The following is a 72089-nucleotide window of genomic DNA, read 5'->3' on the forward strand; positions in this document are numbered from 1 at the left end:
CAAAACTAGCACAAAGCTCTTTCAAATTGATTGAACTGTATTCTCCTCCTCTATCAGACCTATTCGTTTATCAAGTTGGTTTTCAACTTTAGTTTTATACTTGACAAACATGCTCATAGTCTCATCTTTGCTAGTTAGTAAATAAACATAGCAAAATCTAGTACAATCATCCACAAATGTGATGAAGTACTTCTTTCCACCTCTACTTTCTACAAACTTTAAATCACATAGATCACTATGGATTAATTGTAGAGGTTCACTTGTTCTTTCAATGGATTTGAAATGTTTCTTGGCAAACTTGGCCTCAACACAAGTCTCACACTTGTAACGGGCATCCAACTCAAATCTTGGAATTAACCCCAACTTTGTTATTCTTTTCATTGTACCATAGTTTACATGTCCTAATCTACCATGCCATAGAAAAGGAGACACAATAGTGTAAACTAAAGACTTTTCTTTATTAATAGTTTTTGGGTACACATACTTTGAGTTTACATCAATGATAGCCACATTGGCCTTAAACATGTCATTACACAAGTACCCTTTCCCCACATACATCCCTCCTTTTGAAAATACAAACTTGTCAAATTCAAATGCAACTTTAAAACCCTTCTTGACAAGTATAGGGCCAGAAATTAGATTTTTTCCGAATCTTTAGTACATGCAGCACATTCATCAGGGCGACCTCCTTGCCAGATGTAAACTTCATGATCACCTTTCCTCTTCCGGCAATCTTTGCTGATGCAGAGTTAGCCATATAAAGCTTCTCATCTTCTTTCGTTTGTGCTTCAAATAATTTTTGAAGTCTGACCAGCCCGGAGGTAGTTTCTCAATCATAGCCGCCACTTGGAATGATTCACTAAGTATCATTCCCTCAGTCGAGATGTCACTTAGAATTAATTGCAATTCTTGAACCTGAGTCATGACAGATTTAGAATCCACCATCTTGTAGTCCAAGAATTTGGCAACCACAAATTTCTTGGTGCCAGCATCCTCAGTTTTGTATCGTTTCTCTAAGGACTCCCATAACTGTTTAACATATTCAATATTACAATAAATATTATAAAGAGAATTCACTAAACAGTTAAGGATATAATTTCAGCATAAGAAGTCCCCATGCTTCCAAGCCTCCAACGCACCGAGCGTCGTGACATCTTGCTCATTTGGACTAATTATCGGGTACACCTCCGATAAATATTTCGTCAGATTGAGCATGGTCAGATAGAAGAACATCTTCTGCTACCACTGTTTAAAGCCCACTCCGGTGAATTTCTCCAGTTTCTCATCAGCTGTAATTGGAGGCGTTGCCATCACAGTAGGCAAAGTTCGTTGAACCATCCCTCCAGAAATGGAGCCAAAAGCCATTTGGCTTGTAATGTTCTGAAAAATAGTCCCGGACATACCAGTCGTATGACTTGTACCCGCACCACCAAAATTGGTGTTAGCCCAAGGGCCCGTAGCATTGGCTGCTACAAATTCAAACCCTGAGGGTTGAACATATTCCATAGCAATGGTCAAATTAACCATAGGAACACCTCCTGAAACATTATGGACATTGAATGGCACTTGATTGTTTTCAACCATCTCAATAATCTGACAAGAACAACAAACAGTGAGTGACTTAATCGCCTTAAGATTGTTGGAAATTAATCCAGAGAATACACACTGTTTGTTGTAATCATAACATCAATATAAAGAAAACGATAATAGCTATATAATATTCTTCTTTTTATGTAAACTTACAACTCTTGGAGAAGAATAAAATAAGATATCATTGAAAAATAACATAAAATTGGAGGTGAGGTATGGATAACCGAATCTCCTTAAGGCGATTAGTTCCTGCCAAAGGTGCTCCACAGATTCACGAACTATGTCTCCCAAGATACAACACCTCGAACCTGTTTGGATTAGCACTATGCAAACAGGACTCTGTCGAACCGTTCAATTAAACCATCACACTCAGGAAAAACAGAAGAGTAGAAAAGGGCATCAAAGCTCTTTTTGGAATTGAGTTAGAAAAACCAAAAACCAAAAACCAAAAAACCACTTTTTGAAGCTCTATGCTCATATCTATTTATAGAGCTTTTTAGTTCATGTACTAAAGAGATACATGAATTAAATAGACGCGTGTATCCACGAGATTCATGAATAAAGAGATACGTGAATCTCTTAGATTCACGTATCCAAAGATACGTGAATTCAAGAGATTCATGAACTCAATAAATACATGAACTAAACGATACATGAATCTAGGAAATTCATGAATTCAATAGATACGTGAACATAAAAGTATAGGAAATTCATGACTGGCTTCTGATATCCATAAAACATGGATCTTAACGCCTGTTTCCTACTTGAAAGGGACCAAAGTCGAACGGTACCATCCTTGCTTCCACTTGCCAATGCTCTGCCCTTGCCTTCACCTATTAATTTATCTGACAGGGTCAAAACTGCGCAGCTGTGACCTTTAAAATACCGTTGGTATCTACACTGAGAAAAGGAAGCATACGAATGACAGACTGTACAAAGTTTTTAGGGATAATGGACTTAGTACTCCCTGAACTTCTCTGCTTGGTTAATTGGGCCATTTAACTATATGTTTTTTTTGTTCAAGTTAATACTTCAGTCAAATAAACGGATGGCAAGCTGATGTGGAAGAACGCGTCAGATCCACGTCGACCATGTACATCTATGTCAACTCCTCCTAACTATTTGCTGACAAGGACCCCAAAAAAAAAATAGAGAGAGAGAGAGAGAGAGAGCTCCCCGGTGGAAGAGACGAAGATGGAGGCGCTAGCTGAGTGGTGGCGATTGTGCAGCCCAGCCACCGGTCAAGGTCCAGCGACCTTTGCGGTTGTCTAGGACTGCCGCTGTGGGGAGTGACACATCCAACTGCTATCGGCCAGCGAGAGTGTGCGCGTGAAAGCTTCTGCTCCTCCTCTATATCGGCTATTCCAGTATCTCTTTCCTCTTCAGATTTTTTTGTCTAATATTGAAAAATGTTTGTCTCTCGTTTTGCATTTTTTTTTTAAATTATTAATTTGACTATAAGATGCCGCATGGGATGCCAGCATGACACTTAACAGCAACTAAACGGCCACGTAAGCGGATCCATATATTTTTTTAAGGAAGTACTAATTAGAACGAAAAAGTGTACAGTTCAAGGACCCAATTCGCCAAAACAAGAGTTGAGAGACCAGAGGAACAAATTGAAAAAGTTTGGGACTAGTGGTGCCTTCATTTCTAATTTTTTAGTTCCTGTAGGTCATAACCTAAATGGCGAATCAAAATGGATAAAGGTCAACAAATTATCTTCTTTTTAATTTAGAGCCAAATAAGAGAGCAAATTGCTTAAGCTTCTCATTACCTTAAAGCCCTCAACAGAAACAGAATTTACAGATGTCATTCTACACTGGCTTATCTCTCATTCAAACAGATTTTAGGAAGTGCTAGTTAATCTCGTACATTCCACCATAGCTGAATGGAATGATCACAGCTTGATGTCACCTGAGCACTTTCCTTACCCTCTGTCTCACCTTGGGATGAAGAAATTACACCAAGGGGGAAAAGTCTGCACATCAAAAGATTCATATTTTAAAGAACAAGATATAAATTTTCTCACAGAAGATTAGACATCAGAATGCTTGTTGACATGTAGAAACCAAAGATGTGCTTGAACTACACAAATAAATAAAAAGGAAACTAAAACGGTAATGTCGCTTTTAGATGGAGAAACAGGGTAAAACAAATAGGGAAGGCATGGAAAGACACTCTGAGAGAAGACTTTCATCATGGAGGACTTGATATTAAATATGTTAATGACACAACACGATCCGTGCAACCAGACCCCTTGAGGAGGAGACGCCTTGTTTATTGGCAATTTCGTTGCATAAAAGCAATATTTCGCATTGAGGCAAGAACTGCAACTTTTTGAGTATTTAGCCTTAAAATCATTTTCAAAGCACGAAGAAAAACATAATACGAGTCAACCAATTCTTCGAGAGAGAAGGTCCGATCAAAGGAGACATTGTCAAGGTGTACTCAGTGCGATGAGAACTTAAGAGGTTATGGTACAAAACTATGACTGCACATAGAGAGTCAATATCACTATATTATACTCTTTTTCAACCCTGTTTGTCTCTAACGTAATTTTGTTCAAATATTTAATATCTGAAATTGACAGTATGGTATTATAGTAAAAAATATGCAGCGGCATGTAGCATGCATCATTAAGTAAACCGATGTCCAGTTTCATAATCTACTCTAGACAACAGCTGAAAGTAAATCCATCCTGCATGTGTCACCTCATACAAGTAACTTCTGCTTTGTGTTCGTTCACCAAAATTCTATCGAACTTAAGAATTTGTAAGTTTGAACCCTGAATGCAACATCATGAGTAGCAAGTGTTACAAGCTTATTTTGCCCAAGACTGAACCCGGATACATAAAATTAGCTTCTGTGACAACTAATTTCATAAACTTGTAAGACTTTCTTCATAATGAGTAGGATGGCAATACTGGACGACGCTTTGACTAATGTCGCGGAAGTTAAAAGGTACAATCATAAAATAAGGTGCTACTCAATTGGAAGCAAGCTTCGAGATCAACATATAAGCACAAAGAACAGGACCATCACACCTGAGCAAGAACCACGTAGTTCTTATCCCATAAGATGTCAATGCGTGGAGCCCGTGTATATTTGTAAAGCGCCAAGGGATCAACAAATTTAAACCGCTTCGATGCCGAAAGTCTGTTCACATATGCACTTCTAACTGGGAAAAGTGTCAAAAAAAGTCTTAAATCTTTTATAATTATGCCAATTTAATCATAAACCTTCTATTAATGCCAATTTAGTCCGAAACATTTTTATTTTGTGTCAATTCAATAATTCTAGCTAATTTTGGCTGAATTTTACCAACTAGGCACAGGTTGGCTGATGTCACATAGCCGGTACTGACATAGATAACTTTTAATAATATTTTAATTTTATTGAATATTTTCTTTTCTTTTTATTTATCTTTATCTTTTTTCCTTCTCTTTCTCCTTCCTCCAGCCGATTGCTGAACCTCGGCAACCGGCCAAAAACGACAGCCGGCTAGGTCGACATCACCGGCGAGGTCGAGGTCAACCCTGTCAGCCTCTGCCGAGCATCACTCAGTAAATCAATTTTCATTGGACAGCAGCCGGCAAACCCGACTTAGTCAACTAGGAATACTAAGAAAAGAAGTCTCCTTTCGAGATCTTCAGTCATTAAATTCAAGCTCCGACGACATCACAACATACGATTCTTCCATACCGATTCAATTCATATCGCATCATCGACATTGATTCTATCTTTCCATTTTCTTAGGCTGCAAAGCTAAGTGGTAACTGATGAGACAGTGGCAATCCTCGAACTTCTGTTCTGTCATTTCCGCAGACACGATTCTCCTATGCGAAGCTTTCCCGCCACTACTACGTCGCAGCACAAACATCTTCAACTGTGCACTGCATTTTCTCCCCTTATCATTGTGTTTTCTAGGAATTTACGCGATTTCAATACGGGCACAGTCGATTCGTCAAGTACACAAACGGACTCGCATCTTTAGTCTCGCGAAGGACGCCGTCACCACTGACCTATACAGGCGGTGCCAGACGGAATCGGAGTAAGCGACGCGCCTGAGGAACCTGCAGGACATCGCCATGTTCGACACAGGACATCGCCATGTTCGACACCTCCCGCAGCGTCAAGTGATCCGCACAGCGGGCCAGTGCGTCGACGTCCACGTCGGCAATCGCCATCGCCATCGCCGCTGCCGCCAGCGGTCCCGGAGAACGGCTGTGGCTCATCGACGGAGGCGGGTCCATCTTTAGCTCCGCCTGAAAACCCTAGCGCGCGCTGTTGTTGCCTTGTTGGTGGTGATTTCGACCGATGGTCCAACGGCGGGTGAAAACGATTCTCAAAGCTCCGGAGCTCACGGCGGTGCTTTTTTTTTTTTTAAAAAGAATTCAAAAAATATTCTAATTCACTTAAATAAAAATTTGAGATAATTAGGATGGTATGGTAACTATAAAAAAATTTATTCCGGGAATAGAAACACATTTGTTACAATCCCTAATATTTTTGTAACTTATAATTTCTTTTAGTATATTAATAATTTTATTACTTTTTTGTTTTCTTTTATTCTTTTTCTTCCCCTAGCTCTTAGTCGATTGCTGGCCTTGGCCATGTCTGGCCGGCGACCGGCCAGACGTGGGCCGGCGAAGTTGCTAGCCTCGGTGGAGCCTCGTCGTGGCTAGGCAAGGTGACGTCGCCCAAATCTGGGCCCGACGAGGCCGAGCCTCGCCTGGTCACCACAAGGCCAAGCGAGGCTCTAGCAACTAGTTAGGAAGAAGAGAGGAAAAGAAAAGAAAGAAAGAAAAGGAAAAAAAAATTTTGTTTCTTGAATTGTTCCCGGAGCAAGAAGTAACTTTTTTTTTTTTTTTTTCTGTTCTAGACCTATTCCCAAGAACAAAAAATTTATCAAACGCGTTTCTGTTCTATTTTTACTCCTAAGAACAAAAAAAAAAAAAAAACACTTGTTCTTGGGAGCGTTACCAAACGTAACCTTATTATTTCAAACAAGAGTTCGAAATACCCTTATTTTTTAAATAATGATTTAAAATGAATCTTATTTAAAATAAAGACCTAAAATGCATATATCAATTTCAAAGAAAACTGAACTCACGAATTGTGAAGGGCAATTCCATCTTTTTAATTTCTAATTTTTAATTTTTAATTAAAAAAAAAAACATGTAGAAGGATGTTGTGGCTGCCACCCCATTGTCATAGAGGCAGCAATGAAGGTTGATAGGATCGTCACTGCTTGGGGGAGGGCTAGCGACTTGATCAATTGGAGGTGAGAGAGGGTGACGACCCTCTCTCAAATCTAGATGAGGGTGGCCCGGCGGAACAAATCCAGCGCCACCGACCTCCGGGGACATTGGGCGGAGGCTTTCTCTGGTTGAACGAAGTGACATATGATATAACGAACAGCTTCGAAGATGGGCTTGCTGAAATGGGCTTTGGAATTGAATTCATAAGTGGGCTTAAAAATCTTCCCCAGTTGGGCTTTGTAGTTTTGAGTGTTGATTTTCTGGACCCCGGCCACTGCTTGTCACGTGGTTCGTGAGAAGTCACGGTCTTCAAATGTAGGGGTGAGCGTGGTTCGGTAGAACCGGGAACCGGAACCGAACCGGAGGAGGTTCTGGTTCGGTTCCCGGTTCTAAGGGACCGGTTCCGGTTCCCGGTTCTCTTTTTCCGGGAACCGGAACCGGCAAAGTTAAAAATAAAAACCCTAATTCCTTCCACGCGATTTCCCCCTTCTGTTCAACTTTCCCTTTCCCTTTCTTTTTCTCTCTCTCTTTTCTCTACTTTTTCCTCCTCACGTCACTTCCTGCCCCCACTTTTTCTTTTCCTCTCTCTCTCTCTCTCTCTCTTCTCTTTCCCCCTCTCTCGGCCGAACCCCCCCACCTCTTCTTCTTCTTCTTCCTTCCTCTCGCCGGTTGCTGCTTCACCCACCACCACACCGCCGCCCCACGCCCTACTCACCACCACCTCTTGGCCACCGAACCCCCACCACCCACTGCTCGTCCAACAAGCCATCTCACCGTTGAGCCCGACGAGCTGTCTTGCCGTCCGCGCCACTGTGAGGCACCGCCGCCGTCCCCAAGCCACCATCACCACCTCTTGCTGCCGCTTGCTCAGCCGTCCGGGCCATCGTTGCTCCGAACCGTCACCACCTCCGCCCGAACTGAGCTCTTCCCCCCTTGGCCGTGGGTTGAGCTGCGGCTGCTGCCGTCTTCGGTGCGCCGTTCATGCCGCCGTTGGTGCTGTGAGACTCGTGCCTTCGTCGCCGTCGCGCCACCGTCGCCGCGTGCTCGCCGTCGCCGATCAAGAAGAAGCTGGTGAAGAAGATGAGGCGAACAGGCCCATCCCTCACCGGATTCGCATGCGGACCGACAACACCATCAGTTCATATCCAATTCCTTCACGTTTTGTCCAAAAAAGCCGTCTTCTTATTTTATTTTATTTTTTTGTGGCCTAATTTTTGTCGCCGAAATCGTTCAGGTACAACGCGAAGCGCAGGCACTAGCGCCGCACCAAGCTAGGGTTCTGAGGTGTTTTCATGGGAGGAGGTGTTTTTGCTTTGGGTTAGAGCTTTTTAGGTGTTGCGAAAGAGACCTCTCGATGCTTTTCTGATTATTACTTTTAAGCGAATTGAAGACTTTTAAGGAAGCAAATAGCTGCTTAGATATAGTGCTGCTTTGTTACTCTTGAGCACAAGCATTTTTTATATCCGATGATCTGCGAATTGTGGTAGTTTATGTTGCTTCATGTGGTTTTGATAGTATCAGGGATGGGATTTTAGTGAATTTTAATGTTGCTTCAAATTTATGTATTGTTAAGCTTGTCGCTGTTACAACACATTGTGTTCAACGTTCAGTGCCTTTGATCGGTTCTGCTAATGATTGGCCTGATCTTCTTATTTAGATGAGACTTATAGGCTTGTGTTGGACCTGCTTTTCCTATTCAGTGCTTGTTGAGGTCAGTTTTAGTTACTTCCTTTACTATTATATCAAGAGACAGATATTTCGAAAACAAAAGCTAGAGGCTGAAGTTTGCGAGCAGAATTCCCTCTGCTGCGAAAAAAAAGAGAATCTTAGTGTTTGGAATGAATGAAGTGCTTTATTATTTATTTTATCTTTTTGGCAGAGAGTTATGTGCCTGTTTCTGCTAAATGGATGACGGAAAGGTGTGCCGTATGTAGATGGGTTGAAGATTGGGACTATAACAAAATGATAATCTGCAACAGGTCTTATATCTTTTCAGATAGCATTTGTCCACCTTTTTTTTGGTATTTGAATCAAAGGTCACTAGATAGTTTGTCTTCTTCTGTAAATGAACTGGATTCACTCTTGATTGCAGGTGTCAGATAGCTGTGCATCAAGAATGTTATGGGGTAAACAACGTCCAAGACTTCACTTCATGGGTTTGCAGGGCATGTGAAACGCTTGATGTGAGGAGGCAGTGTTGTCTTTGTCTGGTAGAAGGTTAGATTCAATGTCTTAATCTCCTATTGTCCTCATATGTTGTTTCTTATACTTTTAAATTATTTGACGTTCATGGTGACAATATTAGATATATCACTTTTGATTTTTTAGAAATATTAGTATTGGGATTTTGAGGAAGCCGTATCATATGAAATTCATTATCACAGGTTGTCCGACTTTTTGCTCTAAATCTATGTCTTGGTGTTGTGTGAGTTAGTATTTTCTTGCTTGAAATTATTTTGACTGGCTTAAATGCTGGTCTCTAGGGGGTGCTTTGAAGCCAACGGATATCGAGCCGCTCTGGGTTCATGTCACATGCGGGTGGTTTTGCCCCGAAGTTGGCTTTCGAATCATGAGAAAATGGAACCAGCCACCGGAATACTTAGAATTCCTCCAACTTCTTTTTTTGAAGGTAATCCATACTTATTTAGATTTACAGTTTTGAAGATTGCTGTTTCTTTGATGTGGTGGATTGTACTTATTGTGGAAATGATAAAAGCGTTTAGCAATAGAGGAGAACCTGATTTCATAATAGCTTTATAGCAGCTTACTATTCAGTTGAGTATTTGAGTTTGATGTGTTGATTTTGTTTGTTGTCTACTGCTTAGTTTATTTGCCATTAACTTCTAGATGCTCGGTGCTTCTTTTCAAATGCTTTTCTTTGCTTGTGGTGCGAGTTGTGTAATATGTAAGCGAGACTCATGGTTCCCGCACTCAATGCAGCAGATGTCCTACTTATTTTCAAGTTATGTGTGCTGCAAGAGCAGGACACAGCATGGAAGTAAGTCCTTATATAGATATATATTATTTTCATGACTTTTATCAGAACTAACATTGGTAGAATTTCTTGAGCTGGATTTTTTAATCTATTCTGATGCTCGCTCTTGCTTTCTTTCTATTTTCTTTGGCGTTGGATTTCAAGGAAGGATATGTTAGATAGATACTCATGTAAGTTTACACTGATTCTATATCTTTGTTTTCAGTTACACTGCCTGGAGAAGAGTGGGAGTCAAATAACAAAGAAGTTGATATATTGCGCCGATCATAGGTTAGATTGGTTCCCCTTGTCTACATGTTTTAATTCTCTGCTTCAATCTCATGTCCAGAGCCGTTTTGTTAAGTCTATTGCCTAGAAGATTTAACAACTATGATCCATTGACTAAAAACTATATGGTGCATGCTGCCTTGTCCTGGAAAAATATGATTTTACTTGGATGATTATGCAGAAGGTTTGACAGCCAAGAGGTTGATTATAACTATGTCATGGTCATTAACAAGTATGTTTGCTCCTCCAATTTTTATCATCGCATTTTGCTTGATGTGTCTTTCATAATGGCTAATATTAAATTACTGTTTCAGAGGACAGAAAAGCATCGAATATGTTTCGGTAAATCTGGTATACATGGATGGGGACCCTTTGCTTGAAGAAATATTCAGGAAGGAGAAATGGTACCTTCTTCTGAAAACTACCTCATTATTTGCATGTTATGCTTTAGTTGGACGGAAATGCTGTATTTGTCATTATACTTTTCATTTATTCTTGGAAATGGAGGACATGATAAAAAGAGACAAGTACAGCGATTTATATTCTCAAATGTTTTTCATTTTTTCATTACCATAAAGAGTGGAGTTTAGGAAGTGTGTTTCTTCATGATTTTCCCTCCCAAAGCTTTGTCTCTTTGGTTCATCAGGTTCATTGATTAGCATTGAAATCATGATCTGCATTATCTGTCAGTTTGTCTTCTAAACATGCTGAGACATTGTGCAGCTCTTCAAGATCAGTGAAGAACTTGTAATCGATGCCACAAATAAAGGGAATATAGCTTGGCTAATTTATCATTCGGTAAGTTCCAATAGAAGCATTTTTTAAAACTAAAAATGAAAAAAAAAAAAAAAAAAAAAAACGTTGGAACCTGTTGGAACCCGGAACCGACCGGAACCCGTGACAGGGTAGGTTCCGGTTCTGGTTCTCACAGTAGGTTCCAGTTCCAAAAAATGAGGAACCTGTACCCGAGGGTAGGTTCCAGGTTCCAAGTGGAACCTGTAAGGAACCGGGAACCACTCACCCCTATTCAAATGGATGCTCGAATCCAAAGCAAGAAGAGTGGAAAGTGTGAGAAAAATTTTCGCTCCAAAAACAATGATCAAAATCTTGCAAGTTACAAATCCCAGTGGCGATCATTAAAGGACACTAATAGGGAGTGTACCTTGTTTTAAATTTCTGCAGACGTAAATTAATTGCAGGAATTGATGTACAATATGACTAACATTTCTTTTACAATCGAAGTGTAGACCACACCCTTAAACAGAGAAGCCGAATTTCTGCAACATCATTCTTGCAAAGTGGCCGGCAGCCCCTTCGTCATAAATTTCACGGTAAGCAAAATGGTGATTCAATTAGAACTTGAACCGGCTTTTTTAATGGAAGTTGGACACGTTTAAGAACTCAAGAAGGTCTTGGTCGAAAACCCAATTCCAAAGTCTAGGTCTTTAGAAGTTTCGTTTTCATGTACATGGGTCGTCTACACGCTCAAGAGAATTCTTGGCCTTCGGCCATTTCCATGATGCCTGATCTTTAGCCAAGGTGAAGGAAACATAAATTGCCCCATTTTTACTCTTTGACTGACCAGCAAACCTTCAACTAAACAGAAACGATCCTTCAAATATGTAATAAATGTGCTTATTCATGCCGACAACAACGCATTATTATTCAACGCGCATTCCAAATTTCATAAAAGGAAAAGAGATAAACTGACAGTCTTGCAGTTGTTTCTCACTCCTAACCAATTGGTCCTTGGGTAGCCTACCTAGTATAAGAAAAGTTCGACATGACTTAAATTGCACAAGCCGTATACTTCATATCCGCAACCACGTTCACTGATTTGCAGCATCATGGCCGTTGCTCTTCTTGTAGGCTTGACGATGTTTCTGTTGATCCACCTTCCCACCATGCTTCTCGATTTTTTTCTTGGAGCTGCCCATAGTATTCAGAAAAATAAACGAATGTCCTGTGTAAACTGCCTCTCAATTCTATAGCATAGTATGGAAAAAGAGTTTAACGCGACTTAATAAGTTGCAGAAGCCATACATTTGTATATCCTGAGTCGCTTTCACCAAATTGCAGCTTCATTTAATCAGTCTAACTCCTTACTGGACAAGCACTCAATGACCCTAACTCATCGCTTAGTTCCGACGAAGCTTCTGCGGGTCCACCTTCCAACCATGATCTATTATTATCACGGAGCTGAGCTAATGAGATCTCATGGAACGGCTTCGCCAATGGTAACTTCTGAGCTAGAAAAGCTTCCGAGACTTGCTTCATAGTTGGTCGAGACTTTGGATTAGTACTCAAGCAAGCAAGCGCCAGAGAAACAGAACAATACTTCTTGCAATGGAGTTATTTCTTGGAAAAGGCAACTGCGGGTCTAAGATTTTATGTAGCACGATATGTTCTCCACAGGATGTCAATAACATCAATAAAATATCTCCAGGATGCTCGCCCATTATTATTTCCATTGCTACCACTCCAAAACTATATACGCCGCACTTCTCATTGACGCCCAAAGTATATGCAAGCTCTTGAAAAAAAAAAAAAAAAACAAAAGGCATCATAAGTTATGATGGTCAAGGCTTGCAAAAAATATAAATAAAATAAATACGGGTGACTGAGCCACAGTGAGCGGGATGGGTCCCCACGGGAACCTATTGTGTAATAATACACAAGTCATTGACACCCATGGATGATGAAACTTCAGCCAATCGTAAACGGTTGCTTACCTAGTGCAATGTATCCATAGGTGCCAGCGATATTTGTAGTGAGGTTAGACGAGGAATCAAGATTGAGAAGTCTTGCGGTGCCGAAATCTGATACAAAAGCCTGCATTTTGCTATTGAGTAAGATATTGTTGGTAGATATGTCTTGATGAACCATTGGCCTAGCGCAGTCATGGTGCACGTAAGACAAAGCATGTGCCATATCTTGGACAAGATCGACTCTTTTGGACCAATCTAATTCCACCGCTTCAACATTATCTCTCAAAGCACGGAATAGGCTCCCATTTTCCATGTACTCATAAATCAAGAACATGCATTGCCTATGTAGGCAGAAACAGTGAAGCTTGATTATGCTTCTATGTCTTACTTCTATTAAGTGTTTTATTTCGTTCCGAAAGCTCTTGTTGGAGGACAAGTCCTTTGCTTCAAAGCTATGAAGTTTCTTCAGTGCCACCACTTTTCCATTGGGCACTTGTGCTCTATAGACACTACCATAACCGCCGGTCCCAATGCAATATTTGATGTCAAAGTCCTCCGTCGCATTCATTATGTCTTCATATGCAATCCTCCCGTCATAGTTTCATATTGACAAGAAATCTCCATTTTTCTGTGTAGTCTCTGATTGCTTGCTCTTTGTGCCACCTCGAAATAGGAAACACAATCCAAGAACTGTAAATGAAATGACTATTGTAGCCAACGGAACGAACATCGTCATGTAATGAACAACGCTAGACCTTCTTCTGTTGGCTTCGTTGCCCATAAAAGAGGTGTTAGGAAAAGTAGCTTTGAGATTATCTGGAATTGGGCCCTTGAGATGATTGTATGATAAGTTAAGGTGAACTAAGAGAGTATTGTTTTTAAATGTGGGAATTGAGCCAGAAAGAGAATTGTTGTGAAGATTGAGATGGCTTAACCTACCCAAATTCTCAAGTTGAATAGGGATTTTCCCAATCAAGTCGTTCGAGCTCAAATCTAGAATCTCGAGACTTCTTAAATCTCCTATTTTCGATGGGATGAAACCGCCAAATCTATTTTCCCGTAAATTCAGCATGCTCAACTGCTCCAAATTGCCTATTTCTGACGGAATAGGTCCATTGAGTTCGTTTTGTTGCAAAATGAGACAATTCAAGCCCATCAAATTCCCTCTTTCCGGAGGAATAGATCCACCAAACTTGTTTTCTTGCAAATAGAGATGAGTCAAGCCTATCAAGTTCCCTATTTCCTGAGGAATAGATCCACCAAACTTGTTTTCTTGCAAATAGAGATGAGTCAAGTTTATCAAGTTCCCTATTTCCCAAGAAATATATCCATCAAACTTGTTTTCTTGCAAATAGAGATCAGTCAAGTTCATCAATTTCCCGATAGCCAATGGAATGGGACTCGTTAAGTTGTTGCAACTCAAATCAAGATAATTCATTTCTCCAAGGTTCGAAAGTTCAATAGGGATTTTCCCAACCAAGTTGTTTGAGCTCAAATCTAGCCATTTGAGATTTTTTAAATATCCTATTTCCCATGGAATGGTGCTAACAAATCTATTTTCCCGTATATTCAACATGATCAAGCTTTCTAAATTGCCTATTTCCAACGGAATAGATCCATTGAGTTTGTTTTTTTGCAAATAGAGATGGGTCAAACTTGTCAAATTTCCTATAGATGACGGAATTGGACCAATGAAGTTGTTGCAACTTAAATCAACATCTTATGTTTTTGTGAGGTTCCCAAGTTCTAGAGGGATAGAACCACCTAATTTGTTTGAGTTAAATTTGAGGGATCGTAAATCGTGCAAGCGACCAACAATTGGAGGGACTTCACCTCTAATTTGATTATGACTCATATCAAGAACTTGAAGTCCCGTGAGGTTTACGAGACAGGGAGGCAACTCGCCAGTGAGAGAATTGTAGGATAAGTCAAGGCGAGTTAGTCTCGACAGAGTACATATTTGAAGGGGGAATTTGCCGGCCAATCCATTATAAAAGATTTGAAGAGAAGTGAGGCTCGGAAGTAGATTGTTGTTGAAATTACCTCCTATTTGGTACTCAGTTTTCAAGCGAATCTTGGTGATGCTCCCGGAGGCCTCACAAGATACCCCGGGCCACTCGCAATGAGGTAAGGAAGTGTTGCCAGTGATGGAGGGAGGCCACCACTTGCTGTGGAGAAGTGCACTTGCCTCTGACTTCATAGCAGGTGCTGGTTCTGCAACAATTGGATTGGAGCAGGAGAAAGCTATAATGAACAGTATAAACAAGGACATATTGCAGATTATTATGCTCATCATGGGGTGGCCTCTTTCTTCTGCTGTAGTAAGAGAAACTAGGTCTTGTTTAGTCACATGTTATACTGCACTTATAAAGGAAAGCAAGAAGACACTATACTGATGCGAAAAAGCAAACGCGACTTGTACGATTGATGCGTTTTAACTTTTTAATGATTTGTCCAACTTATGCGTCCAAAGAAAAGTGATTTGTACGGTTCCTTCAATTTTCTTTTGAGATGGTCGAGTTGCCATCAACTCGTAAGGCTGCAAAATGTAAACTAAAAACAATAAATTGAATTAATTTATGAATCAATTCAAAATTTGTTTGATTCATGAACAATAAATGATTTAAAAAATATTGTCTTAAAGAATGATAGCATGTATCACTTATAAAAATAAAAATAAAATATAACCATTGTTCATGAAAATATTTAGACTATTATTTCTTGATAATTTGCTAATAAAATTCAATCCTTTGATAAATTACTAATTTTTATTTGTAGTTTACAAATTATCATATTTTCTTATCTTTCACTGATTTTTATTTGTCTTTCTTATAGCTCCCTAAATGACTTACCAACTTTTTCTCGATTGAATTGTCAGGATTAATAACTCGCATTTGAGTTATTGTAATGTTTGTTTTTTATTTTATTTTATTGACTTTTATTATAATTTGTTGGCTTTTCTTTGCTTGTTTCGCAAATTCTTTAAATTTATCAACACTTATATGAATTACCAACATTTTTTTCTGTGCACTAGTTATTTCTCCTAATGGTTGTCAACTAGTTTTGGTTTATCAAGTATAATTTGAGTTGCTTGCCAACATTTATTGAGTTTCCTTCTTTAGACTAACTGATTTTTCTATTGAATTACTAACTTTTATTTGCGTTGCTTACCAACTTGTTAACTTTACCAATTCTTTTAAATTTTAGCGATAAATTACCTGTAAAAAGTCATTTACCAGCAGAATTTTTTTTTTTTTTTATAGCTACAGCACTTACTGAAATTTACCTACTCAACAAAGAAAATCAGCGATGACTACCAATATAGATTAAATCTCGAGTTCATCTTGTGACATCGTTTGAATCTTGTGCCATAACTTTTTAAGTGATCATTTAAGTCTCATAATTTTCAAAAGTAGATCATTTAAGTTACGTTACTGATTTTTTTGCTGGAAATTCCTAAATGACATCACCTTCCGGCCAGCCACCTTTGTTGGTTTGTAAAGCTACAATGTTTCAAACAAATAAAAATCGATGTTGTAACTTAAGCGATGTCTTTTTAAAAATCATGACACTAATTTCCTCGCAATCAAAATATTTTGCTCGTTAATTTCCTGGCTAGCAGAATATTTGAGCAGAATATTTTGCTTGTAAGAATCTTTAATTTCGCTGTTTTATGATTCAAATAGAATGTAAATCAGCATGCATGTATGAATGGAACTTGTGTATCCATCAAGAAGTCAAGGTCCTTGACAAGTATGCAATTCAAGTGTGAAGAATTCGAGGTCTTTTGGGTTTCACGTGCTTTGATTTTTGGATCAGTATGCATTGCAATAGTTCATGGAAAGTGATGGTCTTCGTCGATTTTTTATTTGTGATGGTCGGCCCTAAAAATTTCTAACTCATCAATAATACCAACGCGTGGTTTGTCTATATCAAGCCGATTATATTGACCATATTTACTCCAGTCTCACAGGAAAGACAAAAAAGGAAACGACAATTTCCTGCATAAACTGACTCCTATGAGATGGTATGAACAATGTTTAACACAAGATTCAAAACGTAGATGCCATACGATCTTTTATCCTCAACCACCCTCACCAAGTTGCAGCATCGTCTTACCAAATCCTTGTTGCCAAAAAAAGTGTTTGCAGTAATAGTACCCGTGAGACTATCTTATGGTCAAGGTCAATCAGATGATACAGGAAATCATCTGGAATGGTTATCTTATGCCGGACTTTGAGAAGGTGCCGGCTTTGATGAACACTCTTCCACCTGAATGGCAAGCAGTGTTGGATCGGCTATGAGAGGTCAACGTGGTCCCAGGTTATAGGAGGCTGGTGGAAGCTTTTGTGAGAGAGCACTATAGGATTGAGTTGGCCAAAACTTCAACCCTTAGATTGAGCGCCACATGGTGCCGAGTGAATGCGCCTTGGAGGCGACATGAAAGCTCTCCAAAAGTTTTTCCATGGTTGGCAAATGTGCCTTCAAATTTCTTAGATATTATGACTGATAGATTAGAAGGGACATTCCCTATTTATTTCTTTGATTAATTATGTAATGTTTACTACCTGATTGTTGTTGATGTAGCAACCGATATATTAGTTGTATCATGTGAAAGCATTGTTATTTTATTGGATGTTAAAATTTTTATTTGCTTTCTGCTATTGCTGGTTGCTGTGGGTAATTAGCTGTGGGTAGTAATAGAAGTTTTTGTAACTTCATAGAATTGATTTGCATAAGACAATCATATTAATGATAGTTTTGAGTTAGGATTTTTGGAGGATGATTGGAAATATAGTGACCTTTTGATTCTGAAGCCTTACTTGAAATTATTCATTAATATAATGGGTCTATGCAAATAGGGATGCATAAATGATAGGCATTAATTATTCGTGCATATATGTCTGATATGTTCAGAACGATGGTTCAGCAACTAAGAATGTAATTGCTGATATGAACGGCAACAATTGTGAAATATTGAATATGAAGATTCAATATGTGCTGAAAAAGCAAGAAGCACTAGAAGCTCTTGACCATGTTATGGAAGATCTTGAGGATGCTGTGCGCCACCTTGAGCTGGTAGAGGACCGCTTGACGGCATGTGAGCCGAAAATAGATATCGGCAATGCTGGTTCTAGCTCATAAAGGGTTTTGAGCTCTAAGCGCAAACATATTGATTCGTTCAATACGTGGAATGCAAAGGATCAAGTCCTTATTGCAAGAAATCAAGAATTAACCAACAAGAGAGAGGAAAACGTCCTCAAGTGAAGAAAATGTCAAGGATGAGATGTTACAATTGTGACAAGAGAGGTCACTATGCTCGCGACTGTTGTGAGCCAAAGTACTTATACACCTCTTGTACATTTGAGAACTTTGTTTATGTGTCAAGTTCTACATTATAGGCTGAATCCAATCCTTTGTGGAATGTAGATTCAGGAGCGACAGACCATGTAGCAAAGGATAGAGGATCCTTCGTGGAATTCCGACGATACCAACTGGAACTAAGTGGTCTATATTGGAAATAACTCCAGAGCTGAAGTTAAAGGGATTGGCACCTGCCAATTGAACATGCATGGTGGACGCATCTTGATGTTCTACATGCTCTGGAGATTCGTCGCAATTTAGTGTCTGTCTTAAGTGTTGGTTAAGCTTGGTTTTGGTATGAACTTCCATAATAAAGGTGTAGATTTGTGTTTAGATACAAACTACTATGGTTGTGGTCACTTACTAAATGGTTTTATTGTACTAAATGTTGACTGTGATGATGTCAATATGTTATTCCCTTATTTCACGTCTTCTACCTTATATGATAATGATGTGAATATGGTGGCATGCTAGACTTGGTCATATGGGCCAACAACATATGAATAGACTAGCCAAAGAGGGCTTATTGGGCAATATTGAAAAAGTCGATTTGTCCATATGTGAGCATTGCCTAGTAGGGAAAATGACAAGGAAACCATTTGGAAAAGGTAAAAGAGCTGAATTTCCTCTGCATTTAATCCATTTGGACATCTGTGGTTCAATGAATGTGAGAGGAAGGCAATGGGCTGTTTATTTCATCACTTTTTATAGATGATTATACTCGAGTCGGATATGTCTATTTGATTTCTCATAAATCTGAAGCATAAGTTATTTCAAAAGGTTTATGAACTTGGAAGAAAATCAATTAGAGAAGAAAATAAAAGTATTGAGATCCGATCGAGGTCGAGAATATTTATCTGATGAGTTCAGAAAATAATGTGATGAAAAGGAATAGAAAAACAGTTGTCTATTCTATATGCTCCTCAACAAAATGGTGTTGTAGAGAGAATAAACAGAACCCTACTGGAATGGTTAGGTCCATGATGGCGCATGCTAACTTACCTATTACTTTTTGGAGTAATGCGTTGTTAACTGCTGCCAATATACTTAACCGGGTGCCTTCCAAATCAGTTAGTTCCACTCCATATGAGTTATAGATAGGTAGAAACCGGACTTAAGTTTACTTAAGCCATGGGGTTATGCTACCTATACTCATATGTTCTCTCACAAGTTTGGGAAATTGAGTCCCAGATAAAAGTAGAGTATTTTAATGAGATACTCCGAACACTCGAAAGGGTATGTGTTCATAGGTGAGCAGGAAAGTGGGAGAATAACTGAATTTTGAATCACGGGATGTCACATTCTTAGTGGATGAATTTCCTAAGAAGGGCGAAATAAGGGAAGATTACTTCCTATTTGAAACCTTGGATCAAGATAATGATATAAATGGAGTTCATCCAAGTGGGAGTAATATGAGAAGTGATGAATTGAATTCAACTCATTCTCAATTACAACCACATGATGAAATGATATCATCATTATCTAATCCGAGTGGGAGCATATTGGGAAATGATGTGCTAAGTGTACAATCTCCCATATAGCGAACAAGTCGCCAAAGTATTCTCTGTCGACGTTTTGAGATTGAAGGGGAAACTTTTATAATTGCTCCACAAGATGAGGATGAGCCAAGAAATATTAATGAGGCTATGAATTGCCCTAGTAAGGAAAAATGGATTAATGCAATGGAAGAGGAAATGGAGTCAATGAAATCAAACCAAGTCTCGGGAACTGGTTGATCTGCCAAAAGGACGCAGAGCTATTGGGAACAAATGGGTTCTCAAAATAAAGCGAAAGGCTGATGGCTCGATTGAAAGGCATAAGGCTCGCCTTGTAGCGAAGGGGTATAATCAACATGAAGGAATTGATTATGAAGATATGTTTTCTCCTGTAGTGAGATTTACCTCGATTCGCATTATTCTGGCAATAGTGGCTAGTCTGGATCTTGAGTTACATCAAATGGATGTAAAGACTGTTTTTCATCAATGGAGAATTAGAGGAAGAAATACATATGGAACAACCTGCTGGTTTCATAGTGAAAGGCCAAGAAGAAAAAGTATGTCGACTTTTGAGGTCGATATATGGTCTTAAGCAGTCATCAAGACAATGGTATATACGTTTTCATAATACCATAATGGGATATGACTTTACAATGATAGATAAGGATCATTGTGTATATATCAAAAGATCCTAAGATCAATTTGTGATCATATCATTATATGTTGATGATATATTAATTGCCGGAAACAATTGGAGTTTGTTAATACTGTCAAAAGTTGGTTGTCTTCCAATTTTGAATTGAAGGATATGGGATTGTAAACCCATAGACACTCCTATTGCAAAAGGTGAAGGATTGAGCCATAGACTGTGTCCAAGGACTCCACAAGAGAAGGAACAAATGAAACATGTTCCTTATGCTAGTGCTGTTAGAAGCTTTATGTACGCTATGATGTGTACAAGACCTGACATATGTTTTGCAGTTGAAATGGTGAGCAGATACCAATCCAATCCAGGTCAAGCACATTGGAAAGCCGTTAAGAGAATACTAAGGTATCTAAAGGGGACTGCTGATTATACGTTGAGTTATTATGGAAAGGATCTGCGACTCTAAGGCTATTCTGATGTTGATTGGGGAGGAGATTTAAATAAAAGAAAATCTACCTCTAGGTTTGTTCTCTTACCGAATAATGGCACCATGTGTTGGAGCAGTAAGAAACAAAAGTGTATAGCCTTGTCCACGATGGGAATTGAGTTCGTGGCATTATCAGCATAGTATAAGAAGATGTTTGGCTTAAGAGATTTTTGGATCATTTAGGTGTTATTGGAAGTGCTGCAGATTAATTGTTGGTTAATTATGATAGCCAAGCAGCAAAAGCGTACACCAAGGATCCAAAATATCATGGCAAGACCAAACATATAGATACCAAGTATAATTTTGTCATGGATATGATTGCACGAAAAGATGTGAATTTAGAGTACATACTACGCATAGAATGGTAGCAGATCCTATGACAAAGCCAGTACCTAGAGATGTGTTTTGTGGTCATATGAAATCTCTAGGACTGCGTAGAGGCTAATGTACTGAATATTATAATTTTCCCTAAGTATTCACATATGATGAATTTATGTTTTTTCATCATTAATGCCTATGAATCTTTGTTTGATCTTTATGCATCTTAATGCTCGTGTGCATTACTTTAAGTTAGGAAAGTATGTCGGACAGATATGAGATTAGCCCACTCACACGGGTAATCGCCTCTATTTACTGTGTGATAAATAGATATGAGACTGTTTTTAAGCTTATTATCTAGGTGATAATCGAGAGCTCAAGCTTAAAACACGTATGTCACCTTAACTGGGTGTTAAGATGAGGACATAATACTTACTATGTCCGAGAGTAAAATACCCCACATATTTTACTTTATCTGTCTATGATGCCGGATGTGAGTTCGATGAATTTAGTGAATGAGTAGATATGTGAACTCAAGTTAGACATTGGGTATGTCTGAACTATCATCTGTACGGTATTGAAAGGTGTAGACATACGCTCCATGGGAAAGGAGTTGATACCGTAATACGTATTTCATACTACGTATGCATGAGACGACCAATAAGAGTGACAAAAGTTTGATCTCAACTTTTTTATGTCGTGTGAGACTCTTGAGGAAAAGAGTTCCTCAATTTTTTAGTCCCCTCATGACTCTTACTTATTCTCAAGATTTCTATTTAGTGTTTGCTATCTTAGGATGTTGCCAATGGTCATGAGTTTGATTCGATCTAATGGGGCATTTCTAGAAAAGCAAGCTGAACTGAAATTGAGAGTTTGAAGGAAAGAGGAAGATCGATTTTGGAGAATTACATTGTAGTTTTGTATTCACCGGTTAACCAATTATGACTATCTTTGGGATAATCATAATTGTGAATACAATATATATATATAAATATATATATATATATATATATATATCATTGTTTAAAAGAGATCAAGAGATATATAAATGTGATCGATCAATCTAGGGTACTGCATACTAAATCTACTTGGAGTGAAATGCCCATTATGAGCTGCTATATATTCCTAACAGATGTATGGCAACGAGCTCTCAAAGTATGCTGGTCGCACGGATTATTCACCGGTATGAATGTTGAAGAGAGGAAAAGAGGATTCTGTTCGGCCCATCATGTTAAGTGAGAGTCTATGATGGATTTTTCTCTGATGGGGATGAGTAGGGCCTGTCCGCCCATGTTGGTTTTGGACCACCATGTGCGAGTGGGAGATGATGGATTTATGAGATGGGCTTAAGGCCCATCCGCCCATGCTGGGCCCAAAAAGCCCGGCCCACGGGAATAGGGCCCGTGGATGGGGGAAGGTATAAAAGGGAGGAGAGAGAGAGAGAAGACACCTCTTGGGAAATTAGAATGTACGTACGTTCCTCTTCCTCTCTCCCTCCAAGAAAAAGAAAAGAAAAACGCTTAAGGCGTCCTATCTTCCCTTCAAGGCAAATTGGCATTCACCGGATCAAAATTTCTTCCTCGATCTTCGACAATTGGTGTTTAATCTGTGGCTAACAAGGTACGCTCGACTCCGTGGTGTGCTTTACGATCGGTGATACGTGTATTCCCGGGCTTCGTCTTCCGCATTGATTTAGGGGTTCGATTTAGTGTCGAATCCGGTTTTTCGGGGATCAGTCATTCCTAACAGAGGCAAGTGAGGAAATTTGAATTTAGGCTCATAGAGGCTAAGTTCTTCAAATTGCCCATTTCCATTGGAATAGATCCATTCAGTTTGTCTACATGCAAATAGTGGGTCCTCGTGTTCTTCAGATTCCCTATTTTTGGAGGATAAGATCCACTGAATTTGTTTTCTTGCATATAGACATATTTCAAGCTTTCCTAATGACATCGGTGTTTAAAGAAGTAATCACTTGCAGAAACATCAGAGTAAAAGAAGCTACAAAATCGACTCATGCCAAATGAATCGCAACCTTGGTCCAACCCATCGTTACTCCATCTCAGCCACCCAAACTAACGTGGAATGCTCTCCAAATCTGTCTTGGGCAAACTAAAACAGAGAAACAAACTTCGATTGCATCTCATCACAACCCATACCATCATAAATGTATTTCGCCGCATCATGTTGACGGTTTCATGGAAGTTCCCCGCAAGACTTTTATCTTTCTCTTCACAACTTGGAGGAAACCGAATAGTACATAGTTTCCTAACAAGCGAGTTAGCTAACGTTGCCTTGGCACATAAACTTTACTTCGGAAAAGCATGGAAACCCAATTTTTAGTGACCACTTACATACATTCTCTTGAGATTGAGTCATGGAATAGTCACTCTTTTGCTGAATTTTGTGATTCAAACATAGATGCACCACTTGAGCGGTTTCTATTAAAATCGAGAAACGTTCGCCCTTAAATTTAATTTGTATCATGGTGGTACATCACCTCAGTGCATTTCATCATTTACATCGCATCAGTAGGGAGCAAGAGGTAATATAAAATAAGCTCTCTTCGTTTTCATTTCCGCTCCACATACTCTCCAGTACCTACACCCATCGATAATAGTAAGCAGCCACGAAATTGATCGGTAACTAGAATATGAACTGGCATTCTGTGCACGCATCGTAAAGGAAGTCAAGGTCGTTGCCCTGTGTGCACATTGATGAGGTAAGTTTTTGGATCGACAGGACCAACATAGCTCCATGTTTTTAAGATAGTAAGTTACTAGCTTTGTAAGGGATTAACGAACTTCGAGTGAAATATCATTTGTCCCTATATGTGGAAATGTGCCTCTTAATATAAAAGACATACTATGAAATTGAAAAATGTAAAAGGCTCAATAAAGGTCCAAATAAGAAATTGAATGCAAGCAAATATTTTCTTTATTTATTAATTTTTTGCCAAATGCAAGCAAAGATTAAGGTGGAAAGATGGGTATATTGCGAATGAAACATGAGGTTGATTTTGGTTAAAGAAACGAATTTGTATGTGTGAATTAAACCCATAACATAGGTTTGTTTCCCCATACACACAAAATGACAACAATTCCATGTTGAGACCGACTGCCTATTAAGATTTTGCCTTGTGCCTTAACTGGATTATGAGATTAGCGAGATATTCCATAGATTTGCGCTTTACTTATGGAAAACTATGAATTAAAGACGAGAGGGAGGAGCTGAAATGGAGGCTTTCTCTGGTTGAACGAAGTTATATATAAAGAACGGCTTAGAAGATGGACTTGCCAAAATGGGCTTTGGTATTGGAATTCATAACTAGGCTTGAAAATCTTCCTCAGCTGGGCTTTGTGGTTTTGTGTGTTGAATTTCTGGACCACAGGCACTGTGTGTCGCATGGTTCGTGAGAGGTCAAGGTCTTCATATAGATACTCGAGTCCCAAGCAAGGAGAGTGGAGAGTGTGAGAAAAAATTTTGCTGCAAAAGCAATGATCAATATCTTGCAAGTTACAAATCCCAGTGGCGGTCACTTAAGGACACTAATAGGGAGTGTACCTTGTTTTAAATTTCTGCAGATATGAATTAATTTGCGGGAATTCATCTCTGATACGATTAATTATTTCTTTTACAATGGAAGTGTAGGACACCCCCTTAATCAGAGAAGTCGAATTTCTGCAACATTATTCTTGCAAGATGGCCGGTAGCCCCTTCGTCGTCAATTTCACGGTAAACAAAATGGTGATTCAATTAGAAATTGAACTGGCTTTTTTTATGGAAGTTAGGCACGTTTAAGAAGTCAAGAAGGTCTTGGTCAGAAACCCAATTCAAAAGTCTAGGTCTTTAGAAGCTTCATTTTCATGTACATGGGTCGTCTACACGCTCAAGAGAAGTCTTGGTCTTTGGCCGTTTCCGTGATGTCTGATATTTAGCCATCGTGAAGGAAACGTAAATTGCACCATTTTCGCTCTTTGATTGATTGGCAAAACTTCAACTAAACAGAAACGATCCTTCAAATACGTAGTGAATGTCCTTAACAAGCCAAACAATGATGCCGACAACAACGCATTATCATTCAACATGCATTTCAATCTTCATAAAAAGACTAGAGATAAACTATGTTGTAATTGCTTCTCACTCCTAACCAATTGCTCCTAGGGTAAACTTTTAGCCTACCGAGTACGAGAAAAGTTCAACATTTCTTAAATTGCACAAGCCGTATACTTCATATCCGCAACCATGTTCACCGATTTGCGGCATCATGGTCGTTGCTCTTCTTGTAGGCTTGACGATGTTTCTGTTGATCCACCTTCCCACCATGCTCCTCGATTATTTTCTAGGAGCTGCCCATAGTATGCAGAAAAATAAACGGATATCCTTCATAAACTGCTTCTCAATTCTATGTATATTATCGAAAAAGAGTTTAACACGACTTAATAAGTTGCAGAAGCCATACATTTATATATCCTGAGTCACTATCACCAAATCGCAGCTTCATTTTATCAATTTAACTCTTTACTGGACAAACACTTAATGACCCCAATCGCTTAGTTCTGATGAAGCTTTTGTGGGTCCACCTTCCAACCATGATCTATTATTATCGCGGAGCTGAGCCGATGAGATCTCATGGAAGGGCTTTGCCAATGGTAACTTCCAAGGTAAAAAAGCTTCTAGGACTTGCTTCATAGTTGGTCGAGACTTGGATTAGTACACAAGCAAGCAAACGCCAAAGAAACCATCAGAATAATACTTCTTGCAACGGAGTTCTTTCTTGAAAAAGACAACCACAAGTCAGATTTTATGTGGCATGATATCTTCTCCAAAGGATGTCAATAATATCAATAAAATATCTCCATAATGCTCACCGATTATTGTTTCATTGCTACCACTCCAAAACTATATACGTCACACTTCTCATTGATGCCAAAGTATATGCGAGCTCCGAAAAAAGAAACAAAGGCATCATAAGTATTGAAGGTCATGGCTTGTGAAAAATATAAATAAAATAAATACGGGTGGGTGACCCACGATGAGCAGGGTGGGTCCCCACGGGAACCTATTGGGTAATAATACACCACAAGTCATTAACGCGCATGGATGATAAGACTTCAGCCAATCGTAAATGGTTGCTTACCTGGTACAATGTATCCATAGGTGCCAGCGATATTTGTATTGAGGTTAGACGAGGAATCAGGATTGAGAAGTCTTACGATACCGAAATCTAATACAAAAGGCTGCATTTTACTGTTGAGTAAGATATTATTGCTAGATATGTCTCGATAAACCATTGGCCGAGCATAGTCATGGTGCATCTAAACAAAGCATGTGCTGTATCTTGGACGAGGTCGACTTTTTTGGACCAATCTAATTCCATCGCTTCAATTTCATCTCTCAAAACACATAATAGGCTCCCATTTTCCATGTACTCATAGATCAAGAATATGCATTGCCTATGTAGGCAGAAACTATGAAGCTTGATTATGCTTCTATGTCTTACTTCTGTCAAGTGTTTCACTTCATTTCGAAACCTCTTGTTGGAGGGCAAATCCTTTGCTTCAAAGTGGGGAAGTTTCTTTAGTGCCACAACTTTTCCATTGGGCACTTGTGCTTCATAGACACTACCATAATCTCCGATCCCAATGCAATATTTGATGTCAAGTCCTCCGTTACATTATTATGTCTTTACATGCAATCCTCTCATCATAGTTCCATATTGACAAGAAATCTCCATTTTTCTCTATAGTCTCTGATCGCTTGTTTTTGTGCCACATCGAAATAGGAAGCATGATCCAAGAACTGTACGGAAATGAATATTGTAGCCAGCAGAACGAACATTGTCATATAATGAACAACGCTAGACCTTCTTCTGTCGGCTTCCTTGCCCATAAAAGAGGTGTCAGGAAAAGCCGCTCTCAGATTATCTAGAACTAGGCCCTTGATATGATTTTATAATAAGTCAAGGCGAACTAAGAGAGTATTGTTTTTAAATGTGGGAATTGAGCCAGAAAGAGAATTGTTGTGAAGATCAAGATGGCTTAGCCTGCTTAAATTTTCAAGTTCAATATGGATTTTCCTGATCAAGTTGTTCAAACTCAAATCTAGAAGCTTGATATTCCTTAAATCTCCTATTTTCGATGGGATGGCACCATCAAATCTATTTTCCCGTAAATTCAGCATGCTCAACTTCTCCAAATTGCCTATTTTTGACCAAATTGATCCATTGAGTTCGTTTTGTTGCAAAAGGAGACAATTCAAGCCCATCAAATTCCCTTTTCTAGAGAATAGATCCATTGAACTTGTTTTCTTGCAAATAGAGATAAGTCAAGCTTATGAATTTCCCAATAGCCAACGGAATGGGAACAATAAAGTTGTCGCAACTTAAATCAAGGTAAATAATACCTACAAGGTTCCCAAGTTCAAGAGTGATTTTCCCAACCAGGTTGTTCGAGCTCAAATTTTAACACTTCGAGATTCTCTTAACCTCCTATTTCCGATGGGATTGTACGATCAAATTCATTCTCCTGTAAATGCAGCATGCTCAAGCTCTCCAAATTGCCAATTTCCAATGGAATAGATCCATTGAGTTTGTTTCCTTGCAAAGAGAGATTAGTCAAGTTCATCAAATTCCCTTTTTTCCAGGGGAAGGGATCCACTGAATTCGTTTTCTTGCGAGTAGAGATGTATCAAGCTCGTCAAATTCCCTTGAAGGAATAGATCCATCCAATATGTTTCCTTACAAACTGAGATCAATTAAGCTCGCCGGACCCTCGCCAGGCCACCACGAGGCTCGGCCTCGCTTGATTTGGGTGAGGCCGAGCCTCGCCGGTGGCCTCGGTGGCCAGGCGAGCCTCTCACCGGTGGCCTCACGAGGTTCGCTTGGCCACCGGCGAGACTCGACCTCGCCCGATCTAGGCGAGGTCGACCTCACCTAGCCACGACGAGGCTTGGCCCGACAAGCCTCGCCATGGCTTGGCATCTCTAGGGGCCAGCGACGCTCCGGCCAAGTCGTCGGCCCTCGTTTGGCCGGTTGCCGGCATCGGCCATGGCCAAGGCCGGTGACCGGCAAAAGGAAGAAGAAGAAGAAGAAAAGAAAGAAAAGAAAAAAAGAGGAGAGAGAAAAATTGTTTCTTGGAATTGTTCTTGGGAATAAGAAACAACTTTTTCTACTTCCTATTTCTGTTTTAAATCTGTTCTCATGAACAAAAATAAATAAATTTTTTATTCCCAGGAATAAAAATTTTACCAAACGTGTTTCTGTTCTTTTTTTGTTCCCCAGAACAAAAGAACAAAATTTTTTGTTCCGGGGAACAAAAACAAAAATAAACAAACAGGGCCTAGATATGATTTTGAAACTAGTTATCAATTTACGTGTTCTGTTACGAATGAGGGACACCTAGATGTTAATCAAAGCCTTCTACGACAATCATCCTTGAAATCTTGCTCTTTTTGATCCATAACATAGGAACTTGTTTTCTAACTTGGTACAGGGACTGCGTGTAATAAACATATCTTTTATTGAATCAAAGGTGGGAAATAAGAAAATTTTCTTATATAATTTTGACCAAAACAGCCTGTCAAGTTGTCATTCTGTTTAGAAATTGTTTGGGCTGTTGGATAAATAAGCAAGGTCTAGGCAGCAGGAATGTCCAAATCTTTCTGTATTGAAATTTAGCATGAAAGAAAGCTATAAAATTGCTGCATATTAGTCTAATAAGGCCAACTAAACAAGTTCTGGAATGCATGAGGGGGCTGCAACGATGTTGATTACCCTTATAAAACTCTTTTTTCAGTAAAACCAATTGAAGATTGCTCACTTGGTGCTATGTATCCGTGTGTACCAACGACATTTGCGGTAAAATTGGATGAAGAGTCCGATCTAGGAGTCTCACTATGCTAAAATGCGACGCGAAACCCTGCAGTTCATTGTTGAGAAATATGTTGTTGCTCGACACATCTCGATGAACAATCGGCTGAGCAAAATCATGATGCAAGTAAGACAAGGCGTGCGCCACAATGATGGTTCAAGTGATGCTTTTTGCTGATGTTGCCCATCGTTTATGGAACAAAAAACAATATTAATTGGACTTATTCTATGAGTGTATCCAAATAGAATCAATTACATTATGGAAATTGTGTATGGGTACTCGTGTTTTATATCGGGACGGGTGGGTGTCTCGTTATTTCTTGATGCATTGTTTATTGATTATGCATTTCAATCTTATCGAAAAGAACAAAAATAAACGGATGTCATATATAAACTGCTTCTCACTCCTATAGCATGATATGGTAAAAAGTTCGACCCGACTTACTACTTTGCAGAAGCCATACACTTTTATATCCTCAATCACTTTGGCCAGATTGCAGCTTCATTTTTTCAATCCATCTCTTCACTGGACAAGCACTTGATGACCCTTACTCATCGCTTAGTCCTGATGAAGCTTCTATGGATCGATGTTCCATCCATGATTTGTTACTATCTCAGAGCTGAGCCAATGAGATCTCATGGAAGGGCTTCACTAATGGTAACTTTTGAGCTAGAAAAGCTTCTGAGACTTGCTTCATAGTTGGTCGAGACTTTGGATTAGTGCTCAAGCAAGCAAGCGCTAGAGAAACTATCAGAACAATACTTCTTGCAATAGAGTTCTCTCTTGGAAAAGGCAACCGTGGATCTAAGATTTTATGTAGCATGATATCTTCTCCAGAGGATGTCAAGAAGGTAGATATGATATCTCCTGGGTGCTCCCCATCATTATTTCCATTGCTACTACTCCAAAGCTATATACATCACATTTCTCATTAACAGCCAAGGTATACGCAAGCTCTGGAAAAAGAGAATACCAAAGGAAAAAAAGAAACTTTTATTAGTCATAAGGCCTCAGACGAGATGACGACACCCTTAACCCCCGCCCCGTCGCAGCCCCGCAAGGAGCAACTTTTCCCTCCCCGTCATCACCCCACATGACTAGTGCAGCACCCCACCCCGCTCCACTTGCCCCTCAAGTTTTTCTTGAAAAACAACCAATTTATTTTCCGCAGCAAAACGTTAAATAGAAATGAATGATTTAGTAATACCAATATAGATGCAATACAAAATCTTAAAATCTTGACTATTCAGATGAACTTTCACTTAGGTTTAACATAAAAATATAGTTAATGAGACTTCTTCTTTTTTTTTTCTAAAATAAGCAACCTAGTAAAACTAAGAATAGTAGCAAGAAAAGATTAATATTCATTATCCAAAGAATCTTCAAAATACATCAAAATAAATAAAATGAATACGGGAGTTGGAGCCACAGCGAACGGGGGTGGTTCCCTAGGGACAATTTCCCATCCCTAATCGAGGCACTACCAATTCTTAGCTATAGTGGAACTATAAGTCATTGATGTGCATGGATGATGAAATTTCAAAGATGTCGTTTAATTCAACCGTAAGGGTAAAAAAAGGAAAGAAAAGCTTATGAAGTATGAAGTATTGCTCACCCGGTGCAATATATCCATAGGTGCCACCGATATTTGTGGTGAAGTTAGATGAGGAATCATGATTTAGAAGTCTTGCGGTGCCAAAATCTGATACAAAAGCCTGCATTTTGCTATTCAATAAGATGTTGTTGCTAGATATGTCTCGATGAACAATTGGCTGAGCACAATCATGGTGCATGTAAGACAAAGCGTGTGCCATGTCCTGGACAAGATTGATTCTTTTGGACCAATCTAATTCCACCGCTTCAACGTCATCTCTCAAAACACAGAACAAACTCCCATTTTCCATATATTCGTAAACCAAGAACATGCATCGCCTATGTAAGCAGAAACCATGAAGCTTGATAATGCTTCTATGCCTTACTTTTGTTAAGTGTTTCACTTCATTCCGAAAGCTCTTGTCAAAGGACGGGTCCTCTGCTTCAAGACGGTGAAGTTTCTTCAATGCCACGACTTTCCCATTGGGCAATCGCGCTCTATAGACACTCCCGTAACCGCCAGTCCCGATACAATATTTGATGTCGAAGTCCTCTGTTGCATTGATTATGTCTTCATATGCAATGCCCCACAATGCCCCCGTCATAATTCCATATTGACAAGAAATTTCCATTTTTCTCTGTAGTCTTTGGTTGCACACTCTTTTTTGTACGTCGAATTAGGAAGCAAGATCCGACTATACAAGAACTAACTATTGTAGCCAGTGGAATGAACACCGTCATATGAAAAACTACGCTAAACCTTCTGTGGGCTGGGGTTTCATCAAACTGGGTCAAATCTTTGTTGCCGAGAAAAGCGGCAGGAGTGAAAGCAGCCATAAGTTTTTCTGGAATTGGTCCACTGAGATGATTGTATGATAAGTTAAGGCTAACTGGGGAAAAATAACTTGGAAATATGGGAATCAAATTCTCAAGTTCAATGGGGATTTTCCCGACTAAGTTGTTTGAGCTCAAATCTAGAAACCTGAGATTATTTAAATTTCCTATTTCCGTAGGAATAGATCCACCAAGTTTGTTTTCTTGCAAATAGAGATGGGTCAAGCTCGTCAAATTCCCTATAGAGGATGGAATGGAACTAGTGAAGTTGTTAAAGCTCAAATCTAGATGAGTGAGGCTATATAAATCTCCTATTTTCAATGGAATGGCACAATCAAATTTATTCCCATGTAAATCTAAAACGATCAAGTTGGTTAAATAGACTAAAGATAAAGGAATGGGGCAAGTGAAGGAGTTTCCTCCCAAATAGAGATGCGTCAAGTTCCTCAATTTTGCTACAGATGAAGGAATGGGACCGACGAAGAAGTTGTCTTCTAGGTCAATGTGGTACAAGTTCACACAGTTTCCTATCTCAAGCGGGATGAAGCCATCTAAGTCATTTTGGCTAAGATTGAGGAGGCGTAAATTGGACAAAAGACCAAGAGTCGGAGGGATCGTGCCATGAAGCTTATTAGAACTAAGATCTAGGTGGATTAGCATTTTTAGATTTCCCACTTCAGGAGGGATAGGACTATCGATGTGATTACTATGAATGTCAACAACTTCTAACATGGTGAGGTTTTGGAGACAAAGAGGTAACTCACCAGTTAGGTAATTGCGGGACAAGTTGAGGTGTCTGAGCTTTGGAAGTGCACATATTTGAAGGGGAATGACACCAACAAGGCGATTATCAGGCAGCCCAAGAGAGGTGAGATTTGAAAGTAAAGAGAAATTCATGTTGCTCCAATGATGTTGGAACCAATAGTAGTAGTATTGGGGTGGTATGTTTAATTTGACAACACTTCCAAACTTGCACAAAACGCCAGGCCACATGCAATGTGACAAGGAAATGTTCCTCGTAATGTAGTTAGGCCACCATCCATACGAAGAAGAGTATCTACCTCTATTTTAGTGGCAAGGGCAGGGAAGTTGTGGGAGAGAGCTAGCACAATAACGATCCATGTGGCTGCAATCATCAACTGACAAACATGTAGGCCGATGTGTTTGCTTACAAGATTCATGCTTTAGAGAGAGAGAGAGAGAGAGAGAGAGAGAGGGTCTCTTCTTTTTCTTGGGAAGTAGAAAGCCTAAGTTTGCTATAATTTATGGAAAGGCAATCCAAAAGAAATTACTCCATGGAGAGCAATTCAACATAACAACTTGGAACTCTCCCAAAGTCTCCCCGTGTGGCACATTATGATCATGGTCACCAAGCGGTGGGGCCTCGTGGTTTTAGTGCGGATCTAATTCACACTTCACACTACACTATTCTATGTTTGAATCTTGACGTGACTTGGAACTCTCCCAAAGTCTCCTCGTGTGGCACATTATGATCGTGGTCACTTGGCAGTGGGGCCTCGTGGTTTTAGTGTGGATCCAATTCATACTTCACACTACACTATTCTATGTTTGAATCTTGACGTGGAACCCATGTGTGCTGACTTTTGGATTAGTATGTAGTTAATGGTGTGACATCCTAGATTTTCTACTCTGCTTTCAATTCAATAAATCGGGCATTTCATCGACGCGCCTATAGAGCTGTTCTTAGAGCTGATCACTCTTGAGATAACTAGATTATCTGGAGAAGCCATTAAGGATTTTAAGGCAAATAGACTTAAGAATTCGACCAAGACTCGGTTACTCGACCGTGTTCATCTACTGAGATCATTATGGCACATATGTAAATTGATTAGAGATCAATGATAGGTCAATTCGACTGAAATGAGTGGTTAGACATAGATGATCCCACTAAATTGCAAAATTCTCATCAATTGGCACTAGTTTGATTTTTCTATCATTTTGGTACCATGTGCCCATATTTGAAACCTCGAGATTTCACGACGACTGAAAGTCACCAATGTGTCAAATAGGTTCATTGTGGCTCGAAGAAAATTGACCACAGGTCATTTGCTCTAAAAAGTTTCGCAAGCTACCCGATAACCTAGGTTACGCTAAAAACGCGCCAGAGTAAAATTAATCGTAAATTTGAATCCGATTTCATAAATTAAAAGTTCTGTCATGTCACGATAAATTTTAGAAACGTCGACTCAGTCTCAGAAGATTTTTCTGCAACCCGAGACTTTTTGGAAAAAAGTCATCCTAGGGCCGTTTTTGTCCAGAAAAAGCTGGGGATCGTTTTTTATCACGCAATTGGGATGCAAGATGGTTCAATTAGAGAGGAAAAATACCAATTTGAGTATTGACTCGATAATGGAATTTATTGAGATCAATTTATGACGAAACAAGTAGGAACAAGTGTCCAATTGAAGGAAATAGCAAGCAAATTCGTATGCCCCCTATTGCCTAGTCTTTTGGACCACTTCAAGGGTTGTGAGGAGTGCATGGGTGGAGGAATGGCAGCCAAGGAAGCCATACTTGGCTGTAGTTGAAGAGTGGGGAACAAGGGAGACAAGCTTATGGAAAAATTGGCATGTGGCCCCCCTCTAGCCCTCTCCTTGCTCCTCAAGCCAACCGGCTAGCCATCATCTCTCCACCCTCTCCATTTTCGCACACCAGCAGCTAGCAAGAAGCTAGCAGCATCGTCCGAACAGCCAGCAAGCCAAGGAGCCGCCTCACGCCGTCGTTCGCACCGCCACACACCGTCCTCGTCCCTGTGCGCGCCACCGCCCAGCCATGCGTGTTCCAACCTATTCCACCACCGTCCTCGCCTCCAGCAAGCTGCTATTGGTAAAGGACTAGGAGCCCGGAGTTTGTGAGGTGAAGTCCAAAGAATCGATGACCATGTTCGACTAGCTAGTCGTAGACAATTCTCTTTTGTAGGGAGCCAATTCCTTTCTATAAACCTTTATGTATAGACCCGTGTGTTTATAAAAATGTATTTTTTCGAAAAATTGGTCATACTTTCCTATCCAATTATTTTATTATCTGGGGATTATTTATATGCTTTCGCATGCATACTAAAATGAATGGATCGGCGATGCGTCCTGGGACATCGCTATTATATCGACCAAGCAGGGATGAGCACATGCTCAAAGGGTCGAGACGTTACAAATGGTTCATTGAAAGTCATGGTCTTTATGAAACTTTTACTCGGTGATGTTTTGCTCTTAAATTTTCTAACCCATTGTAAGGGAAAGGTCATAATCTTTATGACACTTTTACTCGGTGATGTTTGACTCTAAAATTTCTAACCCATTGTGAGGGAAAGGTCATGGACCAATTTTTCTGTCTTTTCTTCTTTTGACTAACAAGCCAAAGGTCATGGACCAATTTTTCAGCCTTTTCTTCTTTTGACTAACAAGCCAAAGGTCATGGACCAATTTTTCAGCCTTTTCTTCTTTTGACTAACAAGCCTTCGACTTTTTTTTTTTCCTTGGGAATGACAAGCTTTCAACTTACAAAGAGAAAGATTCTTGTAATTCCAATCACATTAACGTGTAAAGCGGGTTGTGCATCCCAAACAATAGTGACCCTAGTGGCATCAATTCTCAAAACACCAATTGCACTCACCCTTTCATCATGTACTCATAAACCAAGAACACCCCATGTATAGACCCGTGTGTTTATACAAATGTATTTTTCGAAAAATTGGTCATACTTTCCTATCCAATTATTTTATTATCTGGGGATTATTTATATGCTTTCGCATGCATACTAAAATGAATGGATCGGCGATGCGTCCTGGGACATCGCTATTATATCGACCAAGCAGGGATGAGCACATGCTCAAAGGGTCGAGACGTGACAAATGGTTCATTGAAAGTCATGGTCTTTATGAAACTTTTACTCGGTGATGTTTTGCTCTTAAATTTTCTAACCCATTGTAAGGAAAGGTCATAATCTTTATGACACTTTTACTCGGTGATGTTTGACTCTAAAATTTCTAACCCATTGTGAGGGAAAGGTCATGGACCAATTTTTCTGTCTTTTCTTCTTTTGACTAACAAGCCAAAGGTCATGGACCAATTTTTCAGCCTTTTCTTCTTTTGACTAACAAGCCAAAGGTCATGGACCAATTTTTCAGCCTTTTCTTCTTTTGACTAACAAGCCTTCGAATTTTTTTTCCTTGGGAATGACAAGCTTTCAACTTACAAAGAGAAAGATTCTTGTAATTCCAATCACATTAACGTGTAAAGCGGGTTGTGCATCCCAAACAATAGTGACCCTAGTGGCATCAATTCTCAAAACACCAATTGCACTCACCCTTTCATCATGTACTCATAAACCAAGAACACCCCATGTATAGACCCGTGTGTTTATAAAAATGTATTTTTTCGAAAAATTGGTCATACTTTCCTATCCAATTATTTTATTATCTGGGGATTATTTATATGCTTTCGCATGCATACTAAAATGAATGGATCGGCGATGCGTCCTGGGACATCGCTATTATATCGACCAAGCAGGGATGAGCACATGCTCAAAGGGTCGAGACGTGACAAATGGTTCATTGAAAGTCATGGTCTTTATGAAACTTTTACTCGGTGATGTTTTGCTCTTAAATTTTCTAACCCATTGTAAGGGAAAGGTCATAATCTTTATGACACTTTTACTCGGTGATGTTTGGCTCTAAAATTTCTAACCCATTGTGAGGGAAAGGTCATGGACCAATTTTTCTGTCTTTTCTTCTTTTGACTAACAAGCCAAAGGTCATGGACCAATTTTTCAGCCTTTTCTTCTTTTGACTAACAAGCCTTCGACTTTTTTTTTCCTTGGGAATGACAAGCTTTCAACTTACAAAGAGAAAGATTCTTGTAATTCCAATCACATTAACGTGTAAAGCGGGTTGTGCATCCCAAACAATAGTGACCCTAGTGGCATCAATTCTCAAAACACCAATTGCACTCACCCTTTCATCATGTACTCATAAACCAAGAACACCCCATGCTTGTGAAAGTAGAAATCATGGAGCTTAATTATTATTTTATATCGTACTTCCGTCAATTGTTTCATTTCATTTTGGAAGCTCTTGTCAAAAAGATAGGTCCCCTACCTCAAGACAATGAAGTTTCTCCAATGCCATGATATATTTCATTGGGCAATTGCGCTCTATAGACATTATTGTAACCTCCACTTACTATGCAATTTTGATGGCGAAGTCTTCCGTTGCATTGATTATGTCTTCATATGCAATTCTCCCAACATTATTCCTTATCAACCAGAAACCTTTGTATTTTTTTGTTCTCTCTAATTGCATGCTCTTTGTTGTACATCAAAATAGGAAACGACCCCTAAGTACTAAATGGCAAATTAGAGTTATAGATAAGTGATCCAAAAAAGACATTATAAATTATCCAAAGTTCAACAAGAGCCATAATTTCGGATGAACAAGATCTAAATTTTCTGGTGGACCATATAAAATTCTTCAGTCCCACTCAAAGGTTAACTCCCAATTATTTTAGGAGTCCCTATATGTTTCTGAAATTAATTATTATTGCTTCGAGGACACTGTTGTTTTTAGTAATTGAACCTCTGCTGTTCCTTCTAATCCTCCACTAATCCATTCATAACCCCATTTTAATTATTTCGTTTAAGGTCCCAAAAGACCGCTGAGAATTTGCAACTGCAATACGAAGACTATCTATTGAAATTGTATGGCCAGTGGAACAAGCCGACTCCAGTCAAAAGCAGCTTCCGACATACTTTGCTCCACCCCAAAATCTATTTACAAATTTTCCACCCCACCATATCTTCTAAGAGTCTTCTCTACTTTGATTTCTTTGAGCCATGCAATACGTTGTGTCCAACCAAAATGAACGGATAACCGCCAAATCAGTGAATACAATTTGAGAACTTGCATCAATTATTGGGTAAATAAAAACGACGGACAAATGAAGTTTTTAATAGGAAAATCATAAAAGATTCAATGATCTGGATCCTTCAAATTAGTCGTGAATTAATCACGCTTGTTTGTCAATCCGATTGGAAGGAGTTTCTATCAAAAAGTACCCTGAATATTGAAATCCATCCAAGAAACCAATTTCTTCTCATGTATCAAGAATTTACCTAGTCAATTTAGTTGTTAAGAAGACCATGAAAATGATGGTGTGCCAATTAGATTTTGTTGGAGCTGCCCCAATGAGATCGCATGGAAGGGCTCGACCATTTGTATTTTTCGAGCTAAAAATGCTCTGGAAACCTGTTTTATTGTCGGTCGTGACTTTAGGTTTGCACTTAAGCAAGCAAGAGCTAGAGAAATCGCTTGAACAATGTTTCTAGCAAAAGAACTCTTTCCGAGTCGAGTAACATGATATCTTCTCCTTCTGAGGTTGATAGCATCGAGATGAATTCTGCCGTATGCTTGCCCATTAGTGTTTCCGTTGTCACAACCCCGAAGTTATAAACATCAAATTTCTCACTAACCACCAAACTGTAAGCGAGCTCTGTGAAAATGAAAAAGAATCAAAAAGTTGTACAGTCATATCTCTAGAGTTAGAATCTAGACACCAGAGATGATTTTTAAACTTATTATCAGTCAACGTGTTCTGTTACAAACGAAGGACAACCGGATGTTAATCAAAGCTTTCAACGCATATCATCATTGAAATCTTGCTCTTAATGATCCATAGCATAGGAACTTGTTTACTAAATTGGTACAGTGACTGCTTGAAATAAACATATCTTCTATTGAATCAAAGCTAGGAAATAAGAAAACTTTCCCATAGAATGTTGACCAAAACAACCTGTGAAATTGTCACCTTGTTTAGAAATTGTTTGGGCTGTTGTATGAATAAGCCTAGGTCTAGGCAGCAGGAATGCCCAAATCTTTCTGTAGTGAAATTTAGCATGAAAGAAAGCTATTAAAGTTACTGCATGTTAGTCTTAAAAGGCCAACCAAACAAGTTTCGGAAAGTATGAGGGGGCCCGAGTACAGCTAAGGACATGTTGCAGATTATGCTCATCATGCTGCAGCTCTAGTCACTTGTTATTGCCGTATTCTTTGGACTACGGCATTTATAAAGTAAAGCGAGACATTTACCGATGCATCAAAGGAAACACGATTTCCACAATTCATGTGTTATTTTTTTATTGACTTGACACTTACTGGGGAAAAGTGTAAAAAAAGTCCTAAACCTTTTGCATTTGTGTCGATTTAGTCCTAAACCTTTTTTTTGGTGCCGATTTAGTCCTAAACCTTTTTTTACGTTGTGTCAATTCAGTCATTTCCGGCCAATTTTGGCCAAATTTTGCTAACTAGACGCCGACCGGCTAATGTGGCCTGATCGGCGCTGACATAGACAACTTTTAATAATATTTTTTTCTTTATTTTTTTTTTGTCTTGTCCCTCCAATCGGTCGCCGAGGTCCGACGATTAGCCAAAGGTGATGGTTGGCGAGGGCGAGGCCGACCTCGCCGGCCACCTTGCGGGCAAGGCTCACCCTCGCCGGATATGGCAAGGTTGAACCTTGCCGGCCATGGGCAAGATCCGACGAGGGCGAGCCTCGCCCATGGCTGGCGAGGGCCGGCGAGGCTCGACCCCGCCAGATCCGACGAGGGCGAGCCTCGCCCATGGCTGGCGAGGGCCGGCGAGGCTCGACCTCGCCAGATCCGGCGAGGGCGAGCCTCGCCCATGGCTGGTGAGGGCTGACAAGGGCGAGCCTCGCCCAATAGGTGGCCGGCGAGGTCGGCCTCGCCCTCGCTAGCCATCACCTTTGGCCGGTCGCTGGACCTCGGCGACCGGCTGGAGGAAAAAGACAAAAATAAAAAAATAAAAGAATATTAAAATATTATTAAAAGTTATCCACATCAACACTGATCAGGCCACGTTAGCCAACCGGCGTCCAATCAGCAAAATTCGGTCAAAATTGGCTGGAAATGATTGAATTGGCGTAACGTAAAAAGGTTTATAACTGAATCGGTACCAAAAAAAGGTTTAGGACTTTGTTAGCCTTTTTCCCACACTTACTGTAACTCTTTTAGTTTTTCGTCCCTTCCTTTTTTCTTTTGAGATGACGGAGTTGCTCAACTCGTAGAGCTGTAAAAGGGGAACTAATTACTGAAAATTGAATTAGGTTGTGAAGCAATCCAAGTTTCAGCACCCCCGCAAACCAAAATCTATATATCATATGTCATCTCTACTTTTTACATCCTTGCAGAGTCACATTGCTTCATCAATGACTATTCTATTATTTTGAACAGAAAAAAAAAAAAAAAAAAGGATCTTTTCCATGCTCGTAAATTCCTAAAAGAGTTGGTAAGTGCCTAAATACTAATGATAAATGGATCTTCATCGAGTATGATTTTATACAACATAAAATCAGCAATAGTAATATTATAACTTTTTAAGCAATCATTTAAGTATCATAATTTTTAGCTCACTTAAGTTACATTGGTGATTTTTTTACTAAAAATTCCTATGTGGCATTGATTCCTAGCAAATCAATTGGATGATTTAATATTAAATTAATTCCACAATAAATCTTCAATTTAAAAAAAAAAACGTTATTGTAATTTTAGATATTTGGTTTTTAAAAGTTACACCACTAATTTTTGAGCAAACAAAATATTCTACTCTTGCAAATCTCTAAATTACATAGTTTTGTGATTCAATTACAATTTAAATAAGCATACCGACCAAAAGAAAAAGGATTTAAACCATGTGAGGATGGATCTTGTGCACATCCATCAAGAAGTCAAGATCTTTTGGGGTTTTACGTGTGTTGACTTTGGATAAGTGCTTGGTCCATGGGAAATCAAGGTCTTTATGACACTTTTACTAGGTGATGTTTGGCCTTAAAAATTTCTTACCCATCGTAAGGGAAAGCTCGCAGACCAATTTTTCAGCTTTTCTTCTTTTGCACATCCATGTAAGAATGGATCTTGTGCACATCCATCATGAAGTCAAGATTTTTTTGGGGTTTTACGTGTGTTGACTTTGGATCAATGCATGGTCCATGGTTCATGGGAAGTCAATGTCTTTATGACAATTTTATTGGTGATGTTTGGCCCTAAAAATTTCTAACCCATCGTAAGGGAAAGGTCATGGACCAATTTTTCCGCCTTTTTCTTCTTTTGACTATCAAGCCTTCAACTTAGAAAGAGAAAGATCCTTGTAATTTCAATCACACTATAAATATCAAAGCATGTTGTGCATCAATGATAGTGACCCTATTGGAATCATTTCTCAAAGCACATAGTAGACTTCCACTTCCATCATGTACCCATAAACTAAGAACACACATAACTTGTGTACGTAGAAACCATGAAGTTTCATTATGCTTCTACATCGTACTTTGGTCAATTGTTTCACTTTATTTTGGAAGCTTGTGCCAAAGATGGGTCCTCTGCTTCAAGACGGTGAATTTTCTCCAATGCCATGATTTTCCTTGGGCAATCTCACCATATAGACACTACCTAACATCCACTCAAGATGCAATATATGATGTTGAACTCTTTCGTTGAATTGATTATGTCTTCATATGCAATTCTCCCATCATAATTCCTTATCGACAAGAAATCTCCATGTTTCTCTTATGCCTTTGATTGCATGCTTTTGTTGTACATTGAGATACGAAGCAAGGCCTAAGAACTAGATGAGAAATTAGATAAGTGAGATTATCCAAACGTATCATTTAAAAAATGTCCAAAGTTCAAGGAGAGCCGAAAGTTTATGGACAAGATTTAATTCTCTCTGGTGGACCATATAAAATTCTCCAGCCTCACTCAAAGGTTCACCCCCAATTATTTTAAGAGTCCATTTATGTTTCTGAAATTGATTTTTATTCATTCGAGGACACTGTTTTTGTTGAGTAATTGAACTTCTGTCATTCCTTCTAATCATCCATTAATCCATTCATAACACCATTTTAATTATTTTGTTTAATGTCCAACAAGATTGCTGAGAAATTGCGAGGAACTGCCATGAAAGAGAGATGACTCTAGCCAAAAACAGCTTCCGACATACTTTGCCTAAGTTTGACTTTGATGAACACATGTAACACGTTGTGTTCAACTAATTTGAGGACTTGCATCAATTATTGAGTAAATAAAGACGACGACCGTAATGAATTTTTTAATAGGAAAATGAGAAAAGATTCAACGATCTGGGTACTTCAAATCACTCATGAATTAATTATACTTGTGTCTCTGTCAAACTGGCAGGAATTTCTATCAAAAAGTGCCTTGAACTATGAAATTCATCCAAGGTACTAATTTCTTCTTCTATATCGAGAATGTACCTAGTCAATTTAGCTGTTAAGAAGACCATGAAAAAAGTTGATGCGCCGAATAGATTTTGTTGGAGCAGATTGCATGGAAGGGCTCAACCAGTGGTATTTTTTTAGCCAAAATAGCTCAGAAACTTGTTTCATTGTCGGTCTTGACTTTGGGTCTGCACTTAACAAGCAAGAACCAGAGAAATCGCTTGAACAATGTTCACGACAGAACTCTTTCTCAAAATAGGCAAGCGTTGGTCTAACATGTCGAGTAACATGATATCTTCTCCTTCTGAGGTCGACAGCATCGAGATGATCTCTGCCAGATGCTTGCCCATTATTGTTTTTATTACCATTACTCTGAAGCTATATACGTCAGATTTCACCTTAATCGCCAAATTGTAAGCAAGCTTTGTGAAAAAGAAAGAGAATCACAAAGTTGTGCAATCATATCTTGGAGTTAGAACCTGGATAGCAGAGATGATTTTGAAACTAGTTATCAATCAACGTCTTCTGTTGCAAATGAGGGATACTTGGATGTTAATTAAAGCTTTCAACGCGCATCATCATTGAGATCTTGCTCAAACGCGTATCATCGTTGAGATCTTGCTCGTAATGATCCATAGCATAGGAACTCGTTTACCACTTGTACAGTGACTGCGTGTAATAAACATATCTTTTATTGAATCAAAGGTTTGATGAAGTCGGAGGGAAGAAGAGATCCAGCAGCAAGGGCATTACCGACCCGACCCATCGTATCGAAAACTGCTGCATTAAGGCACATTCTCAAAATAGGTACTATCGAATTAGGTGGTCAATGATATCATCACCATTTTCATCACATCAGAACCATACATGAGATAATCATGTGATATCTATTTTTCCATCAATAAAAAAGTATTCGATTTTAGGTCGAAGCAATTCTATATTTTACACGAGAAAGCATGTATCTTTTATTTATTACTCCGCTTTTTTATCTGATACAGTAGCAACAGGTGCTCAAAGCAAATCAACACATTCAAGACTTATTATTAGTACATCTATCAGCAGGGTTCTATATTCTAAAATGACAACTGTCTTTTAGGAAAGTAGCAGTGGCACTGCAGCTCAAGATCATGGATAGGAGGTGACATAAAAGGTTACAAAAAGTTATGGCACTAAAGTGAATACCATAATAAATTATGACACTTAAGTGATTGAAAAAAAAAATTGTGATCCTTAAGTGAGCGCCATACGAAAATTATAATACATGTGATGTCATTTTCCCAAATTAAAGTTTAATATGCATGGAGTGCCAAATCCTTATGGTACGTGGCGCTGAATACCCCATGAGAAGGATACAAGGTTGGATTGCAGATCTTGGTAATTTTGTTTGGCTACTGCAGGTGCCCAGGACATCAATGGGCATAGGACAGATTATGTCTGTATGTGATGTGGTGGGGGAACACCGAATTCGTAAGTTCATATACCTTTATGTGTGAAGAAAATATCATCCCCCCGTGTGTCTACCAAAGATCCATTATGTAAAACCATCAGGGATTCAGAGGTCAAGATATAAATGAAGCAAAAGGACGTGCAACTTAATCCACAAAAATGCAGGAAACGATACATAACAGTTCGCTATATTGTCATCACTAGGGGAGCATTCCATATGTAGGTTTCTATATACATGTTTATGACATCACCACTTCAGGCATCATCATCATCAGAATAGGAATATGGGTACCAAACTTTTGATGTGTGCTCATCCAAGTATTGTGAATCCGGGTGTTCTGCAGATGTGAAGTCCCTGAGGCGCACAAGTCCATATTGAAGACCAGAAGAGGCAGTAACGATACAACAACCGTCCATAGCAATAGCCGAACATCCAGAGGTGGAACTCCATTCATCCAGGCCACCAGAAATCAGCGAGTTCCCTTGATTAGCGGTGTCAGCTTCCCAAACATTAGCATAATCATCTTCTGGTCCCCCTGTAACTATTTTGTATGGATCCATATGCAAATGCGCCACAGGACCAGATTGGCCATCCAGCTCAACTATTGGCACCGGTTTACTTTGGCCCTGGTTCTTTCTGACATCCCAAAGTGTCGCTCTGCAACATCTCAAACATGTTGCTTTTGGAGCACTGAAAACATTCTGTCAACAGAAAATTTTCCATAAAAGGGGTTTTGAATCCCCTCAGACATAAATGTCTTGTTGATTCCCAATTTATTTCCGACACTTTCAGGAATATCTGTCAGGTCTGTCACCACATGCCCCAGCCCATAAAGACAGCCTGGGCAGTTGAATAGAGGGACATCAGAATAGCTGTGACTTGCAGATATTTTATACAAGTACGTCATAAAAATGTGCTTGTCTGTTGAAAACTTTTTTCTCTGGTTCATTTTTTCCTATTGCAGTAAAGTAGGTAACAATCTATGAATCTGTAAAGTAGGTAACAGTGTATAAATCTTAAGGAACAACTGCTCCCTAACTCTATCACACGTTTTTCTTGCCAACAAAAAGATAAGCTCAGAGTACCTCCACAACTCATTGGAAGACAACGTTGATGAAAATAAGCGATATCACTCCATAGGTTCACTCAATGGGTGTAAAAGAATTTGATTCAGGAACGTCGATGTGCATTGCCTTGCATACTTTGTTTACACTTAGAGGATCGAAAGTATGGTCTGCCCAACAACCTAAATTTAATGCACCTGTGTTCATTCTAATTGGTCTAAGGATGTGCAGTTGTTACAGCTTCCTATATCCCATAAATGGATATGCAGCTCGTCATAAAAATAAACATATGAAGATTGCTTATTCTATGGAAATTATTGGATCAAAGGAAACAACGGCTATAGCAAAACGCTTTGGACAACTTGCAGCATGATCCCTTAGTGCGGATGATTCTACACCATACAAGTATAGTGAAGCTCATTAAATAATCTCTCTACCGCAAGGGAAAAAAAAAAAACTAACCTGCCAGTCTCACCCATACAGATTAATGACTTCGAAGGAATTCAAGCATGTTTGGGAAGTTGCTGCGGTGCTAACTCTTTTTTTTTTTTTTTTTTTTTTGGTAAGGCTGCGGTGCTAACTCTTTGAATTGTCCTTAAGTCTATAATAGTAACAAGGGAACCAGCAGCCACGTAGAGCAGTGACTCATGGCACTTCATGTTTACAGGCGCACCAGAAACAGAAGCCATCCCAACACAGCATGATGAACCAATAGCAGGTAATGCATCTGCATCCCAAATTCTTATCTAACATTATCTATCGGGTTAAGTAAAACAATATCCCAATAGGAACCAACATCGCAGGACAACAAAGCAATCACAATAAATCCATTCAAAGGAAAAAAGTCCATACTGATGTCGACAACTTCAGCTTATTCAAAGTTTCCTCCTTTTCAGCAGAAGACATGCTTAGGACTTATGGAACCTATTCGTATGATGTTGCTTTTTCTGATCTATACGCTTCTTAATAAGAAGAGTTCCTCAGTGGAAATATATTTTTTAATTTATACCTCAAGAGCTTATCCAATGATGGCTCTTGATGGAAATTACTCAGGGATCCAAGCAATGGTGAGAAATTAGTGAGGATAAAACGACAAAAAAGTACGGGATGCCAAGAAAGCGCCTGTATTTTGATGTGCTGGAGTAGGTTCCTCACATATTAGTTTTATGTGATTATTTGATGACATGCATATACCAATTTAATGAATTTATGTTTGTATACAGAATAAACAATTACTCTTTAAGAGGATAAGATAGAAGTACCTCAGAATCTGTTGAAAAAGACACCAAAAGAGAAGTACGGTGCCTGGAAGAAAAATATAAACATATGTTCATATCAGCTCATCCGGTGCAAGGACAACTTGAGAAATACAGTACTATTTAGAAACTTAGGGACTTGATAAGGAGCTTGCAAGTAGGTAATGTAGAACTGATAGTGATGATTGACAGAGCACACGGTAATGAACTTCTATATCACATGAGAGTTACTGTGACATAAAACTGAATCCCCATGACGAAGCCTACAAATCAGCAATGTCATTCTAGATTTTCTAACATTAGAGGCTTCTAACAAGTGCACAGCATGATAAAAGTGGAAGGGAAGAGACTTCAGTGGATGTGAGTATCCAAGAAACTATGTGATAGGCATTGCATAGTGTATTAGATGCCCTAAAATAAGATGAGAAATTCTCATTTTGAGGTGGTTCGGACAAGTGAATGATGAATTTTAGAAGTTCCTGTGAGAAAATGCAACTCTCTAATGAAGATGCAGGTTAAAGTGCAGCGGAAAAGCAAAAGCGCTGTGGATGAGAACCTAGAGAACATCTTGAGTACTTGGATAGTCACATGTCACTAAAGATTAATAGTGCGCAGCATTAGAGGATGCATGTGCTCAACATTTGGTGAAGCGCGGCTTTCTCTTACTATGCCTTAAGCAAAAGTAACTTATAGACAGGGAACCAAGAACATGATGGGCTAAACTTTAATTTGAAGTTTTGTGCTGATATAAGGCAATCACAAAAAAGGAAGACAAAGCGATAGCTATAAATTTACCAACTTCAAGGAATTAATAAATGTACTATGTGCCTTTTATTCCATACTTAGAGATTGGCATACTTAGAGATTATTTGAAAACAGAATGTACAAGCCAAGGACCAAATTTTCTTAAACCTTCTCAAAAAACACCATAAATAGAAGAGACGCCACAGAATGGTTCTTCGAGAAATAAACACATACCTAGCAACTGAAGTAAACTTGACTGGCTTCTCATGCCCATAAAAAATGGACTTTAACGCCTGTTTCCTACTTGCAAGGGACCAAAGTCGAACGGTACCATCCTCACCTCCACTTGCCAATACTTTACCCTTGCCTTCACGGTTTCACCTATTAATTTATCTGACAGGGTCAAAACTGGGCCACCTGTGTCCCCTAAAAGACCATTGGCATTTACCTTGAGAAAGGAAGCATACGAATCACAGACTGCACATATTTTTTAGAGATAATGGAGTTAGTAGACGCTGAACTTCTTTTTTTGCCCAAATGGGTCGTTTAACTACAATTTTTTTTTTTTTTTTTGAGTTAATACTTCCGTCAAATAAATGGACGGCATGCTGACATGGAGGACCACATCAGTCATATACATCTATGTCAACACCAAATCTTGCTCCTCCTAACCATCTGCTGACAGGGACCAAAAAAGAGGAAGGGAGAGAGAGAGCTCCCCGGAGGAAGAGACAAAGATGGAGGCGCTAGCTGGGAGGTCTCGATGGCACAGCCCAGCCACCAATGAAGGTGCACTGACCTGCAGGGTTGTCTAGGACCGCCACTGTGAGGGGCGGCACTGCAGCTGCCATCAGCCAGCGAGTGCGTGTGCGCGAAAGCTTCCACTCCTTCACCCTCCACATGGCCATTCCAATATTGAAAATTGATTTTTTTTACTAATCTTGAAAATTGAACTTTTTTTTTTTTTACGATTTAAAACATTCTTAATTTCAATATAAAAGCATGACACTTAACAGCAATACTTGGCCATGCCAGGGGTTCCATTTATTTTTTTTAATGGAAGGACTAATTTGAACAAAAAACTGTACAATTCAGGGACCCAATTCACCAAAACGAAAGTTGTGAGACCAGAGGAACAAATTGAAAGAGTTCAAGACTAATGGTGCCTTCATTCCTAAATTTTAAATCACTATAGGTCATAACCTAAATGATGAATCAAAATGAATAAAGGTCGACATATTATCTTCTTTTAAAATTTAAACCAAATAAGAGAACAAATTGCTTAAGCTTTTCATTACCTTAAAGCCCTTAATAGAAATAAAATTGACAGATGTCATACTCATCCTACACAGGCTTATCTCTCATTCAAACAGATTTCAGGAAGCGACAGTTAATCTCATACCTCCCACCATAGCCGAATGGAATGATCACAGCTTGATGTCACCAGCGCACTTTCCTTACTCTCTGTTCACCTCGGGATGAACAAATTACGCTAAGAGGAAAAAGTCTGCAACATCAAAGGATTCATATTCTAAAGAGTAAGACATACATTTTCACACAGAAGATTACACATCGGAACATTTGTTGACATCAATAAACCAGAGACGTGCTTGAAAAAAAAAAAAGAGTAACTAAATGCTCAATTTGATGAGTTTGGAGACCTTTAAGCAGTAGAGACACCCATCTTCTACTAGTTCTTGAGCTGACTCATAAAAAATATGCCACAATTTTTAATTTGCATTTAAAAATTCTATAAGTGACCAGGATTCACTAAATTGAGAAAAGTAGAATAGCAAGTCCACAACCAAAGTGTCTCTAGCTGTTAACCTGAGATCAAGAGGAAACTGTCAAGCCTGACTTAAGTTGTACTTATCCTTAAGAGTATTTCCAATCCATTTACTGAACCAGTGGCCCAAAGATTTTACGACACGGAACTTTAGGCAGTACGTTACCTGCAAGTGCATAGACTGATTGCTTTAGAGAGAGAATACTCTAGTAAATATGTGGACATTCAAGAAAAGATAGAACTTCAACTTAAGATAGAGCTACAACTTATGGAGGAAATGTTAGCATAGCTTCAATTGTGGCAGAGAAACTCATTTGAGGTAAATCAGGACACATGAGACAATGGCCTTCATATGCTCTAATAAGAAGATGTTGCTTTTAGATGGAAAAGACTTTCATCGTGGAGGATTTGATACTAAACAAGTCAATGGAACAACATGATCCGTGCAACTAGACCCATTGAGGAGGAGTAACCTTGTTTGTTGGCAATTTCGTTGCATAGAAGCAATATTTCGCATTGACGCGTGAAATGCAACTTTTTGACTTTTTAACCTTAAATCATTCACCAAAAAAAAAAGAATAAGACTCGACCGATTGTTCTTATGAGAACTTATAGTACAAAACTGTGACTGCACATGGACAGTCAACATCACTATATTATACTCATTTGCAATCCTGTTTGTCTTTAACGTAACTTTTATCAAACATTTAATACCTGAATTGACAGTATGCCATCATACTACAAAATATCCAGCAGCATGTAGCATGCATCATTAACTAAGCCCATGTCCAGTTTCATAATCTACGCTACACAAGAGCAGAACAGTCCATCCTAGCAGTCTCACCTCATACAAGTAACTTCTGCTTTGTGTCTGTTTAGATCAACAATAGACTCCCATCGACCAGCAGAGCTATCAGACTTCAGAGTTCGCAAGCCTGAACCCTGAATGCAACACCACATGTAGCAAGTGTTACAAGCTTATTTTGCCCAAGAATGAAACTGGATACATTTAATTAATCTCTGTAACAACTAATTCATAAACTTTTAAGGCTGTTTCCTTGTAATGAGCAATTTGGCAACAATGGATGACACTTTGACTAATGCCACGGAAGCTAAAACTAGGAGACAAGCATGGGAGGCGCTACTCAATTGGAAGCAAGCTGGGAAATCAACATAAAAAGCAAAAAGAACAGATCTATCATACCTGGTCAAGAACCACGTGGTTCTTATCCATTAAAATGTCAATGCATGGAGCCCGTGTACAGTCGTAAATAACCGAGGGATCAACAAATTTAAGCTGCTTCAATGCAGAAGGTCTGTCCACATATGCCCTTCTAACCCCTGTTTTAAAGCTGGCAGGCAGATGCCAAGGCCACGTCTCCCTACCAAATCGGTTTAAAACAGCCTTCAGTAAAACAATTTTCCTCAGAGATAGGCCGGCAAGCGAATATTTAACGACTTAGTCAACTAGGAATACTAAGAAAGAGAAGTATCCTCTAAAGATCTTGAGTCGTTAGATACAAGGTCCAACGACTGTAAGGGACAACCTCTGACCCCACTTGCTAATGATATTGTCCAGAACACACACAGCTTTAATAATTAAAGATGGTGCTACTTCTTAAATGGCCCATCTCTAGATGGTGTGAGATTCGGTTCATTCCTGCCATCACCATCCTCACGAGGCCTGCTCCTGGCCCATCTCTAGTAAGATCAGGTTGTTACAACAACGACATGGTACACGCTTCCTCCATACCAACTCAGTACAGATTGCATCATCGACATTTATTCTATCCTTCCATTATCTTAGGCCGCAAAGCTAAGTGGTAACTGAAGAGAGTGGCAATCCTTGAACTTTGTCATTCCCACAGACACGATTCTCCTATACGAAGCATTCCAGCTGCTACTACTACGTCGCAACACTACACTTTCTCCCCCGATGACTCTGCTTTTCGATGAATTTACATAATTCGAATTCACGTGCGGTCGATTCATCGCATGCAAAAACCGGAATCGCATCTCAATCTCACCGACGGACACCCTCGCCCTGACCTCTATAGGCGGTGCCAGACGGGATCGGAGTAAGCAACGCGCTTGAGGAACTTGCAGGGCATCACCATGTTCAAGCAATCCGCACAGTGGACCAGCGCGTTGATATCCACGTCGGTGATCGACGTTGCTGTCATCGTCGTCCTCGGAGAACAGCCGCATCCGTTCGACGGATAAAGGTCCATTTTCTGCTCACTGGAAAACTCCTCGCGTGCACGACGGTCGGCGGACAGGAGAGAACGATTCTCGATGCTTTGGGAGCTTGTCGCGCATATCTTTCCTCCGAAAGGTTTCCTCTCGTCTAATACCATCAGTCAGTTTAAAACATTTTTTTGTAAATTTATTTATTGAACATGTTCGGACACCGAAAAGTTGAAATCAGATTTCTTAAAACAAATTTTATATAAACGAATGGACTCTTTTACTTTACACCTTTTTTTTCGGTGAAACTAATAATATTACAATAAAGAAACCTACTACCAATTCGCCTCGATTGCGGATCAAACCGGTTTTCTTTTTTTACCCCCAACTTCTTACCCGAGGAAGAATGTCCCTTCAGTCTATTAACTCTCCACCTTAGTGTTCGATATGATGCATGAGAATTTAATAATTATAAGACTAGACTCGACCAGTTCAATTCAGCTCCTACTAAAAGATCCTAGAAACACACAACATATTGAACAAAACCAGCTGCAACTCAAGCATTGCCTATATCTTCTCTTAAGACGCAGAGCTAATCCTAGTTGTATAGCTTGTAAAAAATATTACTTAGAAGGTTGCATTACCTCTATACACTTTTGCGGATACTATAATCTAAGGATAGCTTTGGAATGTTTCCCTTCCAAAAGGATAACAAGCAAAAATTGAACAGGGGATCTGTAAACTCAGAGAAAAGGAAACAATCACTAGCGGCACGAGCAAATAACTAATCAACACATTCGAGACTTATTACCAGTTCATCTATCTACAAGGTTCTATCCTCTAAAATGACAATGATAAATGATCTGTCTTTTGATAAGCAGCAGTAGTTATTGCTCCCTTCCAAGCTCTGCAGCTCAAAATCATGGATAGGAAGTGACACAGAAAGAAATTTACAGAAGAACACACTAGAGCCCCAATAACACTTTATGAATTGCTTCCTGAACAAATTAAAATATGAACACAACACTGTCATGAACCCTCGACTTCTGGTTCTGAGCCACACATTCAGATATCCACATCAGATTCCTTATCTCCTGCTCCCTCAACCTCATATATGCGAAGAACACACCATAATGGAACTGCAGTAAAACGAAAAAACAAGAGGAAAAACAAGTAAATGCAACATAGGCAAAATGCCAAACAATGCAATCCCTTTAACTACAATTAGATGTCAATCAACCAATGCAGAAAGGCGAACCTGCTGCTCAAAGGCTAGGCACAGCCTTTTCACTTCCTCTTCATAAAATGCCTTGTCCAGCATCTGGCTCTCTCCATAAGATAACTTGGAGAAAATGGACTGATATGGAGGATATTTCTCCATGACACCGCGAACCTGCAAATTTACACATAAAAGACAATTTCAATTGCAGTGACCACGTGCCCATATAACACATAGCAACCACTTCCATCTTCTTATTTTGCTTAGCACTAGGGGAAAAAGCCACCAAAAAACCTAAACTATGCCCACTATGACACGTTTACCCTAAATTTTTTCCTATGACACCAAAAACCCTAAACTTGCATCCATATAACACAATTACCTGAGTACAAGTTTTGGGTTTTTGAAGTCACAAAAAGATAATTTTGAGGTAAATATGTCGCACGAGTATAAGTTCGGGGATTTCAGTGTCACAAAAAAAAAAAAGCTTGGAGTAAATGAATCACACGGATACAAGTTTAGGGTTTTTTATGTCAAAAAAAAGGTTGGGGTAAATGTATCACAGTGAGCATAATTTAGGATTTTTGGCAGCTTTTTCTCTACCATTAGCATGTTGTTATAAGAGCAAGGGCCAGAATACCCATTGCTTGGTTACTAGAGACTCGCTAGTTTAGCAAGAACTTACTTGTGACAGACAACGATCCTGAAATCAGGGTACATAGACAAGGAGAGGACTCTACAATGTTGATGAATGCCAAAATAATCCATTTTTGAAGCAAAGCAGATGAGTGATCGACTTAATAACAAATCCTGGATAAACTAAAATAGAGCAAACCACCAAATGTACAGTCCTATGTGACAAAGGCACCTGTCAGGGGAATATGGTTATCTACTTCCAGATCCTGCCGGTCCCATTTTAAAGTAGAATATAAATATAGCTCATCTACAGGAAATGGACTCCCATAATATATGACACTGAGGATGTCTGAAAGCTCAAATTACCTGATCAATATCCTCAGAAACAGCAAGCTCTTCATGGCCATAAGGATACCTATCACCAGTTGGAAATTGCCAAGAATTACTTACCACTGTAACATGCATAGAAATAATGCAGCCAAAACAACAAATTGTGTCCAGACATCTTACAGTAAACCAAAATTAGAGTATAACTTCTTCCGATCATCCCTGGTGAGCTCAGTGCCAATACTGCAGTCAAATTACATTAATACCATCATGAAATTGCTTGAGATTTAAGTCATTGGGAGACATTAAAGGAAATGGTAAAATTGAGACCACTCCTTAACCACATGTCACCTGTTTATTGTGATGTTTACAGCCCTTCTGTCAGCCTCAAATGCAAGCAGATCAGACATGATCTCTGCAGTGGCACCTCCAAGTTTCTATTTAGGAATTACACATGTAAGCAGTCATAAACTTCAAAAAGAAAACAATCACGTATTAATTGTAACATGACTGAGAAACAACATATCTCCTCCAAGAGGGCAGCTATTTGCACCTGACAAAACCTGTAAAAGTCCTCGAGGTAGGCCTTGTAAAGAGTGTTTCTCATGATCTCAATGTTCATGTCATCCAAGTCCTACAGGAGAAAAAATAACATGCAACCTCTGAGATTAACCGATCCAAAGATGGATATGCAACTGATAAGTTGAGAAAGCATTATATAAGATATCTAACCATATAAACAGAAACAATTTTGACAAGTGCTGTTATTAATTTTTTAGTAGTTCTTCAACAGTCCAACAACCAGCATCAATCTAAGCACCAGGCATGACTTTCCCTTTCACGGGGAGGTTGGTCAGGGTGAAGCTAACCAAAATCTGAAGTTCCTAGGGAGTGTGAAAACATTGTCAATCCATTTAAAATCTCCAGGGTTTTAAAATATGCTGCAACCAAGGTATTATACCTACCATGCATCCATATATGAAAGATGACATGTTGATGACCTAGAGGAGAAAACTGACGGACACGTTGCCAAAAGACTGGGTGAAATAAAATGAGTGAGATAGAATTGAAAGTAGTACCTACTCTACATGTTTAATTTATGCGGGACACTTCCAAGCCTTAAGCCTGTTCTTTTTCCCCTTAAAACCTCAGACTTTAAGAGCAACTGATACAAATTTCTACATTGGTACTTTAGAACACTGAAAATAAGATTTAATCCACTACCAGTAAAGCATTGTTTGAGTTACCATGAGAAAATGGATCATAAATGAAAGTCAGATGCAAATAAAGGAGGGAAAGGAAAACAATGGCTAAGTCAAACCATCAGTACCTCTGACGTGATGCACTCAGAGAAATAAGGAGCCAGAGGTGTGTCAACAAGAACCAATCTGTAAAGTTCTCGCATATTTTGAGCCACTGCCAGAGTTGCAATGCTGCATGAGGCCAATTAAGTACAACAAAGACAGAGAAGTCAAAAAGAAGGTAAAATGGGGCCAAATAAAGTACAACAATAACCCAAAAAAGGTACAATAGAACCTACTGAAGCTTGAAAATAATTGTGATTTGGCTCACTCATTACCCAGTCCATGTCTATGAGGTTAGCGGGTTACCTACTTAAAGGGCAGGGAATTTATTTACCTAACGCATGTTTCCTTATCATCAAAAAAAGGAAAAACTAGAGTGATTAGCAAACTGAAGTTGTAAGGGGACAAAATTACCTGTCAAACATACCCAATGGGTGGCATTTCTCTAGCAACTCCTGAACATCTCTTTCATGCAAGGTTCCAGTAACAATCAAAACGACATTGTCTATCATGTGACCATACCTACAAGAAATAGAGGAAAAGACACCAAAATGTTGTGCTGATTATTTTTCCTTTATTTAAACTTTTAAAAATCATATTCTCTCTCCTTCCACAACAATCATTCGATCAAACCAATGCTAATGAAGGAATTAACATCCAACTGTAGATGCGAGCAATGAAATTCTGTACTACTAGAAGTGGCACAATTCTGGAATATGAGATGATAAAACGGAATTTCAGCTGGTACAATCATAACCTAATTGCAGTTGCAGGGTACCAATCATGACAACAACATAATAGAAACAAAAATCACTTCAATCAGGAGCTCCCTCACGAACATTAGCTACCTCTAGGACCACTACAACATACTTGTAATGCCACTTGGTATTTGTTTCAGCTTTCCAGTGATATTAATTGATTTCCACTGCAAGTTACAAAACTACACCATCTGCTCTGAAATGCGTGTCCACTTGCAAATAAGATAGTTCTCATGTATCCATTGCATAAATCTCAAGTTTACATGTACCTAAATCACTAAAATATGCAACAAGTAATGGAAAAGCTTGTTTTGTCGGGAAAGAAAAAGGCTTGACTATTATAGTTCAAAAGAAATAGAAGCCATGAAGCTTATATCCATGTAATTAAGTGTCAATAATAAACTTCTAAACTTCAACTGAGCCAAGCTTGAAAAGTGAACGCCAAAATGAGACTGAAGAATTAAACCACAGGCAGTCTATTTGATTATTCGTTGACATAACAAGAAATGTGAACCGCCAGGACACAGGACAATGTTGCCATGCAGTAAGATGGGGATATCTTACGTAATATACTCCAAGAAAGTTGACAATGGTTCTGTGGCTTGACAAAGCATCTGTTTGTATTCATCAACCAGTTTAAGGGTGCACTTCTCCACAATAGTTGTCGTATGCAATGGTGAAGGTTCTGAGAGACACGACAACGAAAGGTTAAAACTTGTGACTTAGTTAGCATGCATACAACAGTAATATCAACATCAATAACACCTGAGTCTTGTCCTGCTAAGTGAGATCCTCTTGGGCCATCGCACTCTATATTAAAACGGAAACAAGTAGGAAGTGACCCGGCGGTCCTTTTCTAACCCCATGTCACGCAGAAGGACCAAACATTATCAAGGTTGTGACTTCTGACGAGAACAACTATTCATACCAGACCGTCCCACAGTCTACAAAACTTATAATTCACATCCTTCAGATCCACATTTGGCCGCTGAATTAAATAAATGCCCTCAACTGCATTTATGTTTCCTCTCCATGTCTAATCTTAATTAATATGTAACCTGTGTCAAGCAGTACGACCAATTCATGAGCTCCTCCTCCACAGAAAAGGGAAGCTCCCACTCCCTCAGCTATTAGATCACTACGCATCCCAATTACTGCTAGAGAAAGCCGCCACAAAACCAAGAGATCACGCATACAGTCGCAATGCAATGAAGAGCGATCCAATTAGCTCTTAGCCAAATCACCAACAAAAAAAAAATCTTGCAACCGATGTAGGATAAACGCAATCATGTGCGGACCAGCGCGCAAATGAACTCCAGACAACGGGAAAACAAGCTCAATTGATCGAAAACGAGCAACAACTCGACCAAAGTACCAAGCTAACATCCCTTAAGAATCGCGATCGCCGTGCTAATCACTCCCGACGCCAAAGAATCCCGATTCAAGCGCGCGATCCGAGCGACCGACCGCAATTCGGCGCCTCGATAACTTCATCCCACTCTCTCGATGCAATCCTCGATAATCTCCGACCTCCGAACCAATCCACGGAAGGGAGGAAAAGGGGGACGTTACCGTTCTGGAGGTAAGGGCCGTACTCGGTGGCGGAGAGGTGCATCTTGATGTCGTCCAGGGTCTCGCACTGGCAGAGGTTGTTGTAGTCGGCGGCGGTGAGGAGGCTCGCCCGGTGGCCCCTCACGATCGCCTCCAGGTACCCGCCGTGGATGTTGAACGTCAGGGCCTCGAACCCGTACATCTTCTCCGGGATCGAATCGGGTCGGGAACCGGGCGGGGTCGGGAGGATCCGGCTGAGATCGGGAAGGCTGTGCGGCAGCGGCAGCGGCAGCGAGGGGGAGAATCGATGGCGAACGCGGAACGGACGGAGGCCTCTCCTTCCACGGACACGGGGCCTCGCGATGCAGATCTCGTTAGATAGAGAGAGACAGAGAGGAGAGAGAGAGAAATTTCGCGAGGTGAGGGACAAGGGGAAGGGGAGGGTCAGTTCTGGTAATTCCCCACCCCTCCCTCGCGTGTCGGGTGTGCTTTTCCGAAATTGCCCTCTCTTTTTGCTTGGTTTCACGGTTGGGAGTACTCGGACTGGTGCCGTTTGTTGGTGGATTGGGCCAGGCTCTTGCAGAACCCGTGCGGCCTGGTGTGCCTTGGGGCCCATGTTGGGCCCAACCCAGCTTGGAAAACTATTCTCTGAGCCCGTCCATTATTTTTTGAACGCTAAGAAAACCTCTCTATTTTTTTTTCCGTGTATAAAGAAGGTTCGGGTTGGACTTAAATCCGGTCAGTTCAAGGTAAGATAAGACATAAGCATAAATTTAAGGAGGACTAATTTGGTCAAGCTCACTTGAACTGACTTTCTCATGATCCAGCCTAGTTGGGGTAAGCCTAATGTACAAAATCCTTTCACTGGGCCCAAAACAACAAGGGGGTGTATCGGCCCATTTGGACCTTTGACTGGGTTCAGTGGTGCTATCACCCACATATGGGGATCTCAATCTATGTCTAGAGACGCTCGATTCTGATAATCTCGTCCCATTGAATTTTTCAGTGGGGCAAACCGTGTCACTTGATTTATTGATGCATTAGTTTATCAATTACCTCTTCAAATTTCATATCAAGCATTCCTTAGATTATGAATTTGCAATAGCTAATATCGTGATTGATATCAAGGGACATGACAACATGGAAGATGAGATATATGTGATGCGATTCCCCCGCCAGAGCACTATAATCTCAATATATAAATTAATTAATAATTGTTGAGTGAAATTGGGAAGATGTTGGGTGACCATTTTTTGTTCCTGCTCTGTCGTTATAAATTGAGAAATCACGAGATCAAAAGTGAAATATGAGTTTTCTAAAATTAGTTCATGTCGGATGGATGAGCCAAGCTCGAGTAGCAATCAAGCACAGGGAAGAGCAATCTAGGGAAAAAGAAAACAAAAACGACAAATTTGATAACCACGGTCTAGTAACTTTACACTTGTCCCATTCTCCATCTTCTGGAAACGGTAAGTTCCCCCTACCCGACCTAGGGCAGACTAGATACATTTCCCAATTCTGAGAGCGAACATCTTGGGAGAGATCCTCTGCATCTCCGAAATGGTCAGACATGCTTTGAAAGACGAGTAGATATTCCTGCTGCTGCTGCTTCTACGCGACAAAAGCAACTCCATGATGGCATTCTCATCCGTCCCTATCACCTCCTCCATTTAGAGAGAGAGAGAGAGAGAGAGACGTACCAAGTGGAGGATTCGGTGGACTCTGGAGTGAACGTGGCATTTAGATCTTGTGAACCTCAAATGAGATCCACCCAACTCGAAAGCTATGCACGGATGGGTGCGTTTTACTGTTTGGAGCTTTTTGCAAGCTGCTTTGGGCTCCAGATGCCCTGAGTAAAAAATTCTAGTGTTTGGCAACACAATCTTAAAGCCTTAGATGTAAAGTTTTCGTTTTGTAAATGTCTAAAGCTCCGAGCTACTCTCACTCGGTTTTGAAATTTCATAATCGATTCGGAGGGCTGATGAAGGTCTTTTTTTTTTTCCTTTTATTTCCAACTTTACTCTCACTATATTATCTAACTATGCTCTCATTTGGCAAGAAGGGCTCAAGACAAGCTTAGATTAAATCGACATCGCCCGTTGTGTGCAACTGTTTGCTTGGGATTGCGTGAGCTTGGCCCTGGCTTAGGGTTGCGTGACAAGGTTCGCATCAAGGCAATGCAACAAGGGTTGTCGAGAGTCATGCAACAAGAGGACTGAGGAGGTGGCGAAGGTAGCAATTGCGGACAAGCATAGGGAAATGTCGAAGCTCTAGGAATGTAAGATTGTGAGGCCAAGCATACATCTCCACCCACATTCAGGAATGTCATAGCTTTGAATAGAATTATCTCGCATCAAAATCCTTTTTTCTTAAATGCAAAGTCATTCTTCCAAAACTCACTGAAATGCTTTTAAAAATCTATTACAAATTTTATCAATTCAGTTATAAATATTTTTAATTATGTCAATTAAGCTATAAACATTTTCACGCAATGTCAATTGAGTCCATTCGATCGCTTTTTGTTAGAAATTGCTAACGTGGACACCAACTATCTTATGCAAAGACGACTAGTGTTGATGTGAGCAATTGTTAATAATATTTTAATTTTTAAAATATTTTATTTATTTATTCTCTTCTTTTTCTTTTCTTTTTCTTCTTACTATTTTCTTTTTTTGTTCTTATTTCTTTTTCCCTTCGTCGCCCCATCGCCTGCCTCAAGCAAGCCACCCTCACCAACCTTGGGTAAGGGATGTCGAGGCTTAGGCTAAATAGGGTCAATCTCACCTTCACTCATCAATGAGGCCCAACGATAAATGGCTAGTGAAGGGAAAAATAAAATAAAATAAAAAAGGAAAAAATTAAAAGTAAAGAAGGAAAAGAGATTAAAAAGGAAAAAATAAAATAAAAAATAAAAAATTGATAAAAAAAATTATTAAAAAATTGTTTATGGTAGTGCTTTGTCTATGCCATATAAGTTAGCTGTCATTCACATTAATAATTTTCCGCCAAAATTGGCCGGATAAACTCATTTGATAAAATGTGAAAATATTTATGACGCATTTGATACAATTCAAAATGTTTATAATTGAATTGATAAAAGTGTAATAGGTTTAAGATTTTTTAGACAATTTTCTTTAAAAAAATGCAATTCTAAGTGAGAATATGAGTCACTAGCTTGACAAAAAAAAAGAGATATATAAATTAGGAATCTCAATTTTGAGTATGCTCATGAATTCACATGCATTACTACCGTATTGTCTTATTCTTTTAAAAAAAAAAGTACATTTCTTTTTCTTTTTCTTTTTCTTATTCGAGTTTATGAATTGCATAGGGTTGATGAAATGGTGAAGCTTTCAATCTAGTGAAATAAATTCACGTTCTTATCATAGCACCCCCTCTCAAATTAACCTTGGGCCCTGTGTGCCTGTCATCTTGAAGGAGGAGTCTCGTTTAATGCATATATAATTGGAATAGTTTGCGTTAATTCATGAACCGGTCAAGTCGAAAATTCAAATTCCCCGTGTTGTTAAAAAAGGTTATTGAGGGCTCCAGGCCCCAACCCCTTATGATTGAGCTAAATGGATAAAGAAATAGAAGGCATCAAACTTAAGACTACACGACACTAGCAATGGGTATGAGGTTCTTCTATTCTTAATCCATTTTTACCCCAAACCATTTTTACCCCTTTGGGGTAAATGGGTTATTATCGATTTCTGTGCGGTAGATAATTGCTAGTTAAAAAGTAGATTCATCTCATATCGATATCTTTGTTGGAAATAGATAGTATACGTTCGAATGATAAGTGGTCACGTAGTCGAAAGTAATTAACTTTTTTGGCTAGTGAATAAAATCTTCATCGACCATATCCATATTCCCTTTAGATGCAAAAGAGAGTAATTGAAAGCAACGCATGATTGGTGTCATCGGTATCCATTAATGGAGTTGTTTAGGAGCTAATTTTGCTGCTTCAGCTGCCCCCTTTTTTTGGTCAGATCTTAAGCTATCTTATTTAGTTTCATTTGGGGGTTTGTGTGCATTTTTTTTTTTTTTTTTTTTTGCTTCGTGCTTTTCCCAACTAGGGCACGGTGACGGCCTGTGGAATCTCCTAAAGAGGAGGACGAGAATCTGTGCCTTTTGAATAAAGGGGGATGAAATGCCGCCAGGAAAAAGAGAGAATGGAAAGATGTAGAAGGCATCGAAGAATGACAAAAAAGGAGGAGGAACATTTCAAAAAGCATCCAAAGTCAATAAAATGGAGATAAGGCTCAAGACCTAGTCACAACTGTGATTAGGTTAAATTGTTGTGGACCGAATCTAATAATATTTGCTCTCGAAGAAAGTAAATAGGAGAAAAATTGAAAAATGAAAAAAAAAAAAAAAAAAAAAAAAAGGGCTTTCGTTTTGCTCTCCAATCATGTTTTTAATTCAAATTTCTCTCTCTTTTGAAGCTTAAATTTCATATTCATTTCCGTTCATTTGAAAAAAAATCAATTATGCGAAATAATAATGTGTCGTCAATTATGATAATACTTAGAATCTCACTTCCCTAGGACTTTTCTAGGCTCATTACATCTGAAGTTTTTTTTTTTTTAAAATTAATGTCCCCAATCAAAAAATAGTAATTAGATCAATAAATACCCAAGGTGCACAAGATTCCCGGCTCTATGAACTAGCAGAGGTCTCCAATGCACTCCACATATTATTATTCCCATAAGTCAGGGTTGAATCGCCCACGGGCAGAGCTGACCTCTCAAAATAATAAAACAAACATAAACAATATTCTCATCCCACATGTAATTGTAAACATTAATTTAATTTCCCATGAATCCCGATATTTTCTCTTTATTAATTCGAAAAATTCGCGTCGGTTTTGATTCACCGAATTTGTCCATATAAGTTTTAGGACACTCCTTGTGAAATGTTTTTATAAAATAACTGTACCTACGCTCGTTTTTACCTAAAATCACGTGAGATTGACTTTTTTTTAACTGTCTTGACATTTTCGTAAAAAGACAAAAAAAAAAAAACAGAATTATCTAGAAAAAAACTCACGAAATATGTTGGAAAATTTAAAATTTAGGAAAGTTGATAAATGAACTATAAAGTCTCACATCGTATTAGATCCTTTATAGACTGAGGAAGTGCCATTAAGTGTATTACAAGGCGATGATTGCGGCAACCTTACGTCAGCTGTATCGATGTCCATAACTTGTCAAAATTATCGTTATCGAGTATTGTATACGCTATCTTCCGTCGTTTGTTTCATCAAATTGACATTATCGTCAAACTCGTCATACTTAAAAGAGTTGAACTCAAATTTTTATTTGTCGAACCGCGCATTACGCCGATACCGATCGTATATATTAAAAAAACTTTATATACTTCACAAAAAAAAAAAGTCAATGAAAATAAGCTGCGAAAATGAAAGGAAAAAAAGTAGCAAGTTAAGTGAAATTAAGAGAACTTGGGATTTAAGAGAGAGAGAAATCAAGAAATTAAAAAGGAAAAAGAATGAAAAGGAGGAAAAAGAGGGAGGAGGGAGAATAGACTGGGAAGAAAAATCCGCTGTTTGGGAAACGGCCCACTGGAATGGCAAACATGGCAGCCCCTGGTTTTCCCTCTCCTCCCAACAAAACCAACCTTCTCCTCCTTCGTGCTGCTCCATCCAACCTCAGCCGTTCCTCGCCCTTTATATCGGGACGACGACGACGACGACGACGACGACGATCGCGATCCTGTCCCCTCGTACCCCCTCACCTCCCCTGCTCCCCTTTCATCGTCCCCTGCCCACCAACGGACGATGCGAGGTTTCAAGAATCCCCCGCGGCTAACCAACTGAGGAGCGTCGCGCCGGTCTAACCGTCCCCTGTCTCCCCTGCCCTTTTGGCTGTTCGTTCTCCTGTTCGCTCTCCTGTGCTAAAGACAGGATCTTCTCGCGTTTTTCGCAGTACCCGGATTGCCGTTTCGGGTAAAGGTACGATCTTTTGCAGTAGCGCTGGTCTGATTGGGGAATCTTTCTTTAGCTCGTTTGTTCCGTGGAAGTGAGCGGGAACCCGGCGCGGTTTCTTGCGCATTTCGGTGCCTTGAGTGCCTTTGGGTTGGGATTTCAGGTGGTGGCATTGGGATTTGTTGGGGGGAGGTTTTGGGTTGTTGATGGGGATCACGACCGCGGTGGCTGATAGAAAAGGTAAGGAGTGCCGCGAATTGTCGAGGGACAATAGCGTGAAGACGAACGGCAAGTCCAGGAAGGGCCATCGACGCCAGAAGAGGATGTTGCCGATACAGCGGCTGTACGATACTTGTAAGGAAGTTTTTGCGGAAAGCGGGACCAATATCATACCGTCTCCTGAGAATGTCGAGAGGTTGAAGGTGGTTTTAGGTATGTTTCTATGCGTGTAATGCACGATTTTGCTTTGTGCCCATGAAACCGTAGGAAGGTTCTGTGCTAATTTTATGTCATGATGGAGGATCATTGGATTGTCGCCTTGAGTTGCTTAAGAATAGAGATAGATTGGTTTTGTGCGGTGTATTCTGATTGAGATAAAGAAATGTAATGTGCGTGTAGGTTAATTTACTGTCTACAAGTGCTTTTGCCTGAAGATCTCTGAGCGTTTTCTTGGAATGGTTTGGGTTACTTTCGGCTTGCTGATTGGTGGAAAACTTGATTGTGCTGGTGATGATATCTACATTTGTCCTGGCTTTTATATCATTTTGTGGAAAGCTTCACATTACCGTCACAGAATGCTTTCATTAAGTCCAAATTTCTGTCGAGTAGACCTTGTTGTGAGCATTCTTAATTAACAAGTTAACAAACAGAGACTTAAGCAAGGGTTGGATCAAGGCTGGTGTTCAGGATTATAAACTGATTAATTATACTCCTGACCATGAACCCAAAGATACTGATGTCGTGGCTGCATTCCAAGTAATTCTTCAACCTGGAGTTCAGCCTGAGGAAGCAGGGCCTTGTTTAGGTGCTTTGGAAATGGCATCTTTTGCATTGTTTATGTCAAGAAAAGGGCTTCTTTAGTTTCCCTTCATGGTCTCAACATGATCGACATGGCTTGTCGTGGCTGCATTCCAAGTAATTCTTCAACCTGGAGTTCAGCCTGAGGAAGCAGGGCCTTGTTTAGGTGCTTTGGAAATGGCATCTTTTGCATTGTTTATGTCAAGAAAAGGGCTTCTTTAGTTTCCCTTCATGGTCTCAACATGATCGACATGGCTTGTTGTTTGAAGCCTTAAGCAGCCAAGTTGTCTAGTAATCAAATACTTATTCTTAAATCAAGTTCAGTTTTTTTTTTTTTTGGCCATATTAAATCAGGTTCAGTTTACTCATTCGTTATTAGGCTATTGGCAAGTTCAATGTTTTGTTTGAGGTTAGCTGGGATGTGAGATGAGCCAGAATCAAGAGGTTTGGCCAACAAAAAGAAAAAAAATTAATAACAGGCGAGAGAGGGGTGACCATCAAATGGCGGTTTGGTCAAGTACGGTCACAACTCTCAAAGGATATGGTCTTAAAGTAATTTTTTATCCCGGTATATCTGGTCCCAAGTTTTTAAGGATTCTTCATCTGTTCCATGAGATTAACATAAAGTATTTTTCTGGGAAGTGGGAAGCACTGGAGCAGGAGGTGAAGTCTTTATGATTGGATGATTTGATTACTTGTAAGTGCTTGCAAATATTTTCAATGGTGTTTCTGCTGAAAGTGCAGTTGATAGGGTGGTATGACTTGAAATACAATGGACACTGATTCTAAATTACTGATGCCACCAGCCTTTTCACTTATTGATCATGTGCTGACCTTTACAGATGGAATTAAACCTGGAGATCTTGGTCTGACTGCTGATATGCCATACTTCCGGTCATCCGTCACTCAGCGATACCCAGCGATTACATATCTGCATCTCTGTGAATGTGATAAATTTTCGGTATCTGACAACTCTTTCCCTTTTTGTTTTCCTTGTGGGCATTGAAATCAATGATTAACAAAAGATTGGGAATCCTGTTGTGTTGACCAACAATGGTTTTTTTGGATCTTACAGATGGGAATCTTTTGTTTGCCACCTTCGGGCGTCATTTCTCTACACGATCACCCAGGAATGACGGTTTTCAGCAAGCTTCTTTTGGGGACCATGCACATTAAATCATATGACTGGGCAGTTAATGACCCAAATACATCTGCAGCAAATTCATCACCCAGTATGCTTCTTTCCTAGTTTTATAGAGCAAGCTGATTTCGTCCAAACTGTTTCAAATACTAATATTCATTAGCAGACATTGATTAAATCATATATAACTTTTTGCATTTACCCTGACATCCCACTTTCTGGCGAATAATAAATTGTTAGATTTGTCCCTGTTACAGGATGTTAAATTTGAGTAAATCTTGGCCTACGCATGGATGAAATCTGATACCTGCAAATGTTTGTACCAAGTTGATTAGAATGAGTTGCTCTGGAGAGCTTAGATCTTTGAAATTGGGCATCCTTATCCAATTTTTTGACATGATGTTATCTAAAATTCCCAGGTGTCCTGACCATTACTAGTAACTTGGGTTACCGAGAAGCTTTCCTTAAGAATCAAATATTGCAATTTACTATGTGATGTATAGCATGCATTGGATCAAGTAACTTAAAAATGTCTTGGCATATTTGTTTCTTCCCAAATGCAGCTGTGCCTCCTGGGGTGCGTCTAGCAAAGGTGAAGGTTGATTCCAACTTCACTGCACCCTGCAACACGTCCATACTTTACCCATCAGAAGGAGGCAACATGCATTGCTTCACGGCGGTAACGGCCTGTGCTGTTCTTGACGTCCTGGGTCCACCATACTCCGACCCGGACGGCCGACACTGCAACTACTACTGTGACTACCCATTCTCCAGATTCTCAGGTCTGTCAATTATAAGTTATGAAACTGGAAGTTTGCTCTTCATCATGATGTTTTTGTTTTGTTGTTTCGCTTGTAGTTGCACTCAATGTTTTTCTTCTGCAATCGCAGTTGCGGGGGTTTCGGTGCCGGAAGAGGAGAGAGATAAGTATGCATGGCTTGAAGAGAGGGAAAAACCCACGGAACTGGCTGTGGAGGGAGCACATTACGAAGGCCCGATGTTTAAGGAGCGTTGATGATCTTTGCAGAGATTTCCCCCATTACATTCTTCTACATGCCTATTCTCTGTGAATGCTTCCGATTTTAGATAGCAGTTCAGACTTTTGTTTTCTTTTCCTATGGAGCTCTTTCTCTCTTCTCGGGGTATATGAACGAGGCACTTGGTGCCCTCCTCCTTCCTTCTCTACGGTTTCCTTTTTCTTCTCGTTACACAGCATTAATGTACATAAAAACAGTGAACTGAAGAGAGACAGCCTTCTTCCTGCAGAGCAGAGAGGGAATAGCATGAATTTGTCTTGAGAATGTCAAGACTACAAATTTGTTCTCTCTGCGTGTGCGATATCGAATGTTGGGTAAATCTCGTGGATTACAATCTTTCTTGAACGTGAAAATCAAAGAGTTCTCATCTCTTGTTTTCAATTGGAGAATTTGTCTCGAAACAACTGGGAGATCTGAACGAATGTCTTTTCTTGAAAGACCTTGAAAACTTAGCACGTAATTAGTATTGCGTGTCGTCACAGCAATACTCATTTTCTTCTCTATGCAGAGATTTTGACATGGATGACTATTGTCCCTTTATCATCCAGACGTAAGTTTTTAGGCAAGAAGTAAGTTTTTAGGCATCGGGTACGCCTTCGCCCCGCGTGATTGAATTCGGGAAGGCGTGATTGAATTCTTCTCGTTACTCAAGATCGCCTTATGAGATGCCTAGGGCAAGTGTCACGCGTGTTTTTGTCAAAGTTGTGGTAGAGTACGATAGCTAGAGACTCGACGATTTTAGTGATTAAAATCCAGTTGATCAAACCCATAATTTATTCCATGTGGTTGTGCAATTGGAAGAGTTATGACTCCTCGACGTAACGATGACAGCATCCGAGCATGGTGCTTGCGGTAGCACCGCCCCCACCATCTTCTTCCACCATGTTCATGTTAGAAATGTTTGACATTTCACGCTGCCGTGTTAGTAATTGCTACTTCATTTTGTTTCGTATCTAACATGGATTAATCATCTTTATAAAATATGACCAAAAAAAAATCCTTATAAAAAAAAAAAAATTCATTGATGTCTTTTGAATGAATGTGAGGACGACACTTAGCGTTCATTCTAGCTTAACTTGATAATTTCTTTTATCTTATAAAGTAGGGGAATTTCCTTGAAATATATATTCACCAAAATAAAAAGAGCGGAAATTTTTTTGCCACTTATTTCTTTATCAAATCAATTAGACAACCGATTGAAGCTTAAATTGAAGGAAGAAGTTTCAAATCCTAACTCCCTTTTAATTTAGTATTGGTGAGACATCATCGGTTATCGTCGCCTTCAAACAGCAGTTGGTCGACCTTGTTGAATCCGTCGCGCTAGAGCATGACTCTGGCATCATTAATTATATGATTAAGAAAGGATTAGGAGACCTGATGTGGTGAGTGTGATGTTCATTCAGCTGTCAATTAGAACTATTCCAACTGGGTTTTGAGCTCTCGAATCCTCCGGGAAGAACCATTAAACAACGTCGTTGGCGTCATGGAGGTGAGCTGATCGAAGCTTTTATTAATAAGGATGACCAAGTTTGGCTCCAAGTCTTTGAAATTTGTAGGGTTGAATTGCTCAGAAGCCTCGGTCAACATCGATGTCGACACCCTTTTGTAAAAGAGACAGCAGCCATGGTCGTGGGGGCGTGTTGGCTCTCTCAGACTGATCTCATCTCCTTCATTGTCCCGAAAATTATGGGAATGTAGTTTTAATTTTTCAACGGCACTAATCAAAGATTCCTGAAGAAAAATAAGGGAGATTAGGCAGTAATGACGCGAGTAACGCCAAATGATATCGGTCCCTTCATCAACAGGAAGCAAACAAGTGTTCGATTATGTGATTAATGCGTGATGAGATAAGTCGATCACTTTTTATTTAAAATGATTGTACACATATTTTATAAAGAGGCGCAACTTTTTCCGCTAAAATTTGGAAATGAATCTTGATCGTAATTGACTTAGATGAACATGACGTGAAATATGAGCTGCATAATGTTTTTCTCCTCGCTACTGCAGGCGCTAATTCTGTTTTCACATAAATGGTTGAGGCTCGAAGGGAAAGATATAAATGAGTACAGGATGATTGTTTATACAAAAATATAGAAAGCACAAGCTCAAATGGCAATTTTTTTTGGCAGAATCCTCCTTAATAATTTTTTTATAACCATTCGATGAGTATTTCATGTATCAGTTATGTCATGTGTTATAATTAAGAGTTGATAGAATACCAAATTCAAAATCATTTTATACCATTCACCATAATATCTAATCATCGTACTAAACTGCGATCAATTGGCCTTACTTCTCCATGTTAGCGATATAATCCGATACCGGAAAAGTCTTTCTCGCGTGCAAAGACTGAGGCCTTGCACAGATGAAGTAATTCTGTCAACAGAGTCCAGTGGCCCTCCTAGTCCTATCTAATCTCCCAAAACACACGCTGACCTTTCGTTTAGCATAAATGCTAGCATGCATGCCCACATGAGATCTGATCAATTTGTCTTCTCGTGGAAGGACCAAGATGCAGAGCCCAAATCAGGTCAATGAAGTAGGACAGCGATTGGTTTCGAGTTTCAAACCCCGCGTACAACGAGCGTATTGACCGGAAAACTTGACGACGCAGCACCGGGGTTGCTTCCTTTCAAACTTTATAATATTCTCCAGAAACCGAACGCCCACCGTCCAACGGGACTTACTGGATCACCTACTCAGCCCCGGTTTGACCATCCGCCCCACGTGACGTCTCCCTCCCTCTGGGCAGCGCAATTCGATACAGCAAGACACCGTCCATGACAAATCTCATTATCAATATAGTCACGCATCATGTTGCTGTCTGTCTTGAACGGCGAAGCGTTGAAGTTGAACGTGTGCTGTTTTCTTCGCCTTGTGCTATATTCTCGCGGTGAGAAATGGTATTAAAATCGAGGAGGAGCGTGAGACGGGGTTGTTGACATTGTCTGTGTTTTCTTGCGTAAGGTGATGTGTGATCCAGATAAGCATTTGCGAGTTCATTTTCTCGTCTGCACAAATGGGGTTTAAAGTCAACTTACGGCCAAGTTGCTTCGCTTGCTTGGTAGGGTTTTCTCGAGTTATAAGAAGGCGTCGTTGGAGGAAGGGAGAGAGAAAAAACCAGATAAAGAGATGTTGAAGCTTGTTGAGAAGGATCCACCATATCCCCTTCAAATGCGCATGTTCGACATACTTCAACAAGAAGCTCGAGAAATATCCTCTTCGAACTCTTCCAATGAAGAGGCCGACGAAAAACCTCAGCTTGTGTCTCTTTGCCTCGGAAGGAGCCAACATATGAATGACAAGAAGGAAACGGACGAGTCCAGCGATCCTACACAAGACATCAAGACCAGCCTCACTCTCGGGTTGGAATTCAAGGGTGAATTCTCGTCAAAGCTCGCACCAGATCCTCATCGCAAGAGCCGGTTGGAATTGGGCAATCCGGATGAAGAAGAAGGGAAAGAAACTTGCCTGTCGAGTAGGATTCGGAAGACGACTTGTGATGGTGAAGATAACGAGGTTTCACAGCAAGAGCAAGTGAAGAGAGCTAGGGTTTGCGTCAGGGCCAGATGCGACACACCCACGGTTGGTACTCCTTTTTTCATGTGCATCCTCTTTTGTTGAACTCAAAGGCATATATGCATCTGTATGTTGGAGTCACCAACTTCCAGCGAATGGTCTTAGCGATGCGTGTCTGCGTGCAATATTTGCGCAGATGAACGATGGATGTCAATGGAGAAAATACGGACAAAAGATTTCCAAAGGGAACCCTTGTCCCCGAGCATATTACCGTTGTACGGTTGTCCCGGCATGCCCCGTCAGAAAACAGGTGAATATTCATGTTCGACCAGTGTTATTGCTTGTGGCTGTTAGCAAATGTCTTGGATGCTCTTGCTTTTTGTTCATAACTCTATGTTGTTGAGGGATAATGTTCTTGAGGGTCGTAGCCTGTCTAAAACATGTCCAATTATGTTGTGAAACGCTCTTTGACTGAAAACTATGTAGCTTACAATACTTTGAATAAAATAGTTCAGGAATATTTAGGTTTCGTACATTGAAGCACTATGACAAGCTTGGCTCAAAGAAGGCTAACGTTGAAGCATTTGCCATCAGTTATATTGAAGTAATCCAATTCAAGAATCTATTGCACTCTCGAATTAAGAGCATAATTGATTACTCTTTCAGTCTCCAAATGAATTATAAGGCGTTAAGCACTTGGGTATGGATACGCTAAGTTCTCGGATTCTAATTATAACATCTCTTATATATAATTATGAGGGTCACCCTTGCCAAGTTGTGGGTGGAGCTTTATTGAAGCACGTAGGAAACTGGACACGGCGATTTTCTTGCATCCTTGAAAATTAGTCAAGCTAAAAATTCAGATGTCCCTCATTATGAAATAAGAAAAAGGAAATAACACTCTTTCTCGACTTGCCTGAACTTCTGGTCGGTTTCATTTTTTCAGGTCCAAAGATGTCCCGAAGACATGTCCATATTGACCACCACCTACGAGGGCACTCACAACCACCCGCTTCCCGTTTCAGCCAGGGCCATGGCTTCCACCACCTCGGCCGCGGCTTCCATGCTCCTGTCTTCTTCTTCAACCTCCAACTCCGATCAGTCCAGCCTCTCTGGTTCCACGTTCCACACAGGCCCGAGCTTCAGCACGTACGACAATTATTCAAGAAGCAGGCCCATCTTCCTCCACCCAAACCCTGCCTCGGCTCTGAACCCAACAATCACTCTAGACCTCACTGACGATGCGCCACCATCCGCTTCGACCATGAGCCACTTCAAGTCCAAGTCCAACATTGGGCCGACATCTTTATTGGGCTGCGATTACACGAGCGGCCGTCCCATGTTGTTGCCTGGTTATGTCATGGCCCAAGCTGGCCCATTTGGCCAGGAGAAGCGACCCCAGCAAGAGCAGATAAATCACGGCACCAGCGGGGACAAGGACCAACAGATTGATTCTCAACAGTCCCTGACGGAGACCCTGACCAAGATGCTCACGTCGGACCCGAGTTTCCAGTCGATTGTGGCGGCGGCCATTTCGTCCATGGTTGGAGGCGATAAGGCACCCACCGGCCAAGGCGGGACGGGAAGATTTGGCCCGGCTGGACTATGAAACATCGAGGATGTTCCGTTTTCTCCTAGGTGACAAGCTCGGACGAGACTCCACAACAAAAACACCCTTCGCTGGGGATAACAAAAATGCTAGTATGCGCAATTTTTTCAGTTCCGCAGATGTTGATGACTTCCAATAATCATGAAGGCCTAGAACAGAACTAGTTAAATTCTCACTCTGACTGCCTGCAATTCTTGTTTTCTCGTGGAGATCGGGAAATGGATATTGCATTGCCCTGTGGTACTTCGTTCACATTGATGTCGTATATTAAGGCACGGCAGCACCAAAAATCGAATGATAACCTACTAATATCAAAGATCAAAGAAAGACGCGAGCCGAAATGGAGTGCAGAAGCACAAACATATATGGCGTTTGCTTGTCTAGCGGTGAGAAGAACGTGTGCAGTTCATCCAATCCGTCAATATTCTTTGCTCTTTGTTCGACTGAAATGAGGTCGAATTCACGGATCCTGTCGCTGCGCTTGCTGCTGCAAAGGGTTGGAGACTCGGAGTTGAGTGATTTTTGTGCTCCCGGGTGTCGTGCAATGGCATTTCAAAAAGCTTGTTCTCCATGTTTATTTGGAATGTTCTCTTTCCGTTGACTTTATTTATGGTTCAAAGGAGTCACGTAACAAGAAGAAAAATGTCATGAGCTTGCGCGCATGGGCTTGGGTCGAACCAAGTGTAAAGTAAGATTTCGCCAGTCCCTTCGCGCAAGAAACATGCATGAGGCGCGGTCTAATGTTTTCTCATATAATCAGATCAAGATCTTATCTAGAAAAGCCTACTTCACAATATATCACATGGTTTCCTGCTTTCGACCCTCCTTCATCGTTCTATGAATCCATGAAGCACTCTCTCCTCCTCATGCTCTCTACTGGTTTCACACTTCCCCGTTTTTCTTGCTATATCCGAATAGTGCTGTGCACATTTAATCGAGAGGTCTATTTATATATTGGATATACCTATTATCAAACTATAATTTAGAAGTCTATTTGAAATTGCGTCCATCAAGTGAAACAACGGTCGTGTCATTCTCCCATTTTTATTGATTTCGGGGTGTGACAGTCCGTCAAGCAAATGGACCGCGAATTAATGTCCATAAAGGTTCTTTACGAGCCACTTTTGATGCGTTGGTAAATACATGAGCAAGGCGGGTATTCAACACAAAGTAAGAAAGGGGTGGCCAATTCCAAGGGACCTGATGACTTGAGAAAGCCAGCTGTCACCTTTTGTAATGAACAATAATAAGCTAATCTCTAGTCCGTCTTGGAGTCCTATGTTCGCGTTATTTTTCCATTTGAAGAAGCGTGTTTTAGAAGTCGCACGACGTCTCAATGCTTCAAATAATCTCAAGTTTAGAGGGAGAGAGAGAGTTGTTGTAATGAATAATCTCGTTTCTGCATAATTTCAACGCGCTATTTCAATGGACTGTTGTATCCTGAAAAATAGTAGCAAAACACTTTGTGCACTTATGAAGGGCATAATCTTACTCTTGAGAACCATGCTTACACACTTTGCAATTTTTATTTGTGATTCTTGAGAAATTTTCCATGACATAGTCCACGAACAGCGTGCAAGCACTTTTCTCAAGAGAAATTTCCGCGCTTTAGAGAGTGCATAAGGCGAGATGCAGGTATTTTGTGAACTAAATATACATGCACATATATATGATAAACCAGTAGTTTGGTATACAAGATTATGTGTGCACGCACATATATCCTATGAACTAAGTATACACGTGAGGTCTATTTATATCATAGATATATTTATTATCAAAAGTATATATATTTCCATCATATACATACATATGTATACACATACATATATTTGAGAAATCAGTAGTTTA

At 39.8% G+C, this 72089-nt stretch overlaps 6 protein-coding genes across 6 annotated transcripts; 3 read left to right on the forward strand and 3 right to left on the reverse strand.

Annotated features, from left to right (window-relative positions):
• The first annotated feature begins 7914 nt into the window (after window positions 1-7914).
• Window positions 7915-9614, forward strand: LOC104448947 (histone-lysine N-methyltransferase ATX4). The gene is given in 6 exon segments (XM_039302543.1): window positions 7915-7992; window positions 8089-8171; window positions 8734-8833; window positions 8947-9071; window positions 9338-9415; window positions 9418-9614. Coding segments are annotated over 5 exon segments (525 nt in total). The 5' UTR covers window positions 7915-7992; window positions 8089-8146.
• Window positions 9615-12419: 2805 nt separating this feature from the next.
• LOC104420673 (MDIS1-interacting receptor like kinase 2) lies at window positions 12420-15096 on the reverse strand. Its single transcript, XM_039302544.1, is given in 3 exon segments — window positions 12420-12649; window positions 12849-13514; window positions 14868-15096. Coding segments are annotated over 3 exon segments (1125 nt in total).
• Window positions 15097-30508: 15412 nt separating this feature from the next.
• LOC104420755 (MDIS1-interacting receptor like kinase 2) lies at window positions 30509-32327 on the reverse strand. Its single transcript, XM_039302545.1, is given in 2 exon segments — window positions 30509-31183; window positions 31185-32327. Coding segments are annotated over 2 exon segments (1818 nt in total).
• An 18603-nt stretch (window positions 32328-50930) lies between these two features.
• LOC104419349 (V-type proton ATPase subunit d2) lies at window positions 50931-56374 on the reverse strand. Its single transcript, XM_010030987.3, has 10 exons — window positions 55993-56374; window positions 54985-55105; window positions 54077-54184; window positions 53689-53791; window positions 52912-52992; window positions 52710-52795; window positions 52542-52601; window positions 52398-52446; window positions 51435-51569; window positions 50931-51315 (listed from the first exon to the last, which is right to left on the reverse strand). The coding sequence occupies exons 1-10, from the start codon at window positions 56171-56173 to the stop codon at window positions 51184-51186; spliced, it is 1056 nt and encodes a 351-aa protein (XP_010029289.1). The 5' UTR covers window positions 56174-56374; the 3' UTR covers window positions 50931-51183.
• A 5194-nt stretch (window positions 56375-61568) lies between these two features.
• Window positions 61569-65401, forward strand: LOC104419350 (plant cysteine oxidase 2). The gene is made up of 6 exons (XM_010030988.3): window positions 61569-61945; window positions 62082-62350; window positions 63778-63896; window positions 64011-64167; window positions 64640-64858; window positions 64967-65401. Exons 2-6 carry the CDS (start codon window positions 62125-62127, stop codon window positions 65089-65091), a joined length of 846 nt encoding a protein of 281 aa, XP_010029290.2. The 5' UTR covers window positions 61569-61945; window positions 62082-62124; the 3' UTR covers window positions 65092-65401.
• A 2754-nt stretch (window positions 65402-68155) lies between these two features.
• LOC104419351 (probable WRKY transcription factor 72) lies at window positions 68156-70477 on the forward strand. Its single transcript, XM_010030989.3, has 3 exons — window positions 68156-68698; window positions 68829-68942; window positions 69579-70477. The coding sequence occupies exons 1-3, from the start codon at window positions 68246-68248 to the stop codon at window positions 70239-70241; spliced, it is 1230 nt and encodes a 409-aa protein (XP_010029291.2). The 5' UTR covers window positions 68156-68245; the 3' UTR covers window positions 70242-70477.
• Window positions 70478-72089: the final 1612 nt, after the last annotated feature.

The sequence above is a fragment of the Eucalyptus grandis genome, chromosome 9, assembly GCF_016545825.1.
Source record: "Eucalyptus grandis isolate ANBG69807.140 chromosome 9, ASM1654582v1, whole genome shotgun sequence".
Taxonomy (NCBI): Eukaryota; Viridiplantae; Streptophyta; class Magnoliopsida; order Myrtales; family Myrtaceae; genus Eucalyptus; species Eucalyptus grandis.

Excerpts from the sequence above, each read along its gene's own strand:
- LOC104419351 (XM_010030989.3), top strand. The coding sequence starts at position 68,246 with ATGTTGAAGCTTGTTGAGAAGGATCCACCATATCCCCTTCAAATGCGC. Across the intron at positions 68,699-68,828 it reads CCAGATGCGACACACCCACG|ATGAACGATGGATGTCAATG; the intron begins GTTGGTACTCCT and ends ATATTTGCGCAG. Across the intron at positions 68,943-69,578 it reads CATGCCCCGTCAGAAAACAG|GTCCAAAGATGTCCCGAAGA; the intron begins GTGAATATTCAT and ends TCATTTTTTCAG.
- LOC104419350 (XM_010030988.3), top strand. The coding sequence starts at position 62,125 with ATGGGGATCACGACCGCGGTGGCTGATAGAAAAGGTAAGGAGTGCCGC. Across the intron at positions 63,897-64,010 it reads GTGAATGTGATAAATTTTCG|ATGGGAATCTTTTGTTTGCC; the intron begins GTATCTGACAAC and ends TGGATCTTACAG. Across the intron at positions 64,859-64,966 it reads CCCATTCTCCAGATTCTCAG|TTGCGGGGGTTTCGGTGCCG; the intron begins GTCTGTCAATTA and ends CTGCAATCGCAG.
- LOC104419349 (XM_010030987.3), bottom strand. The coding sequence starts at position 56,173 with ATGTACGGGTTCGAGGCCCTGACGTTCAACATCCACGGCGGGTACCTG. Across the intron at positions 52,993-53,688 it reads CTGAGTGCATCACGTCAGAG|GACTTGGATGACATGAACAT; the intron begins GTACTGATGGTT and ends TTTCTCCTGTAG. Across the intron at positions 52,447-52,541 it reads TACTCTAATTTTGGTTTACT|GTATCCTTATGGCCATGAAG; the intron begins GTAAGATGTCTG and ends AACTGGTGATAG.